This window comes from Pistacia vera, unplaced genomic scaffold, assembly GCF_008641045.1.
Source record: "Pistacia vera cultivar Batoury unplaced genomic scaffold, PisVer_v2 Contig243, whole genome shotgun sequence".
Lineage (NCBI taxonomy): Eukaryota > Viridiplantae > Streptophyta > Magnoliopsida > Sapindales > Anacardiaceae > Pistacia > Pistacia vera.
The window spans coordinates 361,387-433,475 of NW_022196050.1; the positions used below are offsets into that span (position 1 = coordinate 361,387).

Here is a 72,089-nt window from a genome sequence, read left to right on the forward strand (position 1 = left end):
CAAGACCTAGATGTCCTAATCCGAGTTCCAGTGGGTAGTGTTCCCGGCCTTGCACTCTAGTATTAGCTGTCCCCTAGCCCTGATGATGGCGTCATTGGTAATACTGAGGCACTGTTCTCTTAGCGACTCAACCTCCGCGTTCTTCTCAGCCAGCTCCTTGTTCAATCGCTCCAATTCTGCCTCAACCTTGACCTCCCTCAGTCGCTGCTGGCTTTCCCGCTCAGCTTTCTGGGTCGTCGCCTCTCTGTGTCGCACATTGGCGTTGGATTTGGAAACATCATGTATCCTCTTCTCCCACGACATGATGGATTTCCTAAGATGTAGGCTGCTTATGAAACCTGCATGATAAAATTGCTCAATCAGTTTACAATCACTACAAGTACAATAAGATAAAAATTTGGCTCATATTTGGAAAGTGTGGGAAACCCCCCAGTTAGCAGCCACAACTGCACTCATCTGGTTCAGTCAGCTCTCATCCGTTAGGAACAGGAATGAATCGGCCAGCTTGCTCATGAAAGTGGCATCTGAATCGGTCGACGCGATAACAAGGATACTAAAAGTAGGCATCTTAGTCTCCTCATCCAAGACCACCATCTTGGACGACCCAGCCCCGGGCACAGGCGGTTGTCCGGTTGGAGTCACAACTACATCTTCCACTTTCTTCTCCTCCTTAGTTGAAGAGTCCCTTTTTCGCTTCTCGTGATAGACTCACTCGCATTCAGGATGGTTAACTTCTTCATATGCTTCTCTACAATCGTAAATTCCTCAACAGTTAGTGGGTTTAGCCTCGACTTATCGGACAAAATATGATTGCAATAGCGGATGAGCAACACGTTCCAAGTCTGCTTCAGTGAAAGGAAGAGGATACCTCGCTGAATCGCACCAACCCTAACCCAAAGGTGACTTGTCCTCAGATTCACCTCCTCCAACACTACCTGCCAATCCCTCTACGCCTTAGGAATAATAAAAACCTTTTTAGTCTGCACGTCCAAGCTGTCTGAACTCTACTCGACACGATTGAATTCAAGATCTGCAAAGCAGAAACACAATAAGACTTTAGTAATCAAAGAACGAATAAAGACTAAGTTCCTCACCAGTCGCTCGCCAGGTATATAGGATCTCGTCTTGGCCTCTCTCCCCAAAGATCGCTTCACCCCTCATGAAGAAAAAATGTTCCTTCCATTTTTTATCACTCGACAAGAGGTCAGTCACGGGGTGAGCCCGATTGTGCCTAAGATTGATCAGATATCGGCCTTTATCCTTGTCATTTTACTTAAGGAAATGTGAATATAGCAACTCGTGCAGCCCAAACATCACCTAATTTTGCACACAGAGGAGAGCCATCAACAATCTCCACCAATTTGGCATAATCTGAGTCGGTGCAATCATGAAATGGTTCAAGGCCTCCCAGACAAGACGGAGGATAGGAAGCCTTAGCTCGTCATGGAACCATTTCTCGTAAGCACTCACCCAACCTTTTGCTTCCTAGTTGACCCTCTCATATGATTTTGGCACCCTAGTTTCGACGAACTCCGGGATGTGGTACATTGTCCTGATCTGCCACACATCACTCTCGTTCAGCAAGGGCAAATAGTCTTTACTCAATATCCCGCTACTAGGCTGACTCGGCTCGCCCTTGGAGCAATTACTTGTGGAGAGAAAACTCTTAGAACTATCAGCTTCATCGGAGTCTTCTCCACTCGTCCCTTGCCCATCCGAATCACCATTGTTTAGGGAGACGTCACTCAGTCCAAAAGCAGCCATATTCACCCCCTTCGATATGTCAACCGGAGCATCTCCACCCTCTAGCATAACCACCATTGTTAGGGCATTCTTGTACTCATTCCCAACTTCCATCTCCGCCCCTCTCAAGTCGCTTGACTCTGACTGCGACATTGAACTCTTTATCCACTCGACCCAGGCGACCGATTGGTTTTTAATACCAAGTCGAATCCTCAGTTCCAGAAGTCCCACTCGCCCAGAGCAATCGACTGACTGGCTCTAAAATTAGGCTAACTCTTTGCCTCCAAGAAACTTTCAACTTGGTCTGGACGATCGAATATCTGCTACCTCAGGACCCCCTGTTCAAACCCTTCTTTGCTCGACTTGGGAGACCGGGCAACCTATGTAACCTAACCCTTACCAAAAACCAGACTTCACTCAGACCACTTCACTCAAGCCGGTCAAGCAGACCAAGACGAGCCTAACCAAAATACCCCATAACTTGACTTTGTCTTCTATCTTTGCCAAAAACCCAAGCACCCCAAAAAATCAACCCAGCATACTTCACGTCCACCAAAAACAGATCAAAACCATATCAAATCACTCCAAATCTCTCCAGAAATTCAAATACAAACACAACTCCTCCAAACTAAACACGCAAACTGCAATAAAAGACTCCAAAATTAGAGAATCCCCTTCACGAGCAAACCCAGGAAAAACCCAAATCCTTTTTCTTCTTTCTTTTCTCTATATATTCGAAACCACCTCAAAACAACATGGATACTACCCTAGAAACCAACCAAAAGCAATAGTAAACTCGGAAAAAAAAAAAAAAGACTCAGAATAAGCGGTTACCGTGAAAAAACGCCAAAAAATCTCTGAAGCTCTGAAAGTTCTCCCCTACGAAAGACCTGCGAAGAAACTCTTCAATACTTTGAGATGAGAAAGACGAAATACCCAAAGACGCTCATGGACGACATTTAATGACTGTCCCTTCGAACAAGTCCACGTGGCAAAACCTTGTTTTGCCCTAGGTGACTTTACTTTCCAAATTCCTGCCCAAAATAGGTTGAAACCCTGACCTTACATGTGTCACCAGTTCAGGATCGCATGTACCCAGAAGCATGATGGTTGCACCTGCCCTAGCATCATCATTCGGTCAACCTAACAGGGCGACTACATCTCCAATGAGCGTAGATGATTCATCTCATTACTTACTTGATCAAGCACCTTCTGATACTTTATATCCATTTGCCCGGCCTCACTGGCCGAATAGGAAGCTCCAAACAACTAGTTCGCAACACATCATTCGACGCGACGTGCCGAGTGATACAAGCTCTCATGACTTTTCTTACTCGATTCAATGCACCAAGTTCAGGCACCTTTAAAGTGTACTTCACATCCACCCACTCGGTTCGATGCACCAAGTAAGAATATCTTCATAGGATGTGCCTCACATCCTATCACTTGGTTCGATGCATCGAATTAGAGCATCTTCACGGATATTCGCTACTCCCCCTTACTCGGTCCGATGCACTGGGCGAGTTCTCCAAGGTCAACTCCACTTTTCCACTCGGTCAAATACGCCGAGTAAAGGTATGTTTGTGTTTCACCTTCACTCACCCGGCCTGGTATGCCGAGTGCATCACTTACAGTAAAAGTCATACTATTCAGCTTCGCGAATGGAGAAGCAGTACACTCACGTATTCAACCAATCGGTTACGAAGGACGACTAGGCACACCTCCACACAACATGGATTCTCTAAGCTAAGCACTCCTTAACTTAGAGAGTGGGGGGCAAACTGTTAGGGCCAAAAAATATCCTCAGCCCAAATAGGCTCAAAGACGAAGACACCTTCAACAAAGCTCGGAGCCATGACCCAATTCCGATTAGGCCTGCAACAGAGTCTGAATATCAAGTCCACTCGGTACACCTACCCTGTTGCTCACTACTTGGGCCCAATCAACAAAGACCCGATTCGCTTAGACCTCATCCCAACTTGTCTGGGCCTAGGTCCTTTGATCCTAGACCACCTACTGGACTTAGGATCTACTTGGAGCCTAAGGTTGCCTACTTACTCCAGGACTATCCAAACTCTATCAAAGATGTCTATTACTATCCTAATTCGTCTAAGATCTGTGCCTTAGACCCACTGGGACTCCTTTTCCCACTAAGGTAAGGGAGTCAAAGGTTCTCTTTTTTCACAAAACCTCAACTCCAAGGACTCACAGTCGTACTAGGACTCGAGGATCCTACAATCGCTATTTAAACAGAGGCTAACCCTCTCACAAGGGGACACACATTACACCTTTTAACCCATTAATTCTCACTCCTGGTAATCTTCTCTTTCCCTAACCCTCACTAAATTATCCTCATTCAGCCCTCTGACTTGAGCGTCAGAGTGCCTACGGCAAACACCACCCTGGTGTTTTTCGTTCGCTTCATGCTTGTTCCCTCGCCTGTGCAGGTGCAACGGATTGCTGGTGGCGTCAACCTCACGAGATCAAACCCTATTTCCGTAAAGGTAGATTTTTTACATCTACAGGTGCAAATGTTGTTATCTTCTTCTTCTTCTTCTATTATAACATTACCGAAGATAGAAAACAGGGGCTAAAGATAAAAAAATATGCAAGGCTAAACATCACGTCCCTTTTGAATAATGGAATGAGTGTTGTTATTTGAGCCCCGTTAGAACTCTATGTGAGCCTCTACTAAATAAAAATCAATCAATAAATTTATTTACATAATCATATTACAGAATTAGTTTTATCTTCTTTCTCTTTTATTAATTTAACCAGTTAACCTTCACTCAAATCTATGAAGTTCCTTTGAGTAGCCGAGTGGTTCGATAGGGACTTTTGACTGTATTACCCAAAAAGTCCTGAGTTTGAGTCCCTCTTCGGTTGCTAATAAGGGTAGTAATTTGAACTACCCGATCGTTAGTTTCAAGATCCTAGAGGATTAGTTGAGGTATGCATAAGCTGACCTAGACACCCCCGATCAGCAAAAGAAAAAAAAAAAAGAATTGTTAATCTGCAAAACATAAATAATGACACTTAATTTTTTCTATCTATTTCTTTTGATTTTTCTATATGCTAGAATTTATAAAACTTAAAGCCATAGAAATCAAACCTTCCAATCTCGTATCTTCTTAATTAGTTTTAAACGATATAATATCACTTTTCTTTATTCATATCATGGATTCATAAACAATTAAAACAATAGTTTCTTTTATTTGTTTATTTTTTTTTTTGGATTGAGTGTTTGAGTGCAATGTTCTGAAAACTGGACCGAACCGACTAGCTAGACCGATCAGACCGGGAACCAACAACCTCTCCGATTCGATTAAGGTTGCAGGAGGTATTTGCTATATTTTAAACATAAAGGGGTTAATTGAAGTTTTATAGGGTTTTTTTACAATATTTCAAAACTTTAGGGACTAATGAATTTTTTGGGCTTTTTAAAAATATATTAAATTTTTGGGGACTAATTATAATTTTTTTGGGGTATTTTTATAATATACTAAAATTTAAAGGACCAATTTGCAAAATTTTAAAAAAATTTGGAAGCTGACATCGTTGGTCCAACCGGTCAAACTATGAATCAGGCCCTTGACCGGGTCAAGGCCCGGTTTGGTGGTTAGAACACTATTTGAGTGTTTGTTTGGTTCATTTATTGCACAAAAATGCCAAAAAGTAATGAAATTGGCATACATGAAATACATTTGAGTTACATAATTGATTAATTAACTAAAATTGCAGTGTTTTCTCAATCCATTAGCAATTTTTTGTTTTGATTTGAGGCAATGTTTTGATTATGCATCTGACAATATTTAGTAACCATTGAAGATTGGATGAATAAGAGAGGAAGAAGATTAGTGTGTTTTTGGAATCACATTTTTTATTTATAAATTTGATCCAAAATAGGTTTTGAAAAGAGTTTTAATGAGGCTCAAATAACACAACTCTAATGAAATTCTAACTCATCTTTAGAATCTATAAAGAATATTTCTTTCTTGGGCTTTCTTGGGCCTTTATGGGTCTTCAAAGGTCAATGCCCAAATATTACTTGCAAGTTGGAGGAACTTGTAGTTAGCCCAATTAGCTTTTGTTGAAGAGTAATGTCATTTAAATACCATTAAATCTTTTTTCAAATCTTAATACTAATTAAAATTATTTTAAAATTTTAGTTTACATCATTTCAGAATTACCGTTCTTTAATATTTTCACTTCTTAGTTTACTCCATTTTTTTTTTTTTTTTTTTTTTAATTCTATGGAGTTCAATCTCGATCATTGTTTTTCCTTTTGGTAAACTTTTGAGTTTATATTCCTCCACAACCTATTTCCTCTTCAAATTCTTACCGATATTTTCTTTAGTCCAATCAATTTCAACCAAAGAACTAAGAAAATAAAATATTTTTCATATGGCATATCGATTAGCAATGGTGATAGGGAGAAAAGATATTCTGTTTATATGAGGAATATGGTCTCCAAGAACAAAGGTTGAAGAAGAGGTTTGTCAATTTTATAATATTCAACATAAAGTTCTTTTAAGCTTTATATAGCCTGGCACCCTAACTCTTTCCTACTAACAAAATGACTCTTGCAAAATTATAAAATCTAATTCTTTATTGACTACAATTCGTAATACTAATCTATATTGAATAAAATACTAATAGTTGAGTAAAATACTAATAATACTCTAATTATAATCATTTGTCCGTGCAAGTTTTCTCTTTGAATGCATGGACCCTCTAACAACACTCCCATCATGATCATTCAAGTTCCTAACATTGTCCACCACTGCAAAAGCAACCTTGTCCTCAAAGTTAGGAAGGATAGTGCCATAAAGAGTTGCAAGGTGTTGGAATAAGTGCCCTAGAGCCAATCAATTATTGTGGAATTAACTCTTTGTAATAATGTTTAGTAATCAATAAAAGACATTATCTACTATATCATGTAAATCATTGTTGTATATATATGTGTCCTTAGGATGGTAGAACCGTGACGAGGATATCAAGTGTTTCAAATCTTGATAGTGAAAACCCTATGATCACATATGGTGGCCATTCTAAAAATGTCTGGAGCCCTAGTATTATTTTGACCAAGGGCACATATAATACGTTAAGGCTATCATAGTGTTGAACGACCTTGTCAAAAGGCAATGACTGATCTCACTTGTCCAGGTTGTTTATCGACAACCTGGTGCAACACATGGGTGCTTACTGTAGGCAAGTTCACTAGACTGACCCACCAGAGGATTCCATATATATGATAACCCTAGTTTCTATTCTAATGAATGGTGGTGCATGTGATCCTTAGACTTGAGATCACCAGAGCGTCTTGTGCACCGATTGGTGTAGTTTGACACTAGCCCAACGCAGTTCTATTCAGAGCTATCAATACAGTAGTGATTGGTTGCATCGAGGAGTGTATCAAGACTATGGTGGATTGACAGAGGATTTATCACTCCCGGGTACGGGAGAAGTTATCTCACTGCGCAATTTAGTAAATGGCAATGACACTAAATCTGTGGCCACAGTGGGATTGAGTTGTTGCTCAATCCAATTGATTATTCATGTCATTGGTTCAGTAACTAAATACAAAGGTGTCGATGGTACTTCAGGTTGACACTATTTATGTACCTCAGTCTCGATGAGATAACAGATGATAAAAGGATTTGATTGTACGATAACTACGTCGTTGACAGGTAGCTATTTTGCTGAATTCGAATATATTGGGTAAGCATGATGCCTCACTAGGGGCCAATCTTGGTTTGTGTGTAGTGAGACTATTAATTGGTGTTAATCGCGATACTACTCACCGTCGATGTGATGAAGAGCCTATGGGTCACACACTTAGAAGATAATTTAAGGATCGTTTTATTCAAGGGGTATTTTTGTCTTTTAAGATAAAATGGTATTTTGGTAATCTCACAGTGCAATTAAATTTGCTAAGGTTGTTGCCTGTATTTAATTTAATATCAAAATTAAATTAATGAGATTATATTTAAATGAATTATTATTATTAATTAAATGTTAATATATTTTATAAATATATTAATTGATTTTAATAATAATAATAATTAATTAAAATAAAAATACCATGAGAAGGGTGCTTGGATACAACGGTGGATTAGGTTGGAGCCCATGCCTATTCCTTATAGGAATAGGGTTTTAGCACATGCACTATATAAGTGCATGTGTGTTAAAGAAACTGATTAATTCAATTCATTCATTTGAAAAGAAAAAGAGGTAGCCCTCTCTCTCCTTTCTCTCTCACGTTTCCCTTGGTTTTGAATCAAAGTTTTTCTTTGATTTAAGTTGATTCTTGAAGCCAATAGAGGATCTAGAAAATCCCTCTTTGGTTCTTCGGATTGTCTTCGTGTGGATTACACTTCGTTCGATTCTACATTGAATCGGTAGATAAGCAAATTCAGAGACATTTGAAGGAGCCTCCAAACGTGCGGAAGATCTCTAATCCTTGAATGGATCATTTATATTTTCCACAAAATTTTTATTTAACATGTAAACTATATAATCTATACCCAGATCTTGGCATAAAAGGAATCAATTCATCTTTTTAATTTTTTGTTTTTTCGCTGTGTTGGGTAGATCGATTCCTAACACAAGGTCATCAGCATCTTCCCACGACATCTCTTTCAACGGCAGCCCATGCCACTAAACCAAACATTGTGAAACTAAGACCCCATTGTGAATGAGCTGCCGAGTACTCACAATGGCGAGTGGAGAAACCTGTGGCTGACTATGACAAACCAGAAGGGGAAGAAAGGAAGCCGAAACTAGTGGAATGCCATGGCATGGTTTAAGCAAGGAAACGTGAAAAACAAGATGAATCTTGGATTTTGGAGGCAACTCTAGGCGATAAGCAACCTTACCAAGTTTCTACAATATTGTGAACGGCCCGTAACACTTACGACCAAGCTTCGTATAACCTTCTGAAGGGAGACCTGTTTATATGGCTGAAGCTTCAGTTAAATAGATTGTCCCACTTGGAAATCCTTTAACCGGCGGTGCTTGTTGGCTTGGCGAACCATGCGTTGTTGAGCCTTGGCCAAGCTATCTTTCTACTGCTTAAGAACCAGGTGACGAGTACTAAGTTTGAAATCGACAGCCTACAAGTTGGATCCATGCGGAACATACAACACAATGGTAAGAGGATCGCGTCTGTACACCAAATTAAACGGGGTGGTACTGGCGGCGGTATGGAAAGAAGTATTATAATAAAATTCTGCCCAAGGCAAATACTCCACCCACTTGTGCTACTGATCCATGACAAAACACCTCAGATGCTTGGCTGGGCTACACACATGACAACGCTGAATAAAGGACTTGACATCGCTAGCCATTTACCGTCAATAAAAGTTAAGAGCCAACTTACTCAAAGTTTTTTGCACTCCCCCATGACCACCTAATGGGGTCACATGAAATTCCACCAAAAGTATCTGCTTAATAGCTTCATCGTTAGGCACCACTCTGTGGCCCTGAAAAAAAAAATAATTCATCATGAACCGTATAACCTGTAGAGACCTTTAAACCTGTTAAAATGTCATGAATTAAGGCTGCAGAAGTGTTATCTGCTTCAAGAGCTACTCATATTTGCTGTAAAATGTCAAAGGTAGGTGCCGAGAGCCCAAGAACGGTGTGTGGTTGTGACAGTTTCGTGTCAAACTGACGAGAAAGAGCATCCATAGCAACATTGTCTTTTCCGGGTTTGTAACTCACCGAAAAATGAAAGCCTAATAATTTGACGAGGTAAGTTTGTTGTTCTAGAGTGTGAGTTGTTTGGGAGATGATTGTACGGAGACTTTGCTGATTCGTCTGAATGATGAATTTTCTACCCAATAAATATTGTCGCTAGCGCATGACCGCTTTAGTGACCGCATATAATTCATGCACATACGCTGAAGCATGCTGTAGATGACCTGATAGTTTCTTGCTAAAATAAGCTATGGGATGTGAATTTTGTATCAATACAACCCTAACACCAACCTCGGAAGCATCAGTTTCAACAATGAACACCCCGCTAAAATTAGGCAAAGCCAATACTAGTGCAGTGGTCAGGGCATTCTTGAGATTGTCAAAGGTTGTTTGGGTGTCCACAGACCATAAGAATTTATCTTTCTGCAAAAGTGATGTTAGAGGCCCGACAATGGTGGCGTAGGCACGCACAAACTGATGGTAGTACCTGGTTATACCAAGGAAGCCATGTAGTTGCTTAATCATGGTGGGAAAGGGCCAATCCAACATTGTCTAAATCTTGGAAGGGTTTGGTTCAACGCCAGCACAAGATACAATATGTCCCAAATACTCAATACGGCTAATGGCAAAAAAGCACTTCTCGTGTTTTGCATAAAAACAATTATCACGCAGGTTATTGAGAAGAATAGAAAGGTGATCCTCATGATCCAACACCCCTTTACTGTAAACTAGTATGTCATCAAAGAATCTGATTACGAATTTTCTGAGGTATGGTCAAAACACATCATTCATTACATATTTGAAGGTAGCTGGAGCGTTGGTGAGGCCAAAAGGCATGACAACGAACTCATAATGGCCATCATGTGTACGAAAGGCAGTCTTGGGAATGTCAAATTTTGTCATAAAAATCTGATGGTATCCGAAACCAAGATCAATTTTGTCAAAAATTGTGGAACCAAATAACTCATCGAGCAGTTCATCCACTGTCAGAATAGGAAACTTATCTGGGATTGTAATGTGATTGAGGGCACGGTAGTCCACACAAAATTGCCAGGATCCATCCTTCTTCTAGACAAGTAAAACCGGTGATGAAAAAGGGTTACAGCTTGGTCGAATGATGCCACTATTTAGCATGTCCCTCACCATGCGTTCCAATTCACCCTTTTGAAAGTGAGGATATATTTATGGTCTGACACGTACTGGTGTTGCACCCGATTGAAGAGGAATGTGGTGATCATGAGGTCAAGGTGGCGGCAACTGAGTCGGTGGTGCAAACACAGCAATGAAACTATCCAAGGTGGTTTGAATGTCCTCATCAAGTATAGGCTCTGATAAAGGTGAAGGATTAGAATCCATTATAGCTAAACTATAAAGGTGCAAAGTTTCCGCCACTAAATCAACCGCTAATAATCCCTTCGATTGATGGAAGTGGATTGGTTCCACTAGTTTTCGTTGCTTGTCACGTAAAATCAATGAATTACCCTACCAAGTGAAAGAAAGAGTGAGAGCTTTACAGTCCATTAAAACAGGTCCCAATGTGGAAAGCCATTGTGCGCCTAAAACTAAATTTGCCCCTTTTATTGGCAAAACAAATAAATCCAAAAGGAATTGATGACCATCCAAAGCCAATTCAACATCCGCACAAACACTTGAACAGTGAAGAACTTCGCCATTCCCAATCATAACAGTAAAATTAGAGGAGGCAATAATGGGAATGCCCAAGTGAAGGGCAACCCGTTCTTGAAGAAAGTTATGGGTGGATCCTCCATCGACTAGGACCTCTATTGGATGACCTATGAGGTTGCCATGTAGATGAATGGTGCTCAAACTTTTTTGACCAAATAACGTGTGTAGGCTAATGGCAACCAATTCATGTTCATCTGGAGGCACGGGCTCAGCTGGAAATTTCGAGGAGGCCTCCTCCTCCGTAGCCTCATCCACTATAAGCAAGAAAAAAATTGGCCTTACAACAATGGCCTCGATGGAACCTCTCATCACAATTGAAGCAAAGGCCACGGTTAAGGGTGAGCACAGGTAGCGGGTATAACTAGAATCTACCTGGAACTGACACTGTGCGGGTAGGTTCTGGTTCCATTTTTTTGGAACCGATATTGTGCGGTTCTGGTTTTGGTTCCTACATGTGAAGGAACCGGAACCTGGAAAAAAGAACCTGCAGTAGGTACCCGGCTTGGAACCTGTAGCGGGTACCCTGTTTTGGAACCTGGGCTGAAATTAAATATCTGTGAAGAATGGGGGTCTATTGGAATTTTACAAATAAAAAAAATTAAAATGGAAAAAGTTAAATTTTTACAATAACCTAATTAAATAAATATACAATTATACTTATTACATATAAACTACACCATATAAAAAACTTTAATATATTATAATATATTAATATTAAAGTTTTGATTAATTAAGTGTATAATTGGAATTAGGAGCACTTAAAAGTGTTTTAATGTTATTAAAAGAATTAATTTTTATTAAAATAATATATTTGATTGAATAATAATATAAAATTTAGTTATTTACTTCGATTATCAAGTTTTAAGTATATCATTACATCATAATTAAATGATTACGTAATTAATTATAAATTTATAACATTACATTAGTAATTTAGTACATTACTTAATTAAATAATTAAAATTTTAATTAATTATAACATTACATTATAGATTTATAGTATAATTACTTAATTAATTATAACATTATATTATAAACAAATGATTACTTAATTAATTATAACATTTCATTATAAACATTAGTACAATACTTAATTAAATTATTAGAATTTTAATTAATTATAATATTACATTAAAAATTTATAGTATGATTACTCAATTCATTATAACATTACATTATAGTATAATCACATAATTAAATGATTACTTAATTAATCATGACATTATATTATAAACATTAGTAATTTACTATATTAGCACAATACTTAATTAAATGATTATAAATTTAATTAATTATAACATTACATTATAAATTTATAGTATGATTACTTAATTAATTATAACATTACGTTATAAACAAATGATTACTTAATTAAATAATTACTTAATTAATTATAACATTCTATTATAAACATTAATATAATACTTAATTAAATGATTAGAAATTTAATTAATCATAATATTACATTAAAGATTTATAGTATGGTTACTTAATTCATTATAACATTATATTATAGTTTGACTCACGTAATTAATTATAACATTACATAATTAAATGATTACTTAATTAATTATGACATTATATTATAAATATTAGTAATTTCTTACATTAGCACAATACTTAATTAAATGATTTTAAATTTAATTAATTATAGCATTACATTATAAATTTATAGTATGATTACTTAATTAATTATAACATTACGTTATAAACAAATGATTACTTAATTAATTATAACATTCTATTATAAACATTAATACAATACTTAATTAAATGATTAGAAATTTAATTAATTAAAACATTACATTATAATTAAATAATTACTTAATTAATTATAACATTACATTATATTATAATCACTTAATTAATTATAACATTACATAGTTAAATGATTACTTGATTAATTATAAATTTATAACATTAAATTATAAACATTAGTAAGTTACTACATTAGTACATTACTTAATTAAATGATTAAAAATTTAATTAATTATAACATTACATTATAGATTTATAGTATGATTACTTAGTTAATTATAATATTTCATTATAAACATTAGTACAATACTTAATTAAATGATTAGAAATTTAATTAATTATAATATTAAATTATAGATTTATAGTATGATTGTTTAATTAATTGTTTGTGTTTTGGTTTTGATTGAGGAATTTTATGTGAATTGTAATGAATTGGTTGAATTCAAGTGTTGGCTAGAGATTAAAGGATTTATAAGTCACATTGGACACAAATGAATGAGTAATCAAAATTTATTAGGGGTGTATTTGTAAACTTTTAAGGTATTTTTGTCATTTTTAAACTAATAAGGGGGTAATTGATTTTTTATAGGATACCTGGGAAGGAATCGGAACCTGCATTTTTTGTTTCGGTTCCTTGAATTTAAGAACTTGCACTATGCGGTTCTGGTTCCGATTCCTTTTTTTGGGAACCTACACTATGCAGTTCCGGTTCCCCCGAAAAATGCAGGGTACCCGAAACCGCTCACCCTTAGCCACGGTCATAACACTCCTACATTTGAGCAAACGTGAGCTGTTTTACGGGAAGGGAACTTGGCATTAGTGTAACGGGGGTGGCAGATCGCGGAATAGAAACTGGCGTATGCAAAAAGGGAGGTAGAGTCAAGCTAGACCTTGAACCGGAGCGATTGGCCACCCAAGGACATGAAACAAGGGGACAAAGGTGTTGTTGCAATTCAGGAAATTTGTCTTCCTATAGTTTCGCAAGGACAAAGGCTTGCAAGAGAGTCAAAGGGCGAGATGAGCATACCTCACTCTGTATTTCTGGTTTCAAGCCTGAAATCAAACAACTCAAAGACAAGGGTCAGAGAGGCTGGAAACCTGAGTCAAAAGTTCCTCAAAGAAAGATTGAAAATTAGTGACTGAACCACGCTAGGTGAGCTTGAATAACTGGCTAGTAAAATCGACAAACTCTGAAGGGCCAAAGCGAACTTGGAGAGTTTGCAAGAACTGACATCAAAATTAAATTAGCCATTATCATCCATCCAATGATACCACGATAGGGCTGATCCTTCCTTGTGAAACAAAGAAATTGTGAGCAGTTGATCATCCGGAGTCGATTGATAATTTAAAAAGCGCTCTGCTTTGAAGATCCAACCCTTCAAATCAACACCATCAAAACGAGGTACCTCCAAACGGAAGGGCTTAAACAAAGGAGTAGAACCAGCAGAATCTCCGCCACCTAGAGAACCCGTACCCATGTAATCTCCACCTCCCGCAGAACCATTGCCCGCAGTCGTAGATGTATCAACATGTTTCTATGAGGTTTGTTGTTGTTGTGCAAAGTGTGAAGAGAGAATCGATAACTACACCGCAACAGTCTTCATGAAGTCTTCAAATTAATCCAATTTTGCTACCAACGTAGCCTGCTAATTTGAAAGTTGGCTAACAGTGTCATCCAAGGAACAAAGTTTGGGACTGTCAACCATGGAAGGGAACGAAAGCACCAATGATAGGGAGAAAAGAGATTTTGTTTATATGAGGAACAGAGCCTCCAAGAACAAAGGTTGAAGAACAGGTTTATCAATTTTATTATACTCAACATAAAGTTCTTTTAGGCCTTATATAGCGTGACACCTTAACTCTTTCCTACTAACAAAAGGACTCTTGCATAATGATAAAATCTAATTCTTTATTGACTACAATTTGTAATATTATTCTATATTGAATAAAATACTAATAGCTTAATAAAATACTAATAAGACTCTAATTATAATCATTTGCCCATGCAGGTTTTCTCTTTGAACGCATGGACCTTCTAACAACACTCCCATCATGATGCAAGGTCCTAACAAATGCGTAAATGTTAAAATAATTATTTTTCTATTATTTTTCTATTATTCGTCTATATACAATAGAACCTTTTTATAGTGATACTTTATATAGGAATAACCTCCATGTAATCATAAAAAAGTATGGTCCCAACTTAGGTCGGCTATAAATAAGAATAAATTTCATATTTTAATTAGTTTTAATTTTTTTAGGTCCCATCTTAAGAAACTTGTCTTTACATGATAATAATTATATGTGTATTGCAAAAAATATATGCTATATTACATTAAAGTTTAAGATAAAATAAAATATTTATTTAAAGTTGTTTGGAACAATAATTTATGTTTTAGAGTTATTACCACATCTTTTATCTTGTGGATATGTAATAAGTCGCCAGTATGGACATATTCTTGTTGAAGCCAAAATATTTCTAACTTCTCAAGCATGTTTAGAGCTTCTTGGCATGAAACTTTTAGTATTTTTGCACTATAATCCTTAGAATTATCTCCTTTCTTTTCTTGTTTAATTTCAGTAATGATTTCTTCTTCAATTAAAACATACACGACTTGTTGATATCTATTTGATTAGTGTAGTGAAGTTATCGAACCTGATCACTTAGTTCATTTGTACTACTAAAATATGAATTATAAAATAAGAAATCAAAACAATAATTTTTTAGTCAAAACAATAATTCTTGTAACTACACCTTTATTAAATTATTACCTTCTCGTACTAATAAATTTAGTTGGTTCCAACATTATGACTATAGAGGGATTCTGCTGTTTATCAAAAAGTAAAAATGTAGTTTAACCCTTGTATAACTTGCAAGTTTAAGTAAGAGTTAAACTAAATTTCTTAAAATACCCATATTTTAATCCAATTATTTGATTACATCTTCCTTTCCTTAAAACAAATTTTCAAACAGAGGCGAAGCCAAAATTTTAATTGTGCAGTGGTAGAATAAAATTTCAAGTTTCATAAGCATAAATATATGAATTTTCTTTTATTTTGATAAAGCAAAATACTTTTTTTTTTTTTTACAATATTTAAAATTCAAACTTATAATTTGCAGTACTATATGGCTTTTTCCATAAATTAGTACAATAAATTAGATTGTAATTTAAATATAAATAAATCTTCTCATAAGATAGTTTTTTTTTTTTCTGTTTTCTTTTTCTTTCAGATGTAAGTTATAAATATTAGAGAAAGCAATTACATATGTAGATAACCAGGAAATTAAAAAAAATAATAATAATAAGCTTTTTTCTATTATTATTATTACCTTTATCTCTTTCATTTTCTCTTTCCCATGAAGTTTCATCATACATGGATTCAATTTTGAATGAATCACAATTAATAATAAAATCTAACATATCAAAACCTCATTAAAAAATAAATGAAAATCAAATACTAACTTTTTTTTAGAGTGTTAGGATCCGTTTGGTTCATTATTCTGATACTTTTTAGAATAATATTTTGAAAAAAAATAAAATTAGGTTATGTTTACGAGAAAGATAATTATTAATGTTTTGGCAAATGAATAAAGTAGAATATGATTTTGAGAATATTGAAACAAATATATTTTTCGGTTTTAACTTTATTGGGAAAACTGAATAACATTTGGAAGAGTGTACTAAATGAAGCCTTAGAATTTGAGGTAGTTTCTGATCATTTCTCATATGTGTCAAAAGATTGACTATTGTTATGTCTGAAAATATAGGGCTGACGCAAGGCTTAGTCAGCATAAAAAGTTAGAGCTTAGGTAGGCCCGCAGCCAGTTAGAAGTAGCCACATCGCGTGGTGATAGGAATAGCACACTTTTTTCAGTAAAGTGGGTGCGTGCCAGACTAGCTAGAAGCTGTAGTGATTCCACGTGTCCAATCCCTGCCCTAAATCTCGTAAATCACTCTAGTAGGTGGGCAGTGTGACATAAAGAAGGATTTACATGAATAATCCCACCAACTCGCAAATTTAGTAATGATAACCTTAATCCATCCCACTATAAATAGAGAACTCTCCTCTCATTTAAGGGATTGACTATTCTCTCTAAAAAATATACAGCATTCTCTTTCTTATACAATCATTTGTAAGTCAGTCCGCTAACGCGACCTATCCTCTATCATTAATACAAAAAGTCAATGTATGTAGGATTTGCTTCCTTAGCATCCGAACCACTTTAAACGCTGCTTTTCATTGCATTTACTCTTTTCTTTTTTTTCATATTCATGTGTGTCTTCTGGGCCTGTTTAGCATTTCACACGTGCGTTTGGTTGGTGTCAAAATCACGCATCAATAGTTTAGCGCTAGAAGGAGGGCCCTGATTTAGTGTTCATCCTTCATCAGGAGAATCTCTAACAAATTGGTCCTACAATAGCAAATGGCCCGCCAACTTGAACCTGAGCGAACCAACCAGGGTATTGGGGAGATCCCCCAAGTCTATGACACCTCTTCCGAGGTACCTTCGGTTCCGTAAAATGTCGCGGGGGATATCCCGTCAAGTTTACAACTTGACCCTGCCATCAGAACCTCTGGTCAACCGAAGGTTTGGACCGTTTGGACCAAGGCGTGCCACCCAAATCAGCTGGGGCGGTGCAACCGCCAAAAACGCCTGCAGGTCGGGGGAAAGCGCGACAAAGGGAGATAGCCCGTGCCGCGAGCATTGCAGCGCGTTGACGAAAGGGTAAGCAAGTGGCAAAAAACGAGCCTACGGGCTTCGAAGGGCTGGCGAACACCAACCACGTCCTGAGTAGAGTACCAGTGGCGTTAAGACTCGATGAGAGGGTGCAGCCCAAGCCGTCCTATGCCATGTCGCATGCACACCCCTATAAAAGTGCTAGGCGGGGTGATTCTTATCATCGCCAGTAGAACGATCTTGATTTCCACACTTCATAGGGTGGTTCATACCACCGCGAAGGTCATGAAAATACCCCATACCGTTCATTGCCATCACACGGCTCTAACTAGCATGTGTCGAGAGCAGCCAGAACCACCGGTCGAGGCAAGGAGGAATCCGACCTACGGACTTTCCTCAACCATAATTGCGAGGGTCGAACTCGCATGGGCAAAATCAATCCCCAAGTGGCTCCACTGCCTCAAATTGAAGGGTTGTAGCGAGCTCTAGACCAACTAAGAGCTCAGCAAGATAAGCAAGGGCCGGTCACGTCTACATTTCCCTTCTCTCCCGAAGTGCTAACCGCTCCTCTCCCATTGAGATTCAGGATGCCCGACATGCGAGCATTCGATGGAAATTCTGATCCGCAGAATCATTTATATGAATTCAACGACCTAATGGAGCTTCACCATATCTCAGATCTAGCAAAGTACCGTTCTTTAGCAGTAACTCTGACCTCTCATGCCAAACGATGGTTCAGGTCGCTCCTAGCGGGGTCGATCAGCTCATGGCCTCAAATAAGCGCGACGTTCCTGAGGCATTTCCAAGCAAATCAAAAGTTTTCGATGCCTTTAAGCTACCTCAGCAACATAAGGCAAGAAAGGGATGAATCCCTCTAATCGTACATCGATCGATTCCACAGAGAGCTTAACAAGGTAGCTCACACTCCCGAGGAATATGTTCGGACTCTCATCATAGCGGGAGTCCGCCCACAGACCGAGCTATGGAAAGAGTTACAGGCTAAGGATGATGTTTCTCTCACTCAATTCTACGCGACCATGGCGCTTCGGGTAGTGCGTCTGGTCAGGAGGACAGGAGAGTTGATCGCAGATGGACCACTGATGATCAACGAAAAGGAAAGAAACCGCACTATGAGCCCAAAAAGTCTTATGCTCATGTTCCTCATCGCGATCACGACAGAAATCAATATACGCCTTTGAATACATCTGTATCGGCTATTCTTGACAAATTAGAAGAAGCTAGCCTGCTCAGAACTTGAGCCCATGAAAAATCCCTCGTCAGCCAGAAATAGTAAAAAGTACTGTCGCTTTCATCGGGATAATGGGCATCACACCGATGAGTGCCGAGCTTTCAAACAGGCAATCGAAAACCTCATCAAGAGGGGCATTTCAAGGAATATATTGATGATTCCACCCTCGCATAAGAGAAAAATCAAAGGGAACCAGGAAAGAAGCGTCGTGATCACAAAGGCATAGGCAGTATCAACCTGATCTTTGGAGGGCCACACCTCGCGATGAAAGATATGCTCCCGTGGCCTATCACGACCCTATCAGTGTGATGAGCGCGACACAACGACCACAAAAAGTTCACAGGGAGGAGGCAATTACCTTCTCCGAAAAGGATGCAGCTCATTTGCATCACCCCCACGATGACGCTCTTGTAATCACGCTCCTCATAGGGCACCATAACATCCACAGAATATTGGTGGATAACGGAAGTGCTGTAAACATCCTGTCCCAGACAGCTTTCGAAAGAATGAACTTGGATGAGGTCGACCTGAAGCCCGCCTCGATCCCCCTATATGGCTTTACAGGGGACCACCTAATCCCCAAAGGAACGATCTTGCTTCCAATCACATTGGGTGACTATGATGAAGTGACCAAGGTAACTGAATTCTTGGTAGTGGATTGCCCATCCGCTTTTAATGGTATCCTGGGGCGACCTCTACTGAGAAACTTCAAAGTAGTCACTTCAATATACCATCTGAAGATGAAGTTCCTTACCCCAATGGGGATAGGGGAAGTTAGCAGATCTCAGCGCGTAGCTCACGACTGCTACATAAAAGCAGTGCAGATGGCATGCAAAAGGAAAGGCATCTCGCGCGGCATTCCTCGACAGGCTATGGCGATCAGCCGGATCGAACCACAGTCTAGCCCAACCGAGAATAATATGGATCCTCATATTCAGGAATGCCCTTCCAGTGGGCCAGTTGAGGATCTGACTGAAGTATCGGTCGATCAGAGCGAGCTGAGCCGAGCCGAACCGAGTGTTAAGGATTGGGAGCAATCTCAACCCCCAATTCGCCTCTGAGCTGACTAGCTTCCTCAAAGAAAATATCGATGTGTTCACCTGGTCGCACGCAGATATGGTCGGGATCAACCTGGATATCATCTGCCATGCGTTGAACATCGATGGCGAAGCCAAGCCAGTTCGCCAAAAAAGAAATGCGATGGATCCGGAGAGATATGCCGCCTTAAAACTATAGGTGGATAATCTCCTTCGAAACGGATCCATCCGAGAAGCGCTCTACCCGACCTATGTAGCCAACCCGATCCTGGTAAAGAAGCCTAATGGCAAATGGCAAACCTGTGTCGACTTTACCGACCTGAACAAAGCATGCCCGAAAGATAGCTTGCCCCTGCCCAGAATCTACCAACTCGTGGATGCCACGTCGGAGCACAAGCTGCTAAGTTTTATGGACGCGTACTCGGGATATAATCAAATTCTGATGTACGCGCCAGACGAAGAGCATACATCCTTTGTTATAGATCGAGGACTGTACTGCTACAGAGTTATACCCTTCGGCCTCAAGAACGCTGGCGCGACTTACCATCAGTTGGTTAACCGAATGTTCTTCGAACAGATCAGCAAGTCAATGGAGGTCTATGTAGATGATATGCTGGTCAAATCCCATGTCGCTTCAGATCACATAGCACATCTCACTGAGATGTTTGATATCCTCCGATTATACAAAATGAAGCTAAACCCCCTCAAGTGCTCGTTCGGGGTATCTTCGGGAAAATTCCTAGGATACATGGTTAACCAACGAGGAATAGAGATCAACCCCGAAAAAATTCAAGCTCTCATTGACATGGAAAGCCCGACCAGCAAAAAACAGGTTATGAGCCTTAATGGGCGAATAGCGGCACTAAGTCGCTTCATATCAAGGTTAACAGATCGCTGCTTACCGTTCTTCAATGTTCTAAAGGCCAATAAAAAGTTCTAGTGGACTACTGAGTGCAAACAGGCGTTCCAAAGTATTAAAGAACACCTGAAAAGCCACCTCTCCTGTCCAAGCCTCTCCCGTAAGAGATCCTCCTCCTCTACCTGTCCGTCTCTCAGTTCACGGTCAGTGCAGCCTTAGTTCGGGAAGAGAAAAAAATCCAATGGCTAGTGTATTACGCGAGCAAGCGTCTGTTGGATGTCGAGATGCAGTACCCGAAAATGGAACGATTAGCTTATGCCCTGCTGATCGCTTCTAGAAAGTTACGACCTTACTTCCATGCCCATATGATTCATGTAATGACTAATTACCCACTCAGGCAGGTCCTCCAGAAGCCAGGGGCGTTGGGTAAATTGCTTAAATGGGCCATGGAATTAAGCTAGTTCGATCTGAAGTACAAACCAAGATCGACTATCAAAGGGCAGGCCGTTGCCGACTTCATATCAGAATTCTCATATCTTCCAAGTGAGTCGGAGCAATAGCCCAGCGAAGCCATTTAGGAAACAGCTCAAAATCTGTCGACCTAGAGCCTCTATGTCGATGGATCGTCGAACAGAAAGAAGGTCGGTACAGGTCTTCTCTTTTTGAGTCCCGAAGGGGCTCGTGTTCACAGCATTCTCCAGTTCGGGTTTAAGGCAACCAATAATGAGGCCGAGTATGAAGCTCTGCTCGCTGGGTTGTGATTGGCCAAAGAAATTGGTACAACCGTGATCAGTATCCACAACGACTCCATGTTGGTCGTTAACCAGATTTTGGGTGAGTACCAAGCCAAGAAAGAAAATATGATCCGCTATTTGAAGAAAGCTAAGGCCGCACTCGAGCCGTTCAAGTACTTCGCGATCACTCAGATCCCTAGAGATAGCAACTTTGTGGAAGATTCCTTGGCAAGGATAGCCTCATCATTGGACTCAGAAGCACCGGATAGCATTCCTATTCGATTCATCGAGGCCCCCAGTATCAACCCAAACGAACAGGCCGTGAATATAACAAGGACGGGACCTTGCCTGACGACAAGGTTGAGACAAGGATTCTGCGAACAAGATCTGCTCGTTACACCCTCATCAGAGACCAGTTGTACAGGCGAAGGTTTAGCGCCCCTCTCCTCCGATGTGTAACCAGCGAAGAGGCAGATTACATCATGAGGGAAATACATGAAGGGATCTATGGAAATCACACCGCCGCATGATCTCTTGCTAGCAAAGTTGTTTGTCAAGGGTACTATTGGCTCCGAATCTAAGAAGACACATACAACTTTGTCAAAAGGTGTGACAAGTGCCAACGGTTCGCGAATACAGCCCTGGCCATTTTCCATGTGGGGGATCGATCTCATTGGCCCTATGCCAATCGACAAAGGGGGAGTCAAATATGCCATGGTCACGGTAGATTACTTCACCAAATGGGTAGAAGCCGAGTAGCTAGCCGTGATTACGACTAAAAAACTCAAGGACTTCATTTTCAAGAACATTGTGTGCCGCTATGGGATTCCTCATACCCTCATCTCAGATAATGGAAACCAGTTCGACAACGAGGAGTTCAAGCAGTTTTGCGATGAGTTAGGTATCCATAAAAAATTCGCCTCAGTCGCGAGACCGCAAGTGAATGGACAAGTTGAAGCTGTCAACAAAACCATCAAGCACACTCTAAAGGCCAAACTTGACGCAGCCAAGGGGAATTGGGCCGATGACCTTCCCAAAGTCCTATAGGCATACAAGACAACTCTAAGAACCTCTACCTCAGAAACCTCTTTTTCACTAGCATGTGGTTGCGAAGCAATGATCCCTGTGGAGGAACCGGTTCACTACAGAGGGACTTGTACAATGAATCCGACAATGAAATGCTTATGCGAGCAAGTCTGGACCTTGTTGAAGAACATCGCGGCAAGGCTTTGCCAAGAATAGCAGCTTATCAACAACGCGCGAAAAGGTTCTTCGATTCTAAGGTTAGACGAAGAGACTTCCAGGTTGATGACACCTTGTATTGAAGGAAGTTCTCCTCGGTACTAGAGAACCAAGCGCGGGAGTGTTGGGACCAAACTGGGAAGGCCCATACCCTATCGTCAAAGTGATAAGGCCGGGGACTTACCACCTAAAAAGGTTAAATGGTTCCATAGTACCGCGAGTTTGGAATGCTGAACACCTTCAACCTTACTATCAATAATTCCAAACTCATTTTTCCTTGGAACTTTCATTTTATAACCTTTGTAAATAACAGATATAATTCAGTTCTTTTGTAATCGCTTTACATGTATAATTTTGTTCGCATAGGCTTATTCTAGTGTAATTATAAAGTTACTATGCGATCTCATATGTAATGGAGGGTACCAAAGATTTCAAGTACTCGTGAAAAATTATCAAGAGCGATCTTTATTCATTCATAATAAAAAAGGGGGTACATAATCAAAGTGGGACAAGAGCTACAAAGACGGATTACTAATCCTTATTCCCAGGCCCCGGAGGGACGACCTCAACATTCCTTGGCTGGTTGCCAACTTTCTTTTCGGGTACAACCGCCTCTAGGACATACTCCGGATGGTCTTCCAGATTAGGTCCCTAAACCATCTCCTCAGCCTCGGCTTGGGCCAAAGCAGCTAGTTCATCCCGGTACTCGCCAGGAAGATCAGATAGATCCATTTCGAGGTTTTTCGTCTGAAGAGCAAAGATGGACCTGATCGTCCAATCCGCAGCTCTGTTCTCCATTTTCGCTTCCTGCTGTTGCATTTCTGCGGTTAGCGAGGCAATGCAACCCTAAGCGAAGTGGAGCACAGCCTCACGCTCTGCTCGCTGCCTCTTAGTAGCCTCCCACAGGTTGGCCCTTTCCTGTTCAGCTCGCATAGCCCGTTCAGAGGAAGTCTGCAGTGCTTGATCCTTCTCTCTAGCCTCCTTGGAAAGTCTAGCCACAGTCCGCTGGAGCTCCTTCACCTCCTTGCCACGTTTGTCCAGCTCAGTCTTCTGGAAGTCCATTGTGTGGCGAATAACGTCTCTTTCAGACATGTGCTAGTCTACCTGAGCAATGGACGAATCCCTGTCTGCTCGTGCGGCCTCCAGCTCCTGCACGAGCAGAGCGTTCTCCTCTCGCAGCTCGACCAATTGCTCAGCAGACCCCAGTTGGGCCTTCTGCTGAGACACGTGCAGGGAAAGCAAAGCCTTCACTGTGAGTAAAGAGTTAGTCTACTTCTCTTAAAGCAAACAAAGATCCTCATCCAGGAAAGCTCATTTACCTGGCTAAAGAGTTGGAACGATGTGGACAGCAGTTCAATAGGACTGGATGCCAAAAACTGTTTAAACGACTCTGCGAGTCCGTATTCCAACAATGTTAAGACCACCGGCTGCAGATGGTCCGGGAGCTGGGCCATTGACTCTAACACAAGCATGCCGACACCCTCAACAAGTAGAGCCTATCCCACGGGTTCTTTGCCTGACCTCCTCCCAGGGACTGCGGCCGTAGGTCGCGTCTACTGACCAGTGGAAATGCCAGTCGTGACTCTAAGCGGCCCTCCCGAGCTGACCGCTCGGTAAGATTGTGACCTCTCAGGCTGAATGCCCAAGCCTTCCTCTTCGGACTCCGTTTCCTCGATCCGAATTTGCCGCCTCTTCTTGGGCCTCGAGGCTGTAGCCTTCTGCTTCGGGCGAGCCGTCGAGGACGGAGGAACCTCTGTAGGTTGGGCCAGAGTACCCGCCTGTGTTTCTCTGACTAAGGGACCACGGGGAGCAGCTCCAGCGGGTCCGATGGTATGCCTCTGGGGAAAAGAAAATTGCCTTGTTCGTGGCGACTTGGATATCCGAGGAGGCATGGTCGCTATGTGCGAACACTGTTAGTAAAACAATTCACTACAAGAATTAAAAAGGACAGTAGAAACTTACTCGGTGGGGGCTCTAACGCTGCAAACTCATTGAAGAAGTCGTACCTTCGTAAGTTCTCAGTCGTCACGAGCAACCTCGCGTCGCGGCTCTCCCTGGGTAGAAAACCAAATGATACGATTCTGTTTGGGTCCACGAGCAGGTTTAGACTGGTCGTTCTATTAACTATCAAGAAAAGCAAACGACCCGTTAGCGAAAAACAAAAATCGAGTTGAGTTCAGAAGGAAAGAGAACCTACTCGGATCCTGAAAACGGTTGATGCCATCATAACGAAAAAAGAAAAATTTTGTGTCGTATGCTCCTGTATTGCTCGGATAGCTGTGTATCCCAGCTTGTATCGAGTTTCGCCTGGACAAGTACCAGGAACCCTTGTCCTTGCTCTTTTTCAATATGTACAAGCAACCAAACTTGACTGCGGTTAGCTCGCCCAGTCGGTTCTTCCGACACGCAATGTACATGGCAATGGCGATCATGTACGCGTTCGGGGTGAGCTGCATTGGTGCAATCCCGAAGTGATCGAGGACCGACCTGGTGAAATGGTGGAAAGGGATCAAACCCCCACCCTTGAAGATATCCTCCGAGATCGTAGCCATTCCACGTGGCGGATCCCATGCAGTATGCACCCTATCTCGAAAGACATCTATGTTGACAGCGAACTGATTAATCACTCTTTGCAGCTCGTCGGCGGTAAGCGCCGAGTATATTTCTCGAGAGGGGCCCGCAGGGGCGTCCTCTACAGGCGAGCTGGCTCCTTCATCGACTCCGTCCATTGGGGGGTCCATTTTTGCAATCTGCAAAAGTGACAAAAGGGTACCACTCAGTCTTCGTACATTTTTGTATGATGACGTGAAGGAAAAGTTTTCCTCCTTAAACCCATAAAAACCCCAACCGAATGCTTAAAGAGCCTTCATCAACAGCTCCAACCCGACAGAGAATATTTCATCTCCGATGAGCTACAGATGCATAGTCATCGCATAGTGACTGACAAAAGCTAAAAACATTGAAGATTAAGGAAGGGAAATCATCTTTACCTCTAGGAGCGAGAAGACTCGACTCTTGTGTTCCGAATATCGGGTGAATGCCGCTCTGAAAGGCAAGGAATCAAGACCGACAGAAGTTTCTTGCTCTCTGAGAATGAAAATGCTACGACTTTACCTGACGAGAGCTTGGGGTTTTTATAATAAAGGAAATGGCACTTTGGTTTCCCGAAATCAAATGATGTTTGGGCAGAAAATGCATCTGACCGTTGATCGCGACCACGTGTCACGAATCAACAAGGAAGAGTGACCGTCACGCCTCAGGAAACCAGATTGTCACCCCCTTCCATTGAAACGCTCAAGCAACGGCATGATTTTCCCTTCTCCGCATTTAATGTTTTGATAAGGAATGTCGTTTCAGCATGGCTTGCATTTAATGTGCATGGCTGACACTTATTGCACAAAAGGCACGATTGTTAGAGCAAAGAGCATTCCATTTAATGCACCCGCTGCAAAAGGTGCAACAGATAATATCTGAAGAGATCGTTACCAAAAACACTTTTCGTCAGTTGCAAAGCAATGCGACTTCGAACTTTTTGTTAGTCGCGAGGCGACGTGACTTCGGGCTTCTTATCAGTCGCGAAGCGACGTGATTGTTCTAAACCTCATCTCACGTCAATCGTGAAGCAATGAGACCGACTACAAAGCAACATGGCCATTTATCCTAAAAAGTTGGTAAGTGAGAACAAGTCGGGAATCCCTCAGGACGGGATCGTCACTAGCACTGGGTGACCGTGACCAGGTCGCTGATCTTGATGTCGCAGATCATCCTAGGTCGCTTAGGGAAAGAAGTCCTCCTGATCTCCTTTACAATCAGGTCGGATCGACTAGCATCTCTTTAAGCATTAGATCGAGGCATTTATAGTTTCCAAGGTTTGATTCTCAAACCTTAAAAACTAGGGGATTTCTGTTATGCTTGAAAATATAGGGCTGACGTAAGGCTCAGTCAGCATAAAAAGTCAGAGCTTAGGTAGGCCCGCAGCCAGTTAGAAGCAGCCACGTCGCGTGGTGACAGAAGCAACACACTTCTGTCAGTAAAGTGGGTGCGCGCCAGACCAGCCAGAAGCTGTAGTGATTCCATGTGTCCAATCCCTGCCCCAAATCTCGTAAATCACTCTAGAAGGTGGGCAATGTGACATAAAGAAGGATTTGCATGGATAATCCCACCAACTCGTAGATTTAGTAATGATAACCTTAATCCATCCCACTATAAATAGAGAACTCTTCTCTCATTTAAAGGATTGGTTATTCTCTCTAAAAAAGATACAGCATCCTCTTTCTTGTACAATCATTTGTAAGTTAGTTCGCTAACGCGACCTGGCCTCTATCATTAATACAAAAAGTCAATGGACGTAGGATTCGCTTCTTTAGCATCCGAACCATTTTAAACGCTGCTTTCCATTGCATTTACTCTCATTTTTTTCATATTCATGTGTGTCTTCTGGGCCTGTTCAGTATTTCACACGTGTGTTTGGTTGGTGTCAAAATCACGCATCAACAACTATGAACTATCCTTTGGAGGTATGTTTATGAAATTCTCATAATAATAGAATGGTACTCTTTGTCGGATGTATAAGAACCATAATATTAATAAAAAAATAAAAAAAGGAACAAATTAATTTTGTGTGTTAATGGGTTATTTGATATCTATAATGTTCGATTGTACCGATGAAGTCAGGGAAATTTTCGTAAAAAGGACTGTACAAATGGCTTCCATTCACAAACAAAGCTATCAAAATTGTCCTCCAAATCAATTCGTAAGTGAAGGAATTGAGCCATCTTAATCGCTCAAGATCGGTAGACTGGTCCTGGCAACCAAGAATTATACGGGCAAATGAGAATAAAAAACCATAGCTGATGTGAAAATAAGGCTAGTTGTTTTTCTTTTGGTAAAGCATTAAGTGGGTTCTCAAATTTTTAATGTTTGGCTTTGCTTTCTGTTAGAAGAAAGTTGGGGAAATTGAAGATGGCAAAGAGGGGAAGATGCTCGAATGAATTTGAAAGCTTAGCTAATTTCACTTATTAAATATACTTTTGCCGATCACATGTATATAGTGTGAAAACCAGTTTGATTGAACAAGTAGGGATTATGTTAAAATACACCAATACTATACATTTTTATCTTACAACTGAAAACCTGCCCGTCTTCTGAAACTTCTAATCTTACTGCCTTCTGAAATTGCCATTCCTATTCCTGTCCTTCCTCCTTCCCCAACACCCACATAATACAATCTCCATTCATCTACATTATCTTCCATTGGAACTAGACATGGACATCCCACTCCTTTGTTGTCCCATGCATCCTCTTCTGAAGCCTTTAAAATTGGTTCTTCTTGTACTTTCTTCCAAGTTTTTAGCCCATCAGGAGATTCTGCCAGTCCTATACTCCTGTTTCCATGGGCATCAACACCCTCATACGCCATCAAATATTTCCCGTCTTTTGGGTTTTTTACCACAGATGCATTCTTTGCACCAAGTTCATCAAACAAACCTTTTGATCCCCCACCCATTATTTTTCCCAATTTCACCCATCTGATTCCATCTCTGGATCTTGCAAGTCCAACAGCAAACTGCCCCTTTTCAACATCAAATGAATAGTAATACATTCTGAGATCTTCACTAGAATGCACAACCACCTTAGGTCCAGCAATAAACAAAGAATCCCATTCCTTCCCTGTCCCCACATCAAGTAAAGCTCCAGAGTGATGATCTCCTTCTATTCTGGCCCAGTGCCTACCATCTTGGCTGCATGCTAAGCCTGGAAGAGATTTGCAAATTTTACCAATCACTTGACTTCCATTCTTAACATTTTCGAGGTGAACTTTCTCTGGGTTCTCAACAGAAATTTGTGGAGCTTCTGGAATCTCTACTTCTTCAGAACTAAATCCTGTGTAGTAAAGCCAATACACCGCGCTGTACATTGGGCTAGACATTATGACCATCTCAGAGGGCCTAATGCTCTCGGTGTCAAAAGCCCACCAGTTCTTGCTGCAATTCATCACCACACCTGCATCTGCACAAGACCTAACGTTTCCTGGACCTCGTGCCCAGTGAATTCCATTACTTGAAACTGCTAGTCCGATGGAATCAGAATTACTATTACCATCATAGCTTCCATGGTACCACATGTACCACCGTTCCTCATTGTCGCCAATAAATCTTTTCACAACCGGAGACCCTATTTCTGTGCTATCCCAGGAGTTTTTTGGACCCAAGTCAAAAACCAAACCTCTGGACCATGTTGATGTGAGGGCTTGATTTGGCGTGGGAGTGGCTATATGTTGTGCTTTTGAATTGGATTCTAATCCAATGGCAGGGTTTCTATTTGTAGCATTAGTGTTGTCAATGCCTGGTTTAGTGGAGCAATGAGTGAGAAAGAGGGTGCTGTATCTAGAGGTGGTGAATTGAGTTCTTTGGTGGGTTGGAAAGGTAGTGCAGAAAGATCTACCAGAGGCATAAATAGCAAGTGTTTCTGGTCTGGTGGAAGGCCATGGTGTTTGGATTAAATATGAAGTGGTAGCCATTCTTCCGGCATTAGAAGCTGCAAGGAAGTTAATAGTTTTTGTTACTGTGGTTGTTGCTGCTGCTCTCTCCATTACAGGAGCAAGCGCAGAGAAGAAAGGAGATTGGATCTGATATATCAGATGCCAATAAATTTTTTCAACATTTGTGTGGGTTTTATAGGAGAAGAGAACTTCTTGTGAGGCCATCTAAGAATTTCTCCCCTTATTTTTCTGTATTTATAAACAAGCCCTTACACGATGTGCCTCTCTGTATTCAGTATTCAAAGCCATCCGTAAGCCCAAAAAAATAAATTGACTTAAAATTCTCTATTTTTACTTCCTATCTACTATTCCTCCTTGTGATTTAGGCACCTCAATTATTGAAATGGGGCACTTTTTAGCTGTCAGATGGTAAAGGCAAGACCTGATTCGACACTCGAGAGCACTTGAGTTGACTTGTTGGATTAGTGTAAGTTCAAATTTGGCCACAATGTTCTACTAAATTATCATGTTCTATAATATTTCTACATCACAAAATAAGTCTTTTGTGTGGATCGCATCCATTTACTAATTAATCTATGACAAGTTAATAAGTGATGAATTATAAGAGAAGGTTGTAAACTTAATATTATTATTTACATAATATTATATATACAATATTTTTCATATAACATAATGTCATAGAAGATGATTGAATAATTTTAAATTAAAAACAAATTTGTATTTAATCATCTAAAAAATATTGTAAATAAATATTATAAGTATAATATTACTCGTAATATTTTTGGAAGTGGCTGCCACATTGGTAAGGAGACTATTTCCCATGGCAGTTTATTCAACAAGAACATACCCTTGTCCTGGCGATTGTGTTTTTCGAGAAGATGAGGTGATAAAAAGAGTAATATTATGGGCACTAACTAATATGTATAAATCCAAGTGCTAACATTGGAAATTTAAAAAAAAAATTAGAAGAAATTTCAAATTTTTAATATTAGTACTTAGATTAGTACACATTGATTTAGTACACATAAGGGATAAAAATCTGAAGCTCTTTCTTTATTTATTAACAGAAAAAATAAAAATCTTTGTGATTGGATGTTATATTCTTTCGTACCATCTTTCAATAAACTTATATCATATCTAAAATTACTTACATTTATTATCTTGTAATATAACAGCAACGATACGGATTATTGGGAAATGAAAAACATTATTTAAAAAAAAAAACTAAAAGATATCCCATTTTAAACATTGATAACCTCTTGCACTGCTTACTGGGTAGAATGATAATGTTTTTTTTGTTGCTTATATTCGAATTTTTGACTTGGGGTTGAGATCATCGGTTAACCTAACTTTCAAGCATTGGGAACAAGGAATAATTGGTAAAGACCAGACCCTTTATTTAGTTTAATTTACTCTTGTCATGTAACTTAATCTTGATATCTCGAGAATTTGGAGTAACTATTTCATCTAACACAAACTATAACGTGGTAGGTAAATTTATTTTAATAACCTATTTTCTCAATTCTGTGATTAAATGGTTGCATTTTAAAAAGATTACTGGGTCAAGTCCTGCCCCTAAGGATTGGCATGGCGGTTTGGTTAATCTCTTAGAAGATTGTTATTGTTAAAATTACAAGACTGGTGTGTACAGTTGAAGCTCTGTGACGTGTATGAAAGCAATATTTGGAATACAATAATTCAGATCACATATCATAGCCGCTTAATGAGTGAGGTTGAAGGTTAGACAACTTATAATTTAGTCTTGTCGTGCACATGGGTCCATGAGGCAAAAGAATGTGGTTTTAATTGGTGCCTCCATATGAATCTGATTGACGCGTTTTACAAGTGGCCCGACAAATACAATTGACATCTGCAATTATATTTGTTTTTCTAACTATAATTCCTTGATAGCTTAACCATTTTTGTGATTTCGAAGGAAATTAGTTATAACTACTTTTTTTATTTTTTTTTTTTTTTTTTTTTCATGTGAATCACATGCTGCCAATTTGATTTGGGCCACAACCTTGGACGGTCCAAGAGCAGCACGTTTGCATCTAATTTTCTTATCTTTCATTCAACATCTTTCTTTCAAGGGAAACTCAACCACGCTTTCTCTGTTTTTAGTCCACCAAAACTCACCATTACCATCAAAATATGACCAAATTAGATCTTTATGGCAGCTCTTACTTTGTATATTCCAAAAGGGTGAGTCTAGATACAAGTTTATGAAAATTACTTAAATGTCCCTTTTTTGAAAAGGATCAAGTTAAACATTAACCCCTTTCTAAAGAGATTAAAAAGGGTCATTTAAGTAATTTTATACAAATATGTTTCTTATTCTAGTCTTGGTATTAACTTTTGTATAATTTGGTGGTTTTTGACAAGTACAACAAAATATCTTATCTTCGATCTGGATAAAAAAAAGAGGATGTGGCCAAGTCAAATGCAATAATTGGAGCCGAAATTATTGCACTAAAACATCAATTATTAATGCATTACTTTAATATACGATTATCATGATGTCAGTCTCTTACTATATTAACATTTTGTCGGACTAGGTAAAACTAAAACAATGCTTTCAAACGCATTTTTATTAAAATAAAATAACATAATAAACGTGTATAATTTTAAAGAAACTAACATGTGCAATCATATTCATGTCTACAAAATATCTGCCAACGATTCAATCAATCATATTAGTGGGTAACATGTATTATATACTATGTAATTGAACTTCTTCATATATACAGTAACGGATCTAGAAATTTCTTTCAGGGTGGACTAAAATAAAAATTTATTATACATTATTAGTTTTATTCATTAATATTTTTGTTAGGGTGGACCAAAATATATAAATTATCATATTAATATTAAAAAAAAAAATTTGAGGGCCCACCCAAAAAGTGGCTGGATCCGCCACTGCATATAACCATGACTCTTCAACATCTTTTCTTCATTTATGTATAATTTCAGATTTAATATTTTCTCCTTTGCTATCTCTTTCTCTCAATTTTAATGTAAATGTTTAAATATTTTTTACGATAACAATATAGTACATCTAAAATAATATATTTGATTGATTTTGTCACATGAAGTGGATTCTATCCATAAAATAATAGACCCCCTTAAGCATAATTAAACAACTAATCTTAGGTTGAATTAAAGAACATTCTGTTTATTTATTAATCAATCATTGCATTTTGGTCCTAAAGTTATGAAGTTAATATGAGTGTAAAGTATATAGCTGTCTAAAGTAATACTATTTTTATGTTAATAGGAAAGTTATTGTTATGTCATAATGCTGTTGTCAAATGCTATTACTGGTTTTCACGGTGGAAAGAGGTGAGTTTAGTACCTTCAACTTAGATAGCAGCATGGGGGCTTGGTTTTGTTTCAATGGTGCCCAAAACATTTCCCTACCATTTGTGTTTGAAAAGAATGAGAAAAAAATAAATATACAAAAGGAAAAAATAAACTACAAAAAGAGATGGCAAACAAACTCGACGAGGCTGGATACTTGGGATTATTCGGTCAATTGGGGCTCAGGAATTACCCATATTTCCGGATTTTAAACCCAAAATGGGGGACTCATATATAAACCCAGATCAAAGTCGGAGAGACTCAAACCCTGTTTCTCAACCTCTAGATATACAAATATTTTTAGTTAGTCTGACTTATTTCATTCAATAATTATAAATTAGTAAATGGTCCAATTCAATTATACAACTGTGAGAGAGAGAGATTTGGTTCGGATTTTGATTATGTACTATTCAAAATCAAGGAATATATAATTTCCTCTAAACATAAACAAATGTATATGATAATACCTAATTGTATGTATCTTGTCTCCATGAATTATCTATTATTTTGTTCTTCGTCCACATTTACATGTAACTAATACTTAATTGACTTCAAATTATTCAATAAAATATTTAAACAGTGCAAATTAGAATCTCGTTAAATGGTAATCATATATAAACAAAATAATAAATTACTAGCATAAATCGTGTATGAACATGAATTTGCTTACCAAAGATCTTACAGTTTATATTGTTTATGTATCAAGTGCCAACTTTTCGTCCTTTTATTTAGGCTTATTGGATTGGGCCTGAGCCCAAAAGTGATTGCAAAGTTGAGCAAACGAGGTCGCATAAAGCTTCGTGAGTTGACTTGCACAGTTTGAATCGTTGTTAGGTCAGAGTGCTCGGAATTAATAAAGTATTGTTATGCTAGGTCCACAACTAAACTAAAAAGACTGTAGTTCAATTTTTTTTTTTTTTAATTTTGTTTTAAACACTCAATTTAAAAGTTTAAAGAATAATTTTTTTCTTATAACATTCCACAAATTTCATAATTTTTATAATATTCACTCATACTATGTAAAAATTGAGATACATCAGTCTAATGGACAATGTAGCCTTATAAAAACTTCAGATAGATACATCAGTCTAGAAATTGAGATATTTTTTGAGGATTAATCTGTAAAAACTAAAATACAAGTTATATTAAAAAAAAAAAAATTGAGAAGTAATTGCAAACTGCAAATTTATATTGTTTCTACCTATCTCCTTGCAAAACTTCTTTGTTGCAAAGTTAAAGTTTTGGTCTTGGAATGACAATATCGTTGGTCAAATAAATCCTGTTAATTCGGATGGAGAAATGAAGATGAGATGTAACAGCTTGTGGAGAATGAGCAACAACCAATTCCAACATTTATTGAAATAGATAATGAGCAACCACCTCAATGTGCTAGAAGAACATTGACACAAATTATAGATTATGAGGTAACTGTTATTGATCAATTAAAGGAACCACCTACATTTTTTTTTTTTTTTATCTAAGGTGTTCGAGCCAACTTACGAGCACTTTGACTAATCCTCAAGAAAAGCTAATGTAACAACCTACCGTCACGACCTCTTACTTAAATCACCAATGTTCGGATGAGGAATCAAACTTAAGACTGTGCGTCTATCCATAGTATCCACAATTACACATTTTGACATTTTTTTCTCATATTTGATCTATAGCTTTTGAAGAAGTTATCAACAAATTAAAGTAGCTAAAGGCCTTGGATGATAAAATTGTAGCCATAAAAAGAAAGAGAGTTGACTGAGCTCTCGAAAGGGCCAAAAAGTAAAAACAATTGGTATCAAGTGAGTGTGCAAAACAAATTGAAAGAGAATGATGAAGTAGAAAATTATAAGGCATGTTTCATAGCTGAAGGCTACAAAAAAGTGTTCGTGGTATTGATTATAAAGGAATTTTTGCTCTTGTCACAAGGCATGATACAATCAAACTAATGATGCGTTTGCAATAAAGTACAAACTCATGGACTGTTTTCTTGTTAGACGTGAAATCAGCATTTGTACATAGAGACTCAATCTCCTGGTTATGTGAAGCTTGGAAATGAGCATTAACGCTATAAGCAAAAGAAAGTTTTATTTTTGGGTAAAACTATTTGTATAAACTCTTGTATAAAGAGATTTTTTACAAATTTATATGGCATATCAAGTGAGTATCATGTGATATAAGAGTTCACATGACATTAAGTTATGTGGTCTCTAATGTCACGTGACATGTTATGTGACGTGTCACGTTAGTTTGTACAAATTCTTTTTGTACGAGACTTTGTATATGGATTAAAATAGACACCAAAAGCTTAGTATATTCGTATGGAAGCTTAATTTTTAAAGGAATGATTTAAAAATTTCCGTATGGACATACAATCTTTATAAAAATTGGGGATGGAAAGAAAATGCCTATTTTGCTTATATGTAGATGATCTGATTCACATTATGAATGATTGGGTCATGTTCGGAAATTTTAAGGACTTCGTGTTCGTGATAGTTGAATTTGATATGTTTGGTCTTGGTATGATGCATTTTTCTTGGCATAAAAGTTTTGCAATCTATTGTTGGAATTTTTATTTGTCAAAAGATACACATGTAAGAAATTTTACAGAGGTTTCAAATGAAGATTGCAACACTCCTTACAAGCAAATTATATGAAACTGAATATAGTTTAAACAGGTACAAAGCATGTTATAAGCCTTTTCAATGGATACATGGAATGCCCAAAGAAGATTCATCTTGTCCATTATTTAAAAATCCCTAACCTGGCTGCCAACCACTTCTGGCCATTTTCTAATGCCCCCTGCCCCGTCCCACTCACCTCCCACCCTTACCTGACCGCCACCCCCCCTCACTTGACCCCCATCGCAAGACACCAACCGCGCACAATTGTTGTCGCACGCCTTCCTCGCCCAAACGCAACATCCGAACCCCACTCTCCCTGATGTATTGCCACTATCCAACTAGTCAACTGCCGATTTGCACGTGGCCATATCACAAAGTTGTGTTTGCTAGACTTCAAACATGTAGGGACTGATGAGTATTTATCAAATGTGTGTTTGCTAGAGTTCAAACTTGCTTGATCACCAGTTAAACTATTGGTTAGACTAGTCGGACCAGTTAACCCAGGATCTGGCCCTTGGTGGGGTGACACCTTAGGTCGGGTTTCAGAACATTGTCTTTTAGTTGCTAAAAAATTCTTTGGTATTAGCAAGGTACCATCAATTATGGGTTGCTCTACAAAAAAGGAGAAATGTCATTTATTTGGCTTTACATAAAGTGATTATGCCTGCAAATGACATAAAAAAATACTTCTCTATAAGATTTTATGATAGGCTCACAAGTAGATTCTTGGTCTTTTGGATATGATTTCGTGGTCAAGGGCATCCCTCGAACCCCGAAATGAGGATTAGTCCCACACCTTCAGGTGTGGGGACACCGCGTGGCTTACATAAAAAAAAAAAAGGGGTTGATTTCGTAGTATCAATGTGTGTCTGTAAAGCAATGTGGTTGCAAAAGATTTTTGAGGAGCTTCATTTGAAATAAGAAGGGTCTACTACTATTATAGTAACAGTAGTTGAACGATAAAGCTCTCCAAAAATCTAGACGTGAATTATCATTTCTTGCTAGACCTCACAAACAATGGAGCAATCGATCTTATGAATTGTAAAAGTGAAGATCAGATTGCTAGTAATATTCACAAAGCTCCTCAAAATGGCTATATTTCAAGAACCAAGGAAATTGCTTTGTGTTAGCACTCTGGAGGGCGCATCCAAGTTAACTTTCATTAAACTGATGTTAGACAACAATCATTTTAAAAGAGGGGATGTTGAAATATGTGTTGATCATGTCTTTTGTCTATCAGTTAACCAAGTCTATTCAATCTTAGTTTTTAGGCTTTGCTTGTGGTTATTGACTAATAGTTGTTACTTTGTTTCTGATTTTCGCCATTAGTCGTTGGATTTATGGCCTATTAAAAGGGATAGAGTCATGGAGTGTAACATAAGCGATATAGCATCGAGCATTAAATTGTCTTCTTTTGAGAATTTCATCCCGCGGCTTTTATTTGTTTTACAATTGTATTTTCTCTACTTTTATATTTAACAAAACCACATAGTTTGTGTTACAGTTTAATTTTATAAACTTTCTCTTATAATTTTAATATAATAACTTTTAATTGGTTAATTCGTACTTGGATAAACGAAACTTATTATTAAATAGATAAAATTCATTACGAACTAACCAATTACAAGATGTCATATTAATGTTGTGAGAGAAAATTTGTCAGATTGAACTATAAATATAGTATGGTCCGAAACCTAAGATTTATAATCTGTTACTTATGTTTTGCTATTACCCCATCTGTCACATGAGGTGCTTTGTAATTATGAAATACGCTACCCATCATCCAATACCCAACCCAACACTTGGAAACAATGGCCACTGGTTATATCATATTAAGCTTAATCTCTACTGTCTTAGAACATGTTTGACCGCATTCAGATGGACGGAATTGATGTTCTGTAGTTTTCTTGTGGCTTGGACATATAACTCAGTTCTCTGTTTCATGGTTTCTTGGACCAAAAGATTTAACAAAATACAGCATTAAAGAAATGGACTTTTCGGCAATTAGGCCTTACGCTACTGTGCTGAGGTCCTCTTCCTTAATTTAATCTACTATAATGTGTCATGGCAACCACTAGCATTGAATCTAATCATTCAGGTTTTTTATGTGAACTGATAAAATAAAAAAGCACATGGCTAAAGGGTAAGTGGAGCAAACAAACATTTTAGATTTGATATTTGAAAGGCATTATGCACTTACTGTTAATATTTGCATATTCCAAAATTGCAACTCAAAACTGCAGCAGTTTACTCCTTGGAGAATTTACAAGCCAGTATCCACAAATCCAAGAACAAACTGATTCAGAAATTTTTTGATGTTCTTTAAGCCAAGAACATTCAGCAATGATGTTGTCAATCTTTTCATTAGATAGTATGCATACAATGTTCAACCAACTTGGAAACAATATTTAAATTAGACTTATAACAGGAAAAGAAAATGAGATAGCCTAACACATTTACCTATAAACGAAATCCTTTCCATCTTCTAAACCTTCCAATATCACTTCCTTCAGAGATTGCCAAACCAATCCCAGTCCTCCCTCCGTTTCCATGACCTCTGTAATACAATCTCCATTCATCACTATCTCCATCCATTTGCACTAAACAAGGTGACCCGACTCCTTCATTATCCCATCCATCTTCAGCTTCAACCTTAAGCACTGCCTCATCTTTAAGCCTCCTCCAACCCTTCAATCCATCCGTTGACACTGCCAATCCAATACTCCCTATCCTGTCAGCAGCAACACCTTCATATGCCATCACATACTTCCCATCTTTCTTGTTCCTCACAACACACGCATTTTTTACCCCAAATTCATCAAACGCACCTCTTTTTCCTCCTCCCATTACCTTCCCCAACTTCACCCATTTCATTCCATCTCTAGACCTTGCAATGCCAATACCAAACTCGCCATTTTCCATATCAAATGAATGGTAGTACATTCTTAGATCACCATTTCCATGAAAAAAAACTTGTGGTGAAGCAATGAATAGTGAATCCCAATCTTTTTTAGACCCCACATCAAACAATGCTCCACTATGATGCTCCCCTTCAATTCTTGCCCAATGCCTCCCATCCTGGCTTATTGCCAAACCTGGCAAGGACTTGAAAATCTTACCATTTTCACCACTCAAATTGCGAATGTGAAACCTTTCTGGATTTTCTAAATTCAAATCCAAAGAATCATCATCTAAGAATTTCACTTTCTTAGAACTAAAACCGGTGTAATAAAGCCAGTACACAGCACTCGAGGCTCTCACTTTATTACTGGACATGATCACCACCTCACTAGGCCTAATGCTTAAAATATCAAAAGCCCACCAATCTTTACTACAATTCATAACCAAACCCACCTTATCACTTGATTTCACCAGACCTTTACCTCTCTCCCAGTGAATTCCATTGCTTGAAATTGCTAAACCAATAAAATCAGAATCTGGATTTTCACAAGAATTCCCATGATACCACATGAACCATCTCTCTTCTTCATCACTGAGAAACCTTTTAACCACTGGTGAACCAATTTCTGCACTATCCCATGAATTTTTTGGACCCAGATCGAGCACTAATCCTCTAGAAGAAGGGGGTACCGATGATGATAAAGAAGAGGGAAGTATTTGTGTTTCATTTGAAACGGTAGGTGACATGTTATTGTTGGTATCTGAGTATGAGTTATGTTGAAAGTTTTGATTTTGGTATGTCTCATTGTTTGTGTTGGTGTCTGGTTTGGTGGAGCAACGAGTGAGGAAAGAAAGGACATTTGCTCTTGAGATGGGATTAAGAGCATAAAGAGTGAGCATGTTTGGTTTTTTTGAAAGCCATGGTGGTGATAAGGTTGTTAGGACAGTTATTGTTATGGTTGGGGATGTTGCGAGGAAGTTAACGATTGGCATCCCAGTAGTGGCAGTAGCTTCCATGGCTGTAGAGTCTGTGAATGGATGGGGTGATGGGTTAAGATTTTGGGCCAATGAAATTGTGACAAATAAAGATTTTGAGAGGAAACTGTTTGTTGATGAATCAATAACACTATACAAACATCACTCCCTTACAACATCCTCTTACAACATGACATGGCAGCTGTTCATCTGTCATGTCGGCCATATACCAAGTCACTCCCCCAAAAAATAAAAATAAAATTTCTCTAACCTTAAATTTCAAAATTTACCGTTACCCCCATGAATCAAATCTTAATCCCAAAATTCATTTGCAAACCCTAAAGTTCAAATCTCCTTTCCTCTCTCTCTCTCTCTCTTGCGACCTCTCCTGCCACCAGTTGAGCCCTCTTTCCCCTCCAACTCGTCCTCTCCCCCTTATCTTCATGGACTGTCGAAAGTTGTTCAGTGTCAAGATAAGATTTCAAAAAAATCTCCAAATTTACCCCTGAAAACCTTAAGATCTCCGAGCTTTTCAATGTTGCTTCAATCCAACTAAAGCTTCTGGTTTTTCGATTAGAAACATGAATTTCACAGCAAGTTTTCGCGGGAACTTGAGTTTGCTGCCAGTGTCGTTCTTGCTGCCATGTTCGTCTTCAGCCATTTTTAGCTTCTTTACATGTTCCTCGCGTGGAACGCTGTCATTTTGCTTTCAAGGTAACATTTTTAGTTTGTTTTGTTTCTTAATTTATTTATTTTTTTGGTTTCCCAAGTAATGAAGTACTGTGTTTAATGTATATTTTGCAGGAAGAAGAAAAAGATTGTTTGTAGAGTAACTGGGACAGATAGAGAACCAGATAGCAATTGTGTTTAATGTATATTTTGCAGGAAGAAGAAAGAGATTGTTTGTAGAGTAACTGGGACAGATAGAGAACCAGATAGCAATAATGATAAGGTGATTTTTTCTTTGAATGTTCAAATTTTTTTTGTTAAGATTCGATGCAGATGAAATGCATTTGTATGGTTATTGTTTTTTAAGCAAGTATTTTGAATTTGGTCGTGAGGCTTGGTTTTGGCCCTACAAAGCATACTCCTTTATCAAATGTTTGTGTTTCGTTAATTGATATTGAAGTTTATATGAATATATACAAGAAAAGCAAATAAATGAAGATGGGGAAAACCCACCTGCCACTGATACCCATCAGAAAAATGATAAACCTAAGCTTGATTCGAAGCTTGATGATGTGAATCAGATAACCAGCAATGATATAGAAACAAATGGTCTAGGTGGTGGTGTGCAGGTATTTATTTTTGATTTGTGTGGAGCTTAGATTTTAGAATTGTTACTTTGAAGCTTGTGATAGTTCTTAATATAATTGGTTTGGTCTCAATAGGTAATGGAGGCAGCCCAAGCTTCAGCTGGATTGTCAGGTAGTTATTGTGGCTATGCATTATTGCTTTAGATTTCTGCATTTTATGTGAGGCCATGATTTCTGTGCAGCTGGTGTAGATTGGTGGGTGCTGGATAAGAAGCCTAGGCATGTTGTAGTTTTTGCACTGTGTCGATTGAGCAGGTGTGCAGGTTGCAGTTTGTTTATGCAGTTTCCAGGAGTCTTGGGCAGTATGTGCAGGGTGCTGTGTTCTTGAATTGAAGTAGTGATCTGGACAATGGTATGTATGGAGGTGCAGTGTGATTGCTGAATTTTCTGCAGTTTCTGGGTGGTTTGTGTATAAGGATTGTATATACTTGGTTGCTCTTGTTTCTTTTTGTGTAGTTTGGTCCCTTGGGCATGTCCAAGGTCCTTGCCTGTGTAAAAGGGATTGTTTATGCAGTTTCCAGGAGTCTTGGGCAGTATGTGCAGGGTGGTGTGTGCTTGAATTGAAGTAGTGATCTGGACAGTGGTAAGTATGGAGGTGCAGCGTGATTGCTGAATTTTCTGCAGTTTTTGGGTGAAGGCTTCAGTTTGGTTGTCTTGTGTAGTCTTACTGTTTGTGTATAAGGATTGTATATACTTGGTTGCTCTTGTTTCTTTTTGTGTAGTTTGGTCCCTTGGGCATGTCCAAGGTCCTCGCCTGTGTAAAAGAGAGTGCGATTTTTAGGATGTAATTCTTTTATTTTTTAATAAAATTAGCATGTTTACCTAAAAATAAAAGAAACCTGGATTTTTAATGTTTGCAATTAACTTAAAAGCAGATGATACATTATTTCTACCATCACAGTTTCAAGAGGAAGAGCTGGCTTATCTCTGGCACCAAAAAGAACAAATAAAAAAAACGAATGTGAATTGTATTACTCATCATGTGCAAATACATGAAAACCATATATTATTCACATGAAAGAAAATAAAAGTTCATGATATCTCCACATTTGATTTTTTCTCCAGTTTCATCCTAAACAGCCTGTTCCATCGTAACATCCTAAACAATAAGTCCAATTTAACAAGCTCTGTCCTAACATCCTAAACAGCAACTTTTATGCAGCTTCTCAAATTCACAAAGTGGAGAAAGACTGCACAAATTCTGATTTTTTCAAATTCTGCACATATTGGAGAAAGATTGCAACTTCTCAAATTCTGCAACTGCAGCAGAAACTGCCTAAGCTTCCCATCCAGCAAATTGAGAAAGACTGCAACAGAAAAAAGACAAGCATCAGATTATAAACAGAAAAAAGACATGCATCAGATTATAAATAGAAAGGAAATACGTGGAAAACTAAAATTCCTTCTCAGCACTGAACATATATGCATCAGATTATAAATAAAAAGACATGCATCAGATTTATGAGCATTTGAACATATATGCATGAACATCACATACCATGTAAACAAGGCTACCATAGACTTGTGCCACTCGATCTTGAAGACCAGCAATGATACCAAGTTCCTTCTCAGCACTAAGGACCAAATCTGGCTTGATTTCGACTTTGACCAAATGTCTGACCAGCAATGATACCAAGTCAAAATTATGAAGAACAATGAAACATCAACTTAAACACCAACTTAAGCATCAACACAATAATAAATAACTTACCTACCCCATAAGATCAATACTTGAACATTTAACATTTAACAAAATCCAAGATCAGTCAACTCCAAAAGATCAGGCAATTGTAGGCCATAAACCCATAATTACAGCATCACAAATCAAAGAAAAAATAAAAATAAAATAAGAATCAAGATCCACATTGAACATTTAACAAAATCCAATACATTGCTTAAGTTTTTTGTTTTTTTGTTTTGGTAATCCTAGTAATTTTATAAGGAATAAAAGAATAATAGTCAACAAAGGGGACTCCCCTTAAGAGCAATCACCTTAGGCATACCTAAGGAGAATGAAACAAAAAAAGAAAAGGGCAAGGAAGGATAAACAATCCTTATACACAATAGATATGCCCACAGAGAATGAAACAAAAAAGAAAAGGGCAAAGAATGATAAACAATTCCTATACACAATAGACCTTATCAACTCTATACAAAAGTAGCCAACAAAAGCCATCAAAAAATAGGCTCATGCATCCTGCCTACAAAGCAAAAACACTACACAGCACCAAAGACCACCATAATCCAGCAATCCTACAATCATATAACACAAGTTGTGTTAGTTATCAATAAATAGAAAAAAAGAATAATAAAATAGTCAACAAAATTGATAATTACTAAATTTTCACCTTCAAGCTTTTTTAATCAATTTATTGCTTTCGCAATTTCTTCTCTTTTACTTTACGAACAATTTGTTCAAGTTTTGATTGCTTTCTTTTGAATGGAGGGCGACCTTTGCTTCGCACAGCCCGTGGAGTAAGAATGTTGCCGCTCCCCTCTTTAGTAGTATCATCAACACCTTCACAATTCATTCTCCTACTAGTTGACCCAATCCCACCAACACTTTCATTCGACATCAATCTATTCTTCATATTGTTGATCATTTCTATCACCATATTACAATCATCCTCATTGCTTGATGCCAAATCTGCTACCGTAGAGAATAAATTACACATCTGATCAAATCGTTGTCCTTCAAGGGTGGTGCTCCAACTATTGTAACTTATCCTAACCTTGGTATGACATCTGTTTATATTTTTACTCCACCGCCTTAAAATGTACTTTTCTGGTACATTATAAATTTGCCTACGAATCAACACCATAATTGCATGCCGACATAAAATTCCTCTAAACTCAAACAATCGACAATTGCATCGAATGTCACAAGTTGCTTCATCAAAGCAAACCACAAAAGGAACACGACGGTGAGTCTCTCCAACCACAACATCTTCTTCTATTATAAATTCCATACAGGAATCAGTCTCTTTGAAAGAAGATAAATCACAATAGATCTTAGCCGCTAGCTCTCGTTGAAACTCTTTGAATTTCGCAGTGGTATACGCATCTTGAAATTGTTTTTCAATAGCATAAGTCGTTATGCAAGGGATCCATGATCTAAAAGATTTAAAATCAGCCTCCCTTTCTTTTTCTACTTTATCCCGCAATGCATTCTCATATTGCTCCACAAACTGTTTTAAAGTGGTTTTTGAATTAACATATCCATCAAAGAATGCATGCATACTTTCACTGCGTTGAGTAGTAGACATACCTGCCCAGAAAGTGTCTTTTACAAAAGCTTTCACCCAACGTCGTCTTTCATTATACAATCCGAGTAACCAACCATTATCATAAAGGTTGTATTTATCAATGAATATATTCCACCGTTCTTCAAACTCCTCACATGTCAATGAATCATACACGACATTTTGCAAAGAAAATTTAATACATTCATATTGACTATAACCTCTTAACTTTTCGGGCAATTTTTTCATTATATGCCAGAAACACCATCTATGTCGTGTGCCAGGGAACACAATTTCGATTGCATTTTGCATTGCCTTATCTTGATCAGTGATTATTGCCTTAGGAGCACAATTCAACATACATACAAGCCAAGATTGAAATAGCCAAACAAACGTCTTTTTGTCCTCATTGGAGATTAATCCACAACCTAATAGTATTGAATGGCCATGATGATCAACACCCACAAAAGCATCAAATGTTATATCATACTTGTTAGTCAAATATGTAGTGTCGAATGTCACAATTTCACCGAATTCTTTAAATGCGGCCTTACTTCTTGCATCCACCCATAAAACATTCTTTAATCGACCATCTTCATCTAAATCCATTATGTAGAAGAAATTCAAATTCTCATTTTGCATTTTCAGAAAATATTTTTGGATTGCAGAAGCATCTCCAACACCAAGTCGTAGCCTCCTAACTTTTTCAATGTAGTTTCTACAATCTTTTTGTAAGAAAGGCAAATTCTCACCACTGCCAGCTTCAACTAACAAGGAATTGAAGTTTTTGTTTGGTCTAATCCCAGCCTTGTCATTCAATTCAATCTTCCTTTTCACATACGGTTGTATAATTCGATTGCTCTTAAAATATCTTGTTTTTCCAGGACTACTAAGTTCATGGTTATGATCAATGACAATTGACAATATTTTCCACTTTCCATTAGAATGTAGAGATGCAGTAATGTGAGCCTTACAATCAGTTTTTGTCACCGGATGCATTTTAAAGGCATTTCTAGAGTTACTGTTCCACTTTCCGCTACAAGAACAAGCCAAGGTTGCATATCTCAACTCTCCATCATCTCCTTTCCTTGAAGATCTTATAATAGCTTCAAAACCTCTTTTGTTCCCATAGCTTTTGTAGTATTGTAAAAGCTCATCAAATGAATCAAAAACCATTCCAGGCTTAGGCTCCCAATCCTCTTCTGCGTTTCTTGTATCTTCTATTTCTTGAAAGTGATTATCCTAATTTATTGATATTATAATAACCAGAATTAGAATATAATCATACTTAAAAAAGGGTATAAATAATATTAAATTAAATTAAATTCATATTAACGAATAAAAACAGATTGCAAAGACTAAATTACCTCTACGACATTGAATTGAGCAGAATAGTTCTTTGAACTTTTTTGACTGCACTCTTCCATCTTTGAGAGTGGTGGTGGAAGAGGAAGAGCAAATGACGACAGTTTACGATGGTGGTGTGGTTGAGGTTGGTGGTGGTGGCAGAGTTAATAAAAAATTCTGTTAGTACTGAAAATCTGCTTCAAAAAATAAAACCTATAATTAGCTAAATAAACAAAAATAGTTCACTCAATATTTTCGTGCTTTCTTGTTTTCATTTATGTCACAAACATGCATGCATGATATCTACCGTACCCATCATCAACTTACTCCAATTATCTCCCATTCATTCATTGCAAGAGTAAATCAAATCACAAGAAAAAGTAGCATAAAATTGCATATTAATATCAATGGTCCAAATGCATTATCATATCATAAATTTCATTAAACTCTTAAGGGAATGAAGTTCAATTTGAAAAAAGGAGTAATGAAAACAGGAAAGCACGAACAAGTTGCCATCCATTCCAAACTCCAAACGAATCAATAAGCATGTTATTCCTGTATTCCATCTAGTGGCGTAAGACTGAACAAATTAGCTCCGTCCTAAACATCAACTTTTCTGTAGCTTCTCAAATTCACAAAGTGGAGAAAGACTGCACAAATTCATTTCAAAATTTGTCCCCACCTCATTTTTGACTGTGAGAAAGACTGCAATCTCTCAATAAAAAATGAGGTGGGGACAAATTTTGAAATTCACAATTAAGAAAATAAAAGAGACAAAGACAGACTGTGAGTGGCTAAAGACTGCAACAGTGAGAGGAAAGGGAGAAAGTCTTTCTCCACTTTGTGAATTTGAGAAGCTGCAGTCTTTTGCCACTCATTTTTTACTGTCTCTTTTATTTTCTTAATCCTATCAGAATTAAGAAAATAAAAGAGACAGAGACAGAGAGAGAAATAAAGGATATGATGGACATACGGATGAAAGGGAGCAGTGAGAGGAAAGGGAGAAAGTCTTTCTCCACTTTGTGAATTTGAGAAGCTGCAGTCTTTCGCCACCCATTTTTGACTCTCTTTTATTTTCTTAATTTCGATTTTGTTAATCCTATCAGAATTAAGAAAATAAAAGAGATAGAGAGAGAGAGAGAGAGAGAGAAATAAGGGATATGATGGACATACGGATGAAAGGGAGCAATGAGAGGAAAGGCAGAAGGCCAGAATTGCTCCTCAAGAGGTCGTTGATGGAAGAGTAGAGAAGGTGATGGAGAAAACCAGAGTGGTCAACACAATCAAGGTGGTCGAAATTCCGTAGACCTGACAGATGAATATCCAATAGAGCTGGTGTAGAGGTCGACCTGGTGTGACTGTGGTGGCGATTGCGTTTCGCCTGAGATTGGGGATTGTGCTAAAAATTGAAAGGAAATCTGGGAAAAACTTTAGGGTTTGAATTTGAGTGAAAATGAAATTGATTTAGGATTTGGATTCTGGGAAAATCAAATTTGGAATTTGTGATTGTAAGAAATTTTTTTTTTTTTTTAATTTTTGGAGGGAAGTGACATGGCATATGGCTGATGTGGCAGATGAGGTGGCATCTGCCACGTCAGCTACCATGTCATGTTGTAATGGGATGTTGTAAGGGAGTGATGTTTGTGTAGTGTTATTATTGATGAATTATCTATCAGAAGTCAGAAGTGGGCTGTTGTTGGGAGTTGCATAAACTACTCCAAAGTAAAAAAGTAATCAATTTAAGAGCTGGCAAAAAAGAAAGGAATAATTTTTGATGGCATACTTTAATTTGATTTATCAGAAATTAACGGTCCAATTGTTATTTCAGATGGGAGAACGAGTTACAGATACCCAAGGTTTGCCGTAACGATAAAGTAATACCCAAAAGGTTTTGAAACGATAAATAGATACCTTCTGTCATGTGCTGTTAGTGATTTCCGTTTGATAATCATGAAAAGACTAGAATGCCCTTGAAAGTTTGATATTTTAGATTTTTATAAATTTAAAAATTTATAAAAAACCCCCTAGGTTTGCTAATTTAACTAAACACCCCAACATGTAAAAATTTTGTAACATAACAAAAACACCCCCGCCACCTGCAGTGCCAGATTCCGGCCACCAGCGTTGGAATCTGGCCGACAAATTGCGTTACGACACAGACCCGTCGGATCTGTGTCGTAATACGTCGATCTGGCCTTTTCCGACCAGATCCACCATGGATCTGGCCGTCGAGAGTTTTGCGGCCTCGACGACCAGATCTGGCATTAGATCTGGCCGGAAAAGACCAGATCTATGTCCAGATCTGGCCGTCGAGAGTTTTGCGGCCTCAATGGCCAGATCGACACGCTACGACACAGATTTGACGGGTCTGTGTCATAACGCAATTTTTCGGCCAGATTCCAACGGTGGTTGCCGGAATCAGGCACTGCGGGTGGTGGGAGTGTTTTTGTCATTTTATAAAAATTTTATATATTGGGGTATTTAGTTAAATTAGCAAACCTATGGGGTTTTTTAGAAATTTTTAAATTTATAAAAAACTAAAATATAAAACTTTGAAGGGCATTCTAGTCTTTTCACTATTACCAAATGGAAATCACTAATAGCACATGATAGAAGGTACCTATTTGTCATTTCAAAACCTTTTGGGTATCACTTTGTCATTACGGCAAACCTTGGATATGTGTAAGTCGTTAAGCCTATTTTAGATTGAGGTTAGGTGTTTAGAATTTAGTAATAATGGCCTAATGGCCTCTTCCTAGCTTGGAGGGGAAGCCATTCTAATAAAAAGTGTGGAAACTAGAATAAGTTGTGACTTTTCTTTTTGGCAAACTATCAGGATTTCTAACTTCTTTAGAGACATAAACAGCGAAAGTGTAATGTTCTTTAGTTCCAAATTAAAGAAACAAAAAGAAAAGGAGATTATCTCCAGATTGATACCTATGTTTTCTTTTTAAATCTTTCATTTGGTCCTTCCATTTAAATTTCTCAATAATGTTTATTATTGAGCAACAAAATATTCCAGTGAATATAAATTTGTGCGTATAGAAAATGTCCTTTGTCTGGAATATTTATTTCATGCTTGTAGCATTATGTTTGGAAGCAGTATTTGAAGGCTTAAATCACACTAATGGTCTAGCAATATTATATAGAGTAAACAACTTTTTCCCACCCAAATAATGGCCTAATGACACTTTCCTACCTACACACTTTTAAAATACCACATAATTCCGTTGGTAAGTTCCGTTGTCAAGAAAGGTAGGAGGGTAAAAAATCTTTTATTTATAAGGCCATGATTGTCAATTAACAAAACCCCATCTCCACCCAACGGACCTTCGGATTAGGCCAAATCTAGCTTGATTCCAGCATCAACAAGACCTCCCAACCCCACCATCAGATTCCTCACATCACCCACACCAAAACCCTTTCATTCCTACGTCGTTGCTCTTTCCTATCGATGGCCAACGACCACTACTCTTTCACGTGATAACCCATCTTTAAGGCCAGATTCTAATCGATTTTGCCAGTGAAAATTACCCTTGACACCACCATATGAACTACCATCCTCTCCTCAACAAAACCCACCCGCCCATTGGCTGTCCTCAGTTGTCGTTTGCCGTTCACGAACGGCACTCACCACTACGCGATAGTCACGATTTGCGACCTAATTTGTTGTTTGTGAAGTTTGATTAGCAGGGAAATTTTTAGGAGATTGTTGTGTGTATTAAGAATTTTTTTTTTTTTTTTTTTTTTTAAATTGTGTTTTGCTGGTTTTCCACCATTCCCAAGCTTTCCCCACAGCCTCCCCACCTTGACGCACAACACCTACTCGACCATTTGCATCAACCAAAATCCAAGCCTTTCTAGACATCACCACCCCACCTATTCGAATTTTTTACCCCAACCAGCCTTCTCCCACTACACACAAGCCTAGGTGTTAGGGTGGTGCTGAAGTGCGCGCTCGAGTGTGCGCACACTGCTTGGCATTAGGAAGTAGCCAAAAATCTGGTTGTTTTCAAATGGTTGGGGTCACAAAATGTGATTGTCTTGTGACAACAATGGCAAGTCACTAGCAGCAAACGGCAAGATGAGAGGGTGAGTGGAAGTAGGGTTTTGTTGAGTGGAGGGTGAGGGTTCGATTGGTGTCATCAGGGAGAATTTTTGATGTCACATGCACCCATAAAAGGCCGCAAAGAGGGGAAATGTGCGAAAAAGCAATGGCCGTCGTTGACAATCGGTGAGAGCTGCAGGTTGGAATGATAAAGTTTTTGTTAAGGGTATTTTCTTCTTTCTAATAAATATCATTGTATTTAATAGAAATAACTAACGAATATACGTTTGGATAAGAAAGTGATATTTTAGAAGTATGTGTCATTACTCCATTATTTGGGCAGGAAAAAGTCTGAAAGCATTAAGACAATTCAATAGATAAAAACTGGAGATTTGCCATGTTGATACAAAAATTTGCACCAACCAGCAAGATCCGATCGACCTTGCCAGAATCGGAATTGATGTGTGCGTGATTAAGAATAATCAACAATGTATGTAAAAAGAATGCAAAAAGTAAAGACAATGGGAGTTTTAAAGTGGTTCGGCGAGGTCAACTTTGAAGCCTTTTTGTATTTGCCGTGAGAGCTTACAATATAGTTCCTATGTGAAATTTGCAACCCCTTCCTCCTCGTTTGAGAGGGTTTATATACAAGATTTGTACAAAGAAAAGAGCAAAATTAAGGGGATTACAATTGATCTGAATCGCAATTCCAATATTCTAGCAATTGAGCATTGTGATTACGCAATGATTGCGGTTGATCTAGTCATTCCTGTAATATCTAGGATTTGAAATAATCTGGAGGTTGATTAAATGATTCCTTGAACTGTCCGCGACTAGCTTATGCTTGGTAGAGCTTCGGCTCGACAGCTTATGTTTGGTCGATTAATCATTGTTTTCGAGCCCATTCTGGGTCGAGCTATATCCTCGCGTTGACCCGAGCTTAGCGAAAAAGCCACACACAACATCTGCCCCCTAGTGTTCGATGCTCACCTCGGGCTTCGAAGACTATTGCTTAATTTGATGCCAAGGTCGGCTTCAATAGTGAATCTCTGAGTGCATGTCCGAACGGGCTCCTATGGTCGACTTTACGCTTGGCCAACGTACCTCATACTTGGATCTCCCATGGTACCTGTCAAAATTCAAAATATGAAAAGTCAGGTTATAAAGGTAATTTTCGTGTGGTCATGTTGCATTAAATGAGGCAACCTTTGTCAATTATGTTTCGTCGCGCGTGGGCGACGACAACTGTTCATGCAAGAAGTCAAGGTGACGTGCGACGACGGTTATCATTACTGCAATCTGACGGGTTCATCGCTCCCCGTGGATGGTTGATATGTGGCCACATCCAAGGGCCGAGATTGCTCGATAAATCAAGGGTGAGGATTGACTTTAAGTCGACGGCCATGATTAAACCCCACCCTTTTGTCTCCCATGCAAACCACTATAAAAGGTGGCTAAAAACCTCAAATAGTCACTCCGAAACTTATTCTAACTCTCTTGCTGCTCTCCGCTGTTGTTCTTGCGTCGTCGCGGTGGTCTTTCTCACAAGTTCTCTACACTTTCCCCATTCTGGTAAGACTTCTCTCCCTTATTCTCTTTTGTTTTTCTGATTTTCGCGTCCAAGGTTGGCTATTGTAGTGGCCATATTAGATGTGTTAAGAGTAGGGTTTTTTGGATGCGTCTCTGACGATCTCGGGTTGGTTGCGTATTTTCGTCGCATTGCGCGAACTATCTTCAGTGTCTGAAATAGGAGCGAGTGGAATGGTCGCCGATTTGTTCGAGCTATAACACATGTTCGCTTGTTTTTTTAGGTATCCAGAGTCGAGTTACAACCATGTCATCGTCTAGCAGTCGTATAATAGATCGAATGTTCGATTTGCCGTTAGGCTCGGTAGCCTTTGGGGATGTGTTCCCCTAGGTTTCTAAGGAATTCATCGCTCGAAGCTCGGACCCCTATGTCATGGGCTTGTCTGATCGTGCTTCGATTCAACTAGCTCAATCGTCACCGTCTCCAGTCCATAGGCTACGAAGAGAACCACAATCCTCGATTACCCTTGGGGATCTCGAACTTATAAGGGCGGTTTACGCGTCGTAGCTTAACTTGATGGTTCCGGGGAATATTCTCAGAAGAAACCCCCACCTGGATGGGTAGCTACCTCCGAGACTCTCCTTAGGTGCAGGGTATCCATTCCCCCGTATTACTTCATCAACAACATACTGAGGCGATTCGACATCGTTCCTCTTCAACTGATGGCCAACTCTTACGTGATCATCATCACGTACATGATCGCTAAATTGGGTGAGCCATCCGTTGAAGAGCTCATCCACTTGTACAGTCTCAAAAAAGGGCAAGACTTGACGTACTACCTTTCCAAAGTGAGGAGAGTATATTTTAACGAACTAATCGATGTTCCAAAAAAGGTTCCACATTGGGATTCCCAGTTATTTTTCTATGAAGCCCGGGAGACCATGTCTTTGCTGCAGAAGCGAATAAGGCTCGGGCTTCCTGTGTACGTGCGAGGATTATTCTCAAGCTGTACATTCTAACTGATCATCCTGTTTTGTTTTTGTAGTTAACATCGAGTAGAGTTATCTTCCATCCACGAGCTTACAGAGGCTGCAGCGTTTTAACGATCTTCTGGATAATCAACGCAACATCAACGAGCTTCTTACGCTTCCTCACCTGAAAGCGTACGGCTTCTATCGGGACAAAGCTAATTTCTTAGCACTTCCGGAGAAAGGTAAGTTGTTGCTTGCTCGCGCTTGCTTTCCAGCACAAATAGATTGCTAATTCCCTTGCCTTTTTTCCTTGCAAAAATGTGGGCCGAAAAACCAAAAAAGAAGAAAGCGACTGCCTTCGTGACTACTACGAAAGCTCTAGCTACTTCGGGGATGAAACATCCTGCAGAAACTACTGGTTTGAAGTGCGCTGGTGGCGAGCTTAGGGGAGGCCCAAGCTCGAAGAAGCCCACGATTGCCACTAAGGCAGTTGGCAGGAAAAGCATTACAGAGCCTTGAAAGGGGCCAACGAAGAAGACATCCAAACTAATTGGAGGTTCAAAAAAAAAATAAAGCACTTGAGCAGCAAATTGGCTTGGGCAAAGAGGTCGGAACGCAAGTTGGCAATCTTCAAAAGGAAGGGGCCAAAGGCTTGGCCAAGAAGAAAACTGCTCCTGCTGACGAGGCAGGTGCTTCTAGGGCGAGCAAACCTAGCTCATCCCAGCCAAAGAATAAGGAAACAGATGAAGCGGTCCAAGCCACGGTCGATGGGCTGATCGACCAACTTCTTGACCATATTGGTGTTGGGGTCGTAGTGGCCAGGGATTGTGTCACCCCGCGAACATTCGCGGTAGTTAGGGACTCGTCTCCCTCCTAAATGTTGGCTTTAACTTGCAGCTACATGGCGAAGGTATCGATAGTTCGTGCCCCCCCCCCCCCCCCCCCCTTCCCCCCCTCTCTCCCTCCCTTTTTTTTTTTTTATGTTATTCTCGTTTCTTGTTGATTCCTCGTCTCTTCTTTTCAGGTTACCATGGTGAGCAAACTTCTGTACGAGGAATGCAATGACACTTTAGAGGTGAACCACTGGAAGTGGTAGGCTGCAGAGACGGTAAAGGAAGATGTTATGGCTAGGGCCAAGCTTGTAGAGAAGAAGAAAGAAGTCAGGTTTGCTGAGCTCGAGTGGCTCAGGGGGGAAGTCGTGACCTTCCAAGTCAAGGAAAGGGAATTCCTTGACAAGCTCAAAGCGAACCAGGCTACCCGGGCCAAGGTTGAGGCTAAAGCAGTAGAGGTCATGGAGACTTTGGCGCAGCAGTGGGGTGCCGACAACAAACTAAACTCTAAGCTATCCTCGGCTCAGAAAGCTGCCGCGAGCTGGGAGGCCAAATCCAAAAAGTCTTCACTTGACCTAGGCCGGGAGGTGGAAGGTTGCCAGGAGGTCGAAGCTGAGGCTAGATAGCCTAGGCTTCAGGTTGATGAACTGAACGAGGCCATCATTGCTCGGGCTTAGGAAACATACGTCTTCCTTATCTGAAAATTATGGGAAGCCCATCCTTCAATCGACTTCTCTTTCCTTCCCTGAGCTTACTAGAAGGAAGTTGAAAGGATGAAGGTCGAAGCCTGGGGGGAGATCTGTGTTTACTCGGACAAGTCTGAGGGAGAAGGCGAGGTCCAAGGATAGGCCAAAGGAGGCGAGAAGGAGGCCGAGCCCCAGCTTCGGGTTAAGGATCCAAATCCCCCAAACACGATGCCACCAACTGAGGGTCCCGATATTGGAGTTGAAGTCACTACTTTACCTGTTGACAAACCATCTCTTTCTCAGAGTGTCGACCTTCCTGGACAGGTCGAGGATAAAGTTCCAACTCCTCCATCAACCTGAAGAATTCCTTGTTTTGTTTTTGTATTCTTTTTTATAATTGCCCATTTGTAATCGAGCTTCAATTAATGAAAGAAAATTTTTTCATCATTTCTTTTTCGAGTCATTTAATTCATCCTAGTTAAACTTTGGGATCCGAATTTACTCCAAGTTGTGCGTAGCTCGCTTCTTTAAGAGCTTTTTAGATTTTTGAGAGAAAATCTTTATGCGACGTTTAGCATCGATTTCAGATTTTTCGTCCTTTTCAGGCTTTCGTTGCTAGCTTAAGGTCGATTTTCCCCGACGTGCTTTTTCTTGGATTTTTCCAAGTTTAACCTCGTCGATTTGGGATTTTTAATCCCGATTTTTGTGAGAAAATCTAATGCGACGATAAACTTCAATCTTAGACTTTATTGTCCCTTTCGAGTTATTTGGTCGCTGGCTTTGGGCCGATTTCCTTCAACGTGTTTTTTCCTTGAAATTAATTTCAGGTTTAACTTCGTCGACTTGCGGATGTTTCACCCTCAATGAGTTGGATTTTGGCATGGTTTGTTCTATATAAGCTACCTTTCCTGGACTCTTGACTCCGAGTTTTTAGAATGTCATCGCTTAGGTCACTATTTAGTAAAATGCTAACAATCTTAAGATGTTAACAATGAATCGAAGTAAATAATGAATAATACCTCGTTTATTAATCAAGTGTTTTGGCCGTGAATGGCTTTACAGTGAATACTGAACATAAGAACAGGTGAAACCTGAGCTTCTTATTGATAATACCTTCGCAAGGGCTTGACGTTCCATGCTCGCATTACTGCTTCGCCGTTGAGGCGTTCTAGGTGAAAGGACCCTTGTGCAAGCTTTTCAAATATCTGAAGGGACCCTCTCATTTGGGCCCATGTGCCCCCAAGCTCGGGTTTTGAGTACCTTAGACGACCTTTGATTTGACAAGCATATCGTCGATGTACACTTCCATGGAATGGTAGATTTGGTTGGCTAACATCTTGTTCACCAAGCGTTGGTAGGTCGCCCCTACGTTCTTAAAGCCAAACGGCATAACCCTGTAACAATAAATTCCACGGTCAATAATAAATGAAGTATGCTTTTCATCGGCCTAGTACATCAGGATCTGGTTATATCCTGAGTACGCATCCATAAAGCTAAGCAGTGCATTTCCCGCTGTTGCATCTACTAGTTGGTCGATCCGTGGTAGTGAAACACTGTCTTTTGGACAAACTTTGTTCGAATCCGTAAGGTCGACGTAAGTCCACCACCTACCATTCGGCTTCTTGACTAGGACTGGGTTGGCAAGCCAGTCCGAGTACTTGACTTCCCTGATAAAGTTGATTTCCAAGAGTTTGTCGACTTCATCTTTGAGCGCTTAAGAGCACTCTGTGTCCATGACCTTTCTTTTCTATCTTATGGGTCGAGCCTGTGGGTCGAGGTTCAACCTATGGCACATCACCTCGGGGTTGATCCTAACCATATCTACGTGCACCCATGCAAATACATTGAGGTTCTTCTTTAGGAACCCGACCAAACTATCAACTATCCCTCTGGTCAAGCTATTGCCGATCTTCAACACACGAGTTGGATCTTTCTCACTAACACTTATCTCTAGTAGCTCTTCAGTTGATCCCACCGCGGCTATTCTTTGTGGATGCGAGGATCTATAATGTCCTCTAGCGGTCCGGGGTTCGACTTGGATTCTGCGATGATCATTGTTTTTGGATGCAGCCATTTCTGTGCGGCGTTTATAGCACGATTGCAGTACTCTCGAGATTCCTTGGTGTAGCTCCTGATCGTCACGACTCCCCAGAAGTTGGAAATCTCATCGCTTGGAAGCGCACTGATGTGACTGCACTTAAATCATCCAAGATTGGCCTTCTAAGGATGACATTATATGTGGTCGAGCAGTCCACCACCAGGAATTCGGACATTACAGTTCTAACCTTCAGCTCTGCCCCTAGAGTTACGGGAAGGTCGATAGTATCCTTGGGAACCAGGTTTTCCTTGTGAACCCATAGAGCAATGAAGGGCATGCTCGCAAGTTCATTTCTATGAATCCCATTCCTCAAAAGGCTCGCAAGAAAATGATGTTTGCCGCACTCCCGTTGTCGACCATAACTCTTAACACCCTTGCATTTGTTAGAGTAGATGCCCTAGAGCCAATCAATTATTATAGAATTGACTCTTTCTAATAATGTTCATTGATCAATAAAAGGCATTTTATTCTATATCACGTAAATCATCATCGTATGTATTGATATATGTCCTTAGAATAGTAGAACCGTGACGAGGGTATCAAGTGTTTCAAATCTTGATAGTGAGAACCCTATAAGCACATATAGTGGCCATTCTAGAAACGTCCATAGCCCCAGTATAGTTCTGAAGTAAGGGCATAGATAATACGGTAAGGCTATCATAGTGTTAGTCGACCTTGTCGAAAGGTAGTGACTGATCTCACCTGTCAAGGTTGTTTGGTGACAACCTGGTGCAACACATGGGTGATTGCTGTAGGCAAGTTCACTGAACTAACCCACTAGAGCATTCCATATGGATGGTAACCCTAGTATCTATGGAACAAATCCTCTAACGAATGGTGGTGCATGTGATCCTTAGACTTAAGATCACCGGAGCGCCTTGTGCACCGATTGGTGTAGTTTGACACTAGCCTAATGCAATTCTATTCAAAGCTATCAATACGGTAATGATTGGTTGCATCAAGGAGTGTATCAAGACTATGGTGGATCGACAGAGGATTCATCACTCGTGGGTACGGGGGAAGTTATCTCACAGCGCAATTCAGTAAATGGCAATGACACTAAAACTATGGCCACAGTGGGATTGAGTTGTTGCTCTGTCCAGATTATTATTCAGGTCATTAGTCCAGTAACTGAATACATACATATCGAGAGTAATTGAGGTTGACACTATTTCTATGTGTCGGTCTTGTTGAGATAACGAATGATGAAATGATTGGATTGTACGGAAACCATATCGTTGACAAGTAGTTGTTTCGCTGAATCTGAATTTATTGGGTGGCCATGATGCCTTGCTAGGGGCCAATCTTGGTCTATGTGTAGTGAGACGATTAATTGGTGTTAATCGGGATACTACATACTACCGGTATGATGAGGAGCCTACAAGTCACACACATAGAAGATAATTTAAGAACCAGTTTATAAGAAGGGCGTTTTCATCTTTTTAGGCAAAAGAGTAATTTGGTAATCTCACAGTGCAATAAATTTGCTGAGGTCATAGCCTTTATTTAATTTGATATTAAAATTAAATAAGAGAGATTACGTTTAAATATGTGTTCGCATATATTTAAATAAATTATCATTATTGTTAAATGTTAATATATATATAATTTAATTGAGATAATGATAATTAATATTAAAATTAAAATATCTAATAAGGGGTTGTTTGGATACAAGGGGTGTTTGGGTTGGTGCCCAAGCCCATTCCATGATGGAATAGGGCAAAGTGTGCACTATATAAGTGCAACACTTTGTGAATTAAATAAATTCTTTCATTCATTCATTTAGACTAAAATTCCAGCCCTTTTATTCTCTCTTCTACGCCAGTTTGCATTTTGCTTGAAATCAAAGTTTGCTTGATTTCTTCTTGGTTCTTAAAGGCTAAAGAAGATCTAGTAAATCCCTCTTTAGTTCCTTGGGGTTGTCTTCATGTGGACTATATTGGTTTGATCCTACTCTTGGGTCGGTAGTGAAATACGTTCAGAGACAAGTTGGAGGAGCCTCCAAACGTGCGTATGATTTCTTAAACTTTAAACTAAAAATCTGCAGATTCTTATTTAATGTGTAAACTGTAAATTTATGCCCTGATCTTGGTTCTAAGGAACGATCCATGTTGTAAATAATTTTTGTTTTCTGTTGGCATAACTTGATCGTTTCCTAACAGCATTGCCAATCCTGACCGCGATTACAATCGCATCATGATTATGACGAGGGGATGTTTTGCACTCATCGACTGTGAACCCCACTACCTCGCTTTCCTATTAGGGCCACTTGGGCTGTAATGACTCTCTTTCTAGCTAGTATACTCGTAAAATAACAGTAAAACTCACTAAATATATATAAAAAAATATATACATATAAACAAGTATAAAATTATGAGCCCATATTTAATTTTCTTTATACACAAATCTTTACAAAACATAATAAAGTCTCAAAATATTAACTTGACAGTTTTGCCCAACCCTTCCGCTGCGTGATGTTCCAAGTGACCGCATCTCATCGGTTTCCTGCAAAAACATTGAAAACAACAGGGTGAGCACGAATTGCTTAGTAAGGAAACCCGCTATGCTACCCTTCTCTCTCCGTTACTTAAATTCTGACTTTCTTTCCTTACTTCACACTTCCCCACCCTTCTCTATTCTTACTCTGTTTTTCTCTTTGTTCTTTCTCTACTCTTACTCTGTTCTTTCTCTATTCTTTTTCTATTCTAATTTCCCACTACTTAGATAATAGGCATGGTATTATGCATATATATATATGCATATGTATATATATGTATATGTATATATATATATATATATATATATATATATGTAATGTAAATGCACAAATGCATAAAATGTGCATTTTCTTTTCTGTTTTTCTTTCTTTTCTGTTCTTATTTTGTTTTTCTTTCTTTTCTGTGCTTCTTTCTTTTCTTTCTATTCTTTCTTATTCTTTCTTTTCTTTCTTATTCTTTTCTTTTCTTTCTTATTCTTTTGCCGATCGGACTCGGATGAGGCATGGATTTGGAACCTTGGTCGTGTGAGTGTATTCTTCTTTCTTGGGTACAGCTCTCATCCACATGTACTCTTACGGACTGTACCAATTCTTCTTTCTTATTCTTAGGCCGCTCACTAAAGGCGGCGTGCATGTGGGGAAAATTCTTCTTGTCACTCACGGGTTCCCCATCGCAACAACCTTTTCTTCTTTTTATCTTTTTACACTTCTTTAAATAAAATTCAGATTTGAACTTCTTTAATATTCTCATTTCTTTCTATTTACTCTTTAACATCGTTAGTTCTTTGTTTCATGCTCTTATGATATGTATGCATGTAGATGGTTTCATGCTATATTTCTTCCTAAATTCACATGTTAGATGCAATAATGCAATATGGAATGCAAACATGTCATTCTCTACCATTTCAACTCATCTCAATATAACACATAATCATACTCATACAAACACTTCTCTTTGACATTTCATCAAACAACTTGTGTGCACAAAGCAACTCTAATTTGGCTACACTTCTATCCCTTTTTAAGCCACCAAAAATTGGGAATAAGCCCTCCATATTTAACCCTAACCTGTCCAAAATATACACTCCAAAATTTCACTCCAATTCTTCCAAATTTCATCTAAACATTCATCAACATCAAACAACCACACAACTTCTCATGGATAAGTTATAATCATCATTCAAACCAAATCCATCAACAATTCTTCATATAAAACATATAGATGCATAAAAGAAATACTCTACCATAACGCCAAAGCCGGATTTTAGATACTTCTTATTTTTTGCCTGAATTGATACTTAATTCCTTACATTTCGTGTTTCAGGTTAAAAATGGAAATTTGGAGCGAATAAGGTGGATTTGGAGTTTTTGGACTCAGAAGCACGCAGAGGGCAATTTTGGAATTTTAGAATTCTTCAGGAAGCTTCGCCGCGCGCGAAATGGGCCAGTGACGCACCAGATTCAGATTCTTTCTTCGCCACGGCGAGATTCCTTCTTCGCCGCGGCGAAGTCTGCGTACTCCCTCTTTGTAAAACGCACAGTTTCGAGTTTAGGCTAAGTTTGTATTATTTGGGCGAGGTATAAATTAGAGATTAGTCTATTTGTCTAGGCGTTCATGGAGTGATAGAGAGAGTGTTTTCACATTATTTTCATATTGATTTTTGGAGTGATTTTGGATTAACAAGGTTGAAGATTTGAGGAAACCAGTGGATTCATCAAATTGGGGAGATTCTTTTCTTTTTCTTTTGTATCCATTATGTTGAACCTAGTTTTTCATTTCTTTAATTGTTTTATTGATTTAGCCATGAACTAACCTATTTTGGGTTAAGGTTTTGATGTAGTTCGGATTCTAATGGGTTAGAAAATGGATGATTATTAATTTCATATGATTTTGCTTTGATTGTGTGATTATTCTGTATTTATTGTTGTATGTGATGAACATGATGAGATCGAGAGATATTATGTTAAGCGTCTTGGGTAATCACCGTTGTATTATGGATGCTAGAGATAGATTCAAGAACCGATGAAATCAATCTAGGATTCTTGTGCTTAATGACTAGATTTATTAACTTTCATTTTTTGGGTGCGGAAGGTTAATAGGGAAGATAGGACAACATAGCCTGAGAAGGTATGTTGGACACTTTAGAAAGTTCGATTTACAATCAATGCATGGAATTTAATTTAGTTTATTCTTAAAGTTTAACCCATAGATCCAATGAAGTCAAAACGCTACCCGTTTGTTTGAATTGATTTTATCCCGTTTAAATGTTGCTTCCATAGTTTAAGTTTATTTTAGTAAAATTTTGTTTTAATCATAGTTTTAATTCTCCCTTTAATCCAAAAAGAATTCGATTTCTTCAACTTAGAACGGTAGAAAACTTAGTGCTTAGCAACAATCCTTGTGGGAACGATACTCACTCATCATTATATTACTTGTGCGACTAGTAACTTGCTACATATTGCATGTTGTAGGAACCACACAATCACCCAACATGGTGTACATGATTTAATTTATGTTTTTATAGCCCTTAGTTAATTTTTGTTAAAGTGATTTTAAGAGAATATGAAGAAAATGCCTTAAACTTGCATTAAGGGTAAAATGGTCTTTTCACTCAAAATTAGTTGAAAAAGTGGGGAGTGAAAAGAGATAGAATTTCATAGAGAATGCATTTAAAATGAGGGCATTATGGTAATTGACTAAGGGACATAGATGGAATTTTCACAAAAGTGTAAGGGCAAAATAGGTAAGTGAGTTTATAAAATAAGATGATAAGGGTTTGTAACCCTTATTTCCTTCATTCCACCGCCACACTACTTCTCCATTTTCTCTCAAATTTTCATTCACTCCTCCAAGGATTTTGAGTGATTTTTAATAGAGTTTTGATTTTAGACTTCAAAAGGTAAGAATTCATGCTCTTTATCTATGATTTATTTGTATAAAAGTTGAGTTCTTATGAAGTTTATGCTTAGGGTTAAGAGAAGATTTGAATCCAACAAGAGTAGAGAGCTTAGGAGAGACTAGGGGTGTAAACGAGCCGAGCCGAGCTTTTGGCTTATGGAGCTCAGCTCGTTTACAACAGTGTCGAGCTCGAGCTCAAGCTTGGCGAGCCTCAAAATTGAGACTCGAGCTCGAGCTCGAGTCGGCTCGCGAGCTGGCTTGATAGCGAGCTCGGGAGCCTTATCGAGCTCGATAAGGCTCGATCAAACCACCATTTTTGCGGGTTTGATCGAGCCAAGTTCCCCTTTTTTACAGCAATCTGCCTGCGTACAACATTTCATATTTACATCCAATGTTGAATTAACCATGACAGTTTCGAACATTACAAAATGTCTATTACCTTACAAAATCAAAAAACAGTTCTGAATATATACAAATAACATTCCTATGAGATTACCGATTTCAGAGTGTCTGGTTCGCGATTTGGGATTTGGGGGTCTTTGATTGCGATTTGAGATTTAGGGCAACTGGGATGGGGAACTGAAACTGAGTAATTGACGCTCTGTTTTGGTGTATCGTGTTATTTCAAATTTGCACTTTTTTTCGGGGGGAAGGGGGGGACTGTCATTTTTTTAACACTTTTTTAACAGGAAAATATCAGTTTAATACCTAATAGTTTAAAAAATCACCAAAACACCCTGTGAAGTGTACAGTGCTTAATCGAGCCGGACCAGGCTCACGAGCCCACAAGCCGAGCCAGGCTCGCGAGCACACGAGCCGAGCTTCATTGTCTTCGAACTCGACTCGGTTAACGAACAGAGTTCTAGTCGAGTTGAACCGAGCCTTATCGAGCCGAGCTCTAAACGAGCTTTTATCGAGCCGAGCCGGCTCAGCTCGGCTCGTTTACAGTCCTAGGAGAGACTACTCAAGCATAAGGTAAGTAAATTCAACTAAAAATCCAACTCAAGTTAAAGTTTAAGAATTCAAGTGAGTAGAGATTTTTTTTTTAAGTATGCATATGTTATGATTATTGAGAAATTGAGATGAGATTGATGATGAATTATGCTTGTTGTTGGATATATTTGAATATGAGAAGTGTATGTGATGGTTTGATGATGGGTTGAAATTGGAAGAATTTGAGAAATTTTTGGGAGTGTGTTTGCCGTGTAGGTATGGTAATGCTACAAGAGAGATTTTCTCTCATTTTTGGATGGTTGAGAAACAAATTGAATGATAAGTAAATTAGGGTTTGTTTATGCACAAGTATTGTTTTATGAAATGCCTAAGAGAAGTATGAGTTGAGTAGAAGCCTTAATTTTATGCAACAATGCATATGTGCATTTCATAAGTGCATTTAAGTAAGAAATTTTAAGCATGAGCCATCCATATGCATATAATTGTGTATGTGTAGAAACTTAAGAAAGAATAAACAAGAAAGAATAAAGAATGAAGAATAAAGAATAAAACACTCTAAGAATAAAGAGAAAGGAAGAATAAGCATTAAAGAATTAAAGAGTGTTAAAAAAGAGAAAAGAATAGGTTGTTGTGATTGGGAACCGTGAGTGCTAAGAAGAAATTCCCACATACACGCCACCTTAATTGAGTGGCATAAGAAGAAGAAGAATTGTACGGCCCGTAAGCGTGTATGTGGATGAGGATTGTACCGAGAAGAATTCCTACATGCACGCCACCTTAATTGAGTGGCCTAAGAAGAAAGAAGAAGTTGTACGGTCCGCAAGAGTGCATGTAGATGAGGACTGTACTCACTCACACGGCCAAGGTTCCAAATCCATGCATCAACCGAGTCTGATCGGCAAAGAATAAGAAAAGAAAAGAATAAGAAAAGAAAGAATAAGAATAAGAAAGAATGAGAAGGCTTGAACAAGCCAAGAAAAGAAAAGAAAAGAAAAACAAGAAAGAAAAAAAGATAGACAGAAAAGAAAGACAGAATAGAAACAGAAAAAGAATAGAAATAAAATCAATTTTGCATTATGCATATGCATTTTTTCATGCATATTGCCATGAATTTCATCATGGTTAGGAAGAATAGAAAGAATAAGAATAAGAACAGAGAGAAGTAGAAAGAAATAAAAGAACAGTGAGAGTAAGAAACAGAGAAAGAACAGAGAGAAAAAGAAGAATTAACAAAGGTGAGCAGCGGTCGAGGACGTCGACAAGCGGGAGGATTGGCATTACTATCCACCGTTGCTAAGTTTTGTAATTTTATTTTGATATATGTAAGAATTATATTTTGTATGTAAAGAAAAATTGGGCCCAACTATTTCATATGTTATTATGTATGTTTTCTAGTATTGTATAAAATTCTATTAGAAAGAAGTCATTACACGGGGTCTGAAGGGGTATGTCTGTTCCTTGTGAGAGGGTAGCCTTTGTTTAATAGCAATTGTAGGATGTTCAGATCCTATTAAGACTGATAGTCTTGGGGAGTTGATGTTTATTGAAAAAGGAGAACCTTTGGCTCCCTTACCTCATTAGGAAAGGGAGTCCCACGGGGTATGTACACAGATCTTAATGAATTAGGGTAGTGATGGACCTCTTCGATAGAGTTTGAATAGTACTAGGATAATAGAGATCCTGAGCTCCAAGTAGATCCTAAGTCCAAGGTTGGTCTAAGATCGAGGGCCTGGGCCAAGATAAACTGTGGTTAGCCTGGCGAATTGGGCCTCTGTGATTGGTCTAGATGGTGGGTAGCTGGGTAAGTGAGCCGAACGAACCTGAATGTTAAACTTTGTGCTAGCCTAGTCGAAATTGGGCCTTGGCTTCCAGCTTGTTGAAGGTGTCTTGGTCTTTGGCCCTATTTAGGCCGAGGACATTTTTTGGCCCTACCATATATCTTTTTCTATTTAGCAAAATTATACTTTAAAACTTCTAAAATGGACTGCTGAATTTGATGGCATGGCTCAAACGTTTTTTTATATGTCAAAATGAGGCATCTCAAATGTGAGTATTGGACAAATTTGACGTTCAATGACCTAAACATCTTACTCATTACAAGTTTATTTTTTATATTGCGAAAATTGATTTGGAAGAAACAAATAATAGTTAATTCAAAATTGTTATTATTATTATTTTTATAGGGAAATTTCCCTAACTCCACGAGTTTTAGCTATACTCGAGCCCTCACTAGTTTTGAAAATAAGATCCTACCCCCATTCCATCCATACATTTTAGTGAAACCGTTAATTGCGAAATAGTCTTTTTGCCCTTTCTCAAACCTAAACACCTAGCCTCCCATTACTTAGAAATTCACACTTTAGCCCTTGTTCATCCTAAAACCCAAGCCCATCATGTACCCCTTGTTGTCGATGTCGTCTCACTTCTTAATAGCTTGGGTCGTTCTTAAAGACACTAAAGCCTTAGGAATTCTTGCATATCTGTTTCGCATCAAGGGAAAGTGATGAAATGTGACGCTCAATTAATCCTATTTTTATTTAGTTAGGAGTCATGGAGTCAATTCCGATATTTACATTAGTGGAGTCATGGAAATACTTCCATTTCTTTTAGCTTAAGAAATTGAGCTCAGGTGTTTATCTCCTATTTAAAGAGCAAGTCTAGGTCTTGTGTCTTATGTCAAAAGTCTTTTACTTCAATTATAAGTACTGTTTCGAATTTCTTCTCTCCATTTTATCTTGTTTTTATTCTCCATTTTCTTACTCTGCAAATTATCCTGTTTGTGATAGATGTGGGAAAAGATGCTGTTATACGAGGACGGAACCTCCAAGAACAAGAGACAGAGATCTTAATTGACAAAATTCTTCATTGATAACCACAATCTAGATTTAAGCTATTATATACTTTACACTTGACTCCCAATGACTCTAAAAAGGACTCTAATTCTATTCTAATTACCTCAATAGAAAAATGTAACTCTTATTTTAAAGATATCATAATTGTACATATCCTAAAGCCTAATTCTACTTATGTATCATTTTTGGATAGCTCCTTAATCCTCCCAAATCGGATTCGTAACTGCCTTCCCCTTTGGATCAACCTTGTCCTCAAGGTTGCATCAGTTGGCGGCAATGAGGGCCAACGCAAAAAGAGATAGCCAAAGTTCCATCGCCAGGGTAAAATACACGTTAAACAAGACTCATCATTTCACTCACTAGGTAAATCCAAAAGAAGATGATAAACCAAATTGAGTTCCCATATGGGATAAGCTTTCCCAGTGACGGCTTTAGAGTCATGCCAAGACGCTGTGATAGGCGACTCGAAGTGGAGAGTCGAGCAACACCACCAAGGGAGAGAGCGAAACGCATGGGAGCTCGTGAGGGGTGTCCTTCATTAGTGGATGATGTTGTATTATGACCAACAGGACCAAGGGAAGGTCAACGGTAGGCTAGTGGTCGACGGCACTGCTGTAATCGAAGAATGGCGTAGGAGCTACTTGAGATATGACTTTCAGTTTTGGAAAAAGGTCGTTGGTTGTGGTTGTTGTGTTGCTTTGTAATATCCACTTGAGATACGTACTTAAGATTTGCTGTATTAGTTAAAAGTTTACTGTTTCAGTTTCAATGAATTGTTTATTGTCATGGTTAGTTGGTATGTTAGTTGGTTGAAATGGTTCCTTGAATTGGTTGAATTTTGGTGAAGTTTTGAAAAATCCAATCTTCGCCGCGCGAGGAGGAGTTGCACCCAGGGGTGTTCTGCCCTGTTCGCCGGGGCGACGGAAAGTGCTCGCCGCGTCGACGTACTAATACAGTTCTTCTTGAGTTTTCTAGAGAATTCTTCTTTTGGGGCATGACCATTCTACCCCTAATTAGTAGGACAAAACGGGGACTCAAATGTAAGGACTAAGTATAGGACTTGTGTTTGGGATGGGTGTATTTGAAAAGAATCAAAGGATGTAGATGGATGTTCTAAGGAAGGCGAGGGCAAATGGGAAATGATCTAATATGAGCTAAAAAAGAGTTAAGTGAGAGAAACCCTTTAGTCCATCCATTCCACCCCTCTCCATTTGCCTAATTTCTCTCAATTCTCCATCCAATCTTCCAGGATTTCTCAGGGATTATAAAGAGCTTTTGAGTAATTTTGAGTAGAGATTCATCTAAAGCTCTAGGTAAGGATTCAGCTTCTAGATTTGATGTTTTCTTATGGTTTAGTGAAGTCTTAATTGGTTGTTATTGTTCTTGTGTTGTTCGAGTGTGTAGAGAGAAACAAGACACAAGGAAAGGAAAAGTGCTAAAGAAGTCACTCTTCACAAGGTAAGTAATCCTACCAACTTGAGTTTGCTAATTTTGAGTAGAGATGTAGATGATGAATAGAGATGTATACTGGTATAAGTATGTATGGTGTTGAGCATTGAGTTGAGATGAATATGTATTATGAGAAGTGTTCTTGATGTGTGATGAGAAATGGAATTTGATGAAGTTTGAGAGATGTTGTGTGAACCTATTTGAAAGTGCTTTTCTTGGCAGGGATTTGGTTATATGAGGGATTTTTCTCCCATTTGGAGGCTAGAGAATGAAGTTATAGTAGTAATTTTAGTAGAGTGTTTATATGCACATGAGTTGCTTGATGAAATGCTAGGTGAATCTGCCTGTCACTGCCTGACTTTCTAAGTATTTTTGGGCCTCTTACGGTGTTGAACTGGGCTGAGACCAAATCTAGAAGTTATAGCCCTATTTCAAGCTTTAAAACGAGACCAAAAACCGTAGCATCCGAGGTTAATAACGCACGTTTATTGCCTTGTTTAGTGTGACTGTGCAGAATGACTGTTTTGAGGAAATCTGTATTTGGCATTTCATAAGTGCATTAGTGAGTATGAGCTCTATCATTTGTTTATACACTCAGAAGTTTTGAGAGATAGTAGAGAAGAGAATAGAGTAGGTTTGCGATGGGGAACCATGATTGGGGTAGAGTATTCCCGCATGTACTCGCATTGAGAGAGCGGCATGAGTATGAGATAGAGAAGTGGTGTAGCCCGTGAGAGTGCATGCGATGAGGGCTATACCCGAGTACCCGAGAGAGAGATTATACGCTCACCTGGCCAAGGGTTCGAATCCAGTGCATACCAAGTCGCGATCGGCTAGAATGAGTACTAGTCACTAGAGTGAGCGAGTCCCGCCGTGCCCCCGTAAGATGGGGCCGTGACTTATTAAAGAGTTTAATAAAAGAGTTACAGGAAGAAGAGAGAGGGAAGTACCAAAGAAAATTGACTGAGAAGTTGTAAGGAAAGAATTAGAGAGAGAGTTCGGGGATAGATGATAGAGGATTTACTTACTGAGCTTTTTTAGTGCTCCCCCGTTTGTTTTGTCCTATTTTTTCAGGATCCAGGTGAGGACGCAGTCGGATGGTCGTCGACACGCGAGGGGAAGTGGTTACACTGTCCACAATGTTTTAATATCTTTTGTATACATTATAAGTTTGTGTAAAAATGTATATGTTTGTAAAGAATATATATATATATATATATATTTAATAAAAATAAAATTTTGGGCCCAATTTCTTTATATTATTTTATATGTATTTCATTATGAGTATGTGAGTAGAAAGTGGCTATTATAGCTTTATCCAACTGGATTCAAATACTAGGAGTTGCCACGAAATTTCGTTAAGGATACCCTCCATTGAATCAAGCTTTGCCCCTTGCAAAGATTGAATAGCTGTCAACTTGGGTACCTGGTCTATCTTCCGGAGTGCGAAGTTGAGGTCCATTTGTTTGTGCATGTTTCGCCAACTACCCTTGATAATCCGCAAGGGTCCAAAACGAACCTCCAAAGCTTGTAAAAAAGAATCCCAAGAACGAATTTGTCCATTGGAAGACATCCAAAGATACCAAACGAACCTCCAAGGCTTGTAAAAAAGAATCCCAAGAACGAATTTGTCCATTGGAAGACATCCAACGATACCAAACGAACCTCTAAGGCTTGTAAAAAAGAATTCCAAGAACGAATTTGTCCATGGGAAGACATCCAATGATACCAAGAAAGAGCCTATCCATCCATGTGAAATGAAGAACTGATCAATCGTTGTTCAGATGGCGTATCAAGGTTATTGAAAAATTGTTCAGCCTTAAATGTCCATCCCGCCGAATCTGAACCATCAAATCGTGACAAAGTGCATCGAAATGGGTTGAAAGATGTTGTTGATGCCGCCTTAAATTTAGTCACTTGATCATCCAAAGTATGTGTTTCATCTGCCATGGAAAAAGAACGAAAGCACCACTGATAGAGTTTCTGATATGATCTGTTTATATGAGGAACATAGACCTTTAAGAACAAGAGACAGAGAGATTAATTGACAAAATTCTTTATTGATAACCACGATCTAGATTTAGACTACTATATAGTCTTACACTTGACTCCAAATGACTCCCAAAAGGACTCTAATTCCTATTCTAATAGCATAACAGAGTAATTGTAACTCTTATTTTAAAAAATATCATAATTGTAAGATATCCTAAATGCCTAATTCTACTTATTGTATCATTTTTGGATATCTCCTCAATCATCCCATAATCTAACAGTTTGAGCGTGGGTTACGGCATAGAAGGCCAATTTCCAACAAAAGGATGGTCGTTTCACTTTTGAGTTCATTAAAAGAATGAATAAAGAGTTTAATATTGTTTCGAGGTTGAGAACATATGATCTGCCATTATTCAGTTTTTGTGAAAATTTCAGGTTGAGAAGGCTTATGAAGTGGAAGACCATAAATAAAGTGTTAGCCAATTAATACGACTGCAAATCATTCGTTGAACTTAAAACGTCTGAGCTAATTAAAATCATAACTTTATTGATTCTCCTTTGTGAAGAACCTTACATTAATTTAAATAATTGGCCAGATATATTCAATTACTTAAATCTGACCTTATTGCATTTTGATAACTATATAGTGGTTGAATTGAGCCATCTCTTATATAAGGAAAAAAGAAACAAAGATTTATCTCTTGCAAATAACTTCTCTGCTGTCAATTCTAGAGAAAATTTAGCTGTCCGGCCATCCCAAGCTTCGATTTAAGAAAATGGCTTTGAAACTGTTTTTCATTTTTTTTTAATTTAGAGAAGATGACGTGGCATAGTTAGATTAACTAAACACGTAAAATGGGTTAAAATGAAAAGATTAAAACATATGTGGGCCGAATAAAAAATAATAAAAGTTTTTAAAATTAGAAATTTCTCAAAATAAGCCCCACTAACTATTCACCTCTCTTAATCGAAATTCATTAGGGCAAAAAGCGATTTCTTAAACCAAAGGGAGACAGTGCGATTTTCGATCGAACCCGCAAATTTCCACACCATATTCAATCGTAAACTCAATTTTTTGAACCCTAAATGGAATATAGTCACGATTTCCAGTGATAAGTTACGATTTTTGATCGATTTCTTGAACCCTAAAATCGATTTCTTGAACCCCAAACGGAATCTGCGCGATTTCCGGCGATATAGCCCACATTTTCGAGCGAAACTACAAATTTTGACACCAAATTCAATCCAAAACCATGGCTGACACTCACAATGACGAGGAAAACCCAATGGCACTTTGAATCCTAGATTCTGGTGGCGCAAGCAGTTCAATGGCTGCTTCGGTGGATCATTCGATTAGTGAAGGTGGTCCACATGCAGAGGAGACGCTAGCGGCACAAGAACAGAGGGAAGAATCGGCAAACGGTTCTGAAGACGAGGAGTCAGGCAAGAATTCAGGCCATGAGGAGGATTCTGGCGAGAATTCAGGCTAGGAGGAGTCTTCCGAGGATTCAGGCGACGAGGAGGAGGCCGAAGAGAACAAGGAGGCCGGCAAAGAAAGGGTACGTTCTGAACTGTCGCTTAAGCGATCATTTGTATCGCTTAAGCGATTAACCTTTTTTACTCATGGTCGCATCATCTACCCAGAACTAAGATCGCTTAAGCGATCCTTTATATCGCTTAAGCGATTGATTCAGTTGACTCTTGGTCACTTAAGCAATTTCAGATCGCTTAAGCAATCTTGCACGAGGTAGAGTCAAGATCTCTTAAGCGATCTGAAATCGCTTAATCGACCACAGTGGTAATTTTTTGTTGCTGATATTTTGTTTATTAGTTATTTTGGTTTATTTTTGTTGCTGACATTTTGTTTATATCGATTGTGCAGATTATGCAGACCATAAATTATACAGACTGCGAGTTGGACCTTATAAGCGATAAGGTGCCCTACTTCCTTGCAAGGGTGACGGTCAGGTCAAGTTGGGAAGTTTTTGATAGAATACAGGACATTTTAGATGGAATTACGCATGGTAGAAGAGATTTCCGTCGCACTTGTTTCGGTCGATTTTTAGGACTCGGAAATCATTGGAAAAAGGCATTTTGGGGGCAGGGAGTGCATTACATGTTGCTGCACTCAGTAAAATATAATAAAAAAAAAGAAATGTGGTTTGCGGTGGGCGGAAAGCCACTACGTTTTGGCATGATGGAATATGCCCTAGTGACGGGCTTAGGATCTGGGGAAGTGCCAGATAAGAAGGCAGAGGCAATAAGGAATAGTCGGGGAGCCAAACAGTTTTATAATAAGGTTTTGCAGGGGGATAAGTCTATTATAGCACAGGTATTAGAGAATAGGCTAGAAATAGTTGAATTTACTGATACAGAGAAGATAAAAGTGTGCTTGGTTTTGTTTTTACATTCGATCTTATTGGCTGGTGACTCAACAAAAGCTGTTGAGAAAGATTGGTTGTTGTTTGCAAGCAACTTGAAGTTTTTTAACTCTTATCCGTGGGGACTGAAATCATATGAGCGAACCATCAATAGCCTGAAAAAAGTAGACATGGCGTTAAAGTAGTCCTAATGGGAGGGGAAGGATAAACCAAGGACGTACAATTTGTTTGGATTCCCATGGGCAATACAGGTAAATATTAATAGCTTTTTGTTATATTTTTTGTAACATATGTGTTTGAATTATGATATGGACAGTTTTTTTACAATGTAGGCTTGGATGTACGAGGCTATCCCTGTCTTCGCTAAGGGGGGGGGGGAGGGAGGAGCAACAGTTTGGATGTGCAACAGCAATTTCCTAGGATGTTGCGGTGGCATGTCCAGAGGTACACCCATTCGGATTACGAGCAAATAGACGTTGAGATTCAAGCGGCTGGGGTAAGATTAAAGGACTAAGCTTTTGAATATGCAGTTGCTTTAAAATGTCGCTTCAATCTAATTAATTTTGTTTCTTATTGCAGGGAGTCGTCCGTCCCTTTCTCACCGCTACTGGGGCCTAAGCGGAAGAGGACTATGTCAAATCTTTCAAAGCATTGGAGGATGCAAGGGATGAACAAATAGACTGCCTGATGCGGGACCTAAAAGGGGTCACACATGTGATGGCAGTTGCGGGGCCACTGCTTCACAACATGGTTGATGCCGAGAATTATGAAGCTCCAATGGGCGGGAGGCCCGAGGATGAGGAGGAGAAGAGGGAGGAAGAGGTTCGTATGCCTCAGTAAACCGGTACAACAAGTACCACTTTGTCGAGACATCGGCATCGGGAGAATGAGGTTGTTGACCTCATAAACGACCTGTTTGAGAGTTTTACAACAGCCGTTTATGCAAGGTTTGATAAGATAGAAGAGCGCATGAAAAGGGTGGAGGAGAAAGTGGATAAGCTAGGAGACAAAGTTGGTACAATGGAGGAGGAAGTTGGTACAATGGAGGGGGAAGTTGGTGGAGAATTAAAGGCGGTTGAAGTGCAAACTGGTTTGAAAAGAGAGAGCCGGAAGAGCAAGTTTGTGAAATTGCCTTACATGGTAGTGACACAGATAAAGAAGAAGAAAATTAAGAAACAAATGGAGGAAGAACCAGAAATGGTGGAGGTTGAGGAGGTTGGTGGAGGAAATAGGGCGGTGATAATGGAGGAGGGCGAGGTGGGAGGCGAAGGAAGCGAGGATGTAAACATGGAGGAAGGGGGAGGAAGTGGGCAAGGGAAATTGGACTCAAATGTTGATTTGTATAGGCCAATAGAGGAAAAGAAAAAACTCTTCTATGCCTATTACAATGGATCAGGAAGTAATGGCCATATAAAGTGTAAGACAAGGGATTATCCTCGGGAATGGTTTGAGAAGTTGTTGACGATGGGCACGTGGCTTGAGGACTCGGTGAGTTATTTTCGCTTAATTTTCCTTATTTTTGCCTATGTTTTCCATACTTATCTTGTTGTTTTTATTTGATGCAGCACATCGATGAGATATTGGCACTGATGAGGCTACGATAGACTACTGATGGTGATCTGTTGTATCCCGACTGTGCCATCACTGATGTGGCATTTGGCCAAAGGCTTATTTCAGCATATCACACTTTAATTAAAAATGTCATTGCTAGTGTTACAACAAAAGGATCGAAGCGAAAAAGATTGGCCCCAGTACAGTTGGACTGCATCCCTGATGATTTTCATTTTAATGACAGAAATATGCAGTATATACGAGGGGATCAGCCCAAATATGGCCACGGTTGGGCCTTTGTTAAAAGAGTATACTGCATCATCCTCGTCAAAGAGATGCACTGGATAGCAGTTGTTGCGCATCTAGAGGAGGGGTTGCTGAAGATCCTTGACTGCAACCCCACTA

General features: G+C 38.8%; 3 protein-coding genes across 3 annotated transcripts; all 3 read right to left on the reverse strand.

The window, feature by feature from the left end:
• Positions 1-27,809: 27,809 nt before the first annotated feature.
• Positions 27,810-29,347, reverse strand: LOC116131817. Its single transcript, XM_031417490.1, has one exon. It carries the CDS (start codon positions 29,280-29,282, stop codon positions 27,810-27,812), a length of 1,473 nt encoding a protein of 490 aa, XP_031273350.1. The 5' UTR covers positions 29,283-29,347.
• Positions 29,348-37,577: 8,230 nt separating this feature from the next.
• Positions 37,578-38,968, reverse strand: LOC116131787. The gene has a single exon (XM_031417462.1). It carries the CDS (start codon positions 38,966-38,968, stop codon positions 37,628-37,630), a length of 1,341 nt encoding a protein of 446 aa, XP_031273322.1. The 3' UTR covers positions 37,578-37,627.
• Positions 38,969-42,728: 3,760 nt separating this feature from the next.
• LOC116131788 (protein FAR1-RELATED SEQUENCE 5-like) lies at positions 42,729-45,028 on the reverse strand. Its single transcript, XM_031417463.1, has 3 exons — positions 44,969-45,028; positions 43,662-44,843; positions 42,729-43,547 (listed from the first exon to the last, which is right to left on the reverse strand). The coding sequence occupies exons 1-3, from the start codon at positions 45,026-45,028 to the stop codon at positions 42,729-42,731; spliced, it is 2,061 nt and encodes a 686-aa protein (XP_031273323.1).
• Between the last annotated feature and the right edge of the window lie 27,061 nt (positions 45,029-72,089).

Excerpts from the sequence above, each read along its gene's own strand:
- LOC116131817 (XM_031417490.1), bottom strand. The coding sequence starts at position 29,282 with ATGGAGAGAGCAGCAGCAACAACCACAGTAACAAAAACTATTAACTTC.
- LOC116131787 (XM_031417462.1), bottom strand. The coding sequence starts at position 38,968 with ATGCTCACTCTTTATGCTCTTAATCCCATCTCAAGAGCAAATGTCCTT.
- LOC116131788 (XM_031417463.1), bottom strand. The coding sequence starts at position 45,028 with ATGGAAGAGTGCAGTCAAAAAAGTTCAAAGAACTATTCTGCTCAATTC. Across the intron at positions 44,844-44,968 it reads CTCAATTCAATGTCGTAGAG|GATAATCACTTTCAAGAAAT; the intron begins GTAATTTAGTCT and ends TCAATAAATTAG. Across the intron at positions 43,548-43,661 it reads ATAATGAAAGACGACGTTGG|TTTGTGGAGCAATATGAGAA; the intron begins GTGAAAGCTTTT and ends ACTTTAAAACAG.